The 70,301-nt window shown below is 40.1% G+C and overlaps 6 protein-coding genes across 10 annotated transcripts in view; 2 read left to right on the top strand and 4 right to left on the bottom strand.

The window, feature by feature from the left end:
* The window catches only part of LOC141612668 (protein NUCLEAR FUSION DEFECTIVE 4-like), a 4,637-nt gene extending 3,900 nt beyond the window's left edge, over nt 1-737 (bottom strand). The window contains exon 1 of the mRNA XM_074431475.1: nt 237-737. Coding sequence (XP_074287576.1) covers nt 237-585 — 349 coding nt within the window. The 5' untranslated portion in view covers nt 586-737. The remainder of the gene's footprint in view (nt 1-236) is intronic.
* An 18,639-nt stretch (nt 738-19,376) lies between these two features.
* Nucleotides 19,377-23,329, bottom strand: LOC141610837 (glycerol kinase-like). Its single transcript, XM_074429098.1, has 4 exons — nt 23,014-23,329; nt 22,469-22,690; nt 20,410-21,376; nt 19,377-19,829 (listed from the first exon to the last, which is right to left on the bottom strand). Exons 1-4 carry the CDS (start codon nt 23,148-23,150, stop codon nt 19,584-19,586), a joined length of 1,572 nt encoding a protein of 523 aa, XP_074285199.1. The 5' UTR covers nt 23,151-23,329; the 3' UTR covers nt 19,377-19,583.
* A 10,963-nt stretch (nt 23,330-34,292) lies between these two features.
* On the top strand, nt 34,293-42,601 carry LOC141610835 (pyrophosphate-energized vacuolar membrane proton pump 1). Of its 2 annotated transcripts, none has more exons than XM_074429095.1 (8): nt 34,293-34,773; nt 38,004-38,578; nt 38,822-39,201; nt 39,443-39,529; nt 39,618-39,948; nt 40,799-41,209; nt 41,809-41,868; nt 42,096-42,601. In XM_074429095.1, the coding sequence occupies exons 1-8, from the start codon at nt 34,530-34,532 to the stop codon at nt 42,303-42,305; spliced, it is 2,298 nt and encodes a 765-aa protein (XP_074285196.1). In that variant the 5' UTR covers nt 34,293-34,529; the 3' UTR covers nt 42,306-42,601. The 2 variants fall into 2 exon arrangements, with proteins under 2 accessions (XP_074285196.1, XP_074285197.1); XM_074429096.1 differs by lacking the exon at nt 34,293-34,773 and adding an exon at nt 37,258-37,393 and having other exon boundaries at nt 37,491-38,578.
* A 1,628-nt stretch (nt 42,602-44,229) lies between these two features.
* On the top strand, nt 44,230-47,308 carry LOC141610836 (protein LATERAL BRANCHING OXIDOREDUCTASE 1-like). The gene is made up of 4 exons (XM_074429097.1): nt 44,230-44,587; nt 45,020-45,267; nt 45,744-46,068; nt 46,847-47,308. The coding sequence occupies exons 1-4, from the start codon at nt 44,339-44,341 to the stop codon at nt 47,084-47,086; spliced, it is 1,062 nt and encodes a 353-aa protein (XP_074285198.1). The 5' UTR covers nt 44,230-44,338; the 3' UTR covers nt 47,087-47,308.
* Nucleotides 47,309-48,377: 1,069 nt separating this feature from the next.
* LOC141610834 (uncharacterized) lies at nt 48,378-52,146 on the bottom strand. The gene is made up of 5 exons (XM_074429094.1): nt 51,688-52,146; nt 49,840-49,969; nt 49,545-49,762; nt 49,131-49,304; nt 48,378-48,845 (listed from the first exon to the last, which is right to left on the bottom strand). Exons 1-5 carry the CDS (start codon nt 51,898-51,900, stop codon nt 48,759-48,761), a joined length of 822 nt encoding a protein of 273 aa, XP_074285195.1. The 5' UTR covers nt 51,901-52,146; the 3' UTR covers nt 48,378-48,758.
* A 947-nt stretch (nt 52,147-53,093) lies between these two features.
* On the bottom strand, nt 53,094-59,567 carry LOC141610839 (uncharacterized). Of its 4 annotated transcripts, none has more exons than XM_074429106.1 (11): nt 59,477-59,567; nt 59,063-59,254; nt 58,033-58,354; nt 57,708-57,932; nt 56,893-57,152; nt 56,425-56,627; nt 55,535-55,657; nt 54,995-55,180; nt 54,714-54,851; nt 53,642-53,976; nt 53,094-53,388 (listed from the first exon to the last, which is right to left on the bottom strand). In XM_074429106.1, the coding sequence occupies exons 2-10, from the start codon at nt 59,163-59,165 to the stop codon at nt 53,650-53,652; spliced, it is 1,887 nt and encodes a 628-aa protein (XP_074285207.1). In that variant the 5' UTR covers nt 59,166-59,254; nt 59,477-59,567; the 3' UTR covers nt 53,094-53,388; nt 53,642-53,649. The 4 variants fall into 4 exon arrangements, with proteins under 4 accessions (XP_074285207.1, XP_074285208.1, XP_074285205.1 ...); XM_074429107.1 differs by having other exon boundaries at nt 59,063-59,247; nt 59,477-59,545; XM_074429104.1 differs by lacking the exon at nt 53,094-53,388 and having other exon boundaries at nt 53,526-53,976.
* Between the last annotated feature and the right edge of the window lie 10,734 nt (nt 59,568-70,301).

Below are 70,301 nucleotides of genomic sequence, written 5' to 3'. Positions count from 1 at the left end.
TGCATAGATATTATTATTATTATTATTATTATTATTATTATTATTATTGCGACATTTAACAAGAGACGGTCTCTTAAAAATCGTGGCACAACTTAACCTCATAACCAAACCATCACTAAAAACAAGTAAAATGATCTTAAATAACCTAGAGAGTATGCTAAGTTATTTTATAAAACCGTCTAATATAAGAATTTACGTAAAATGAAAAGAGACGAGTATGGATGAGATTTACGTACCAACGCAAATATACAAGCACATCTGCCAAACAGCCGGTTTCGCAATACGGCGAGTAACGGAAAGCCATATCATAAGATAACCAAAGAAATTAAGAACTGCACCACATGCTAAAACAACCCAAGGAGGTGCAACTTCCATAAGTAACCCTGAAGGTATCCCTACAGTTGACCCTAAATCCTTAAAAAAGCTAAGAAGATTAAGGGTACTTTGGTCATATCCTAATGCTTGTTTTATAACCGGTGAGTATGACCCAAACATGTACGTGGCTCCGGCTGCCGACATGACTAATAGGGTGGAAAACACCATGAACCATTTCCCTTTTAATACTTGCACCGCGAATAACACCATTTTAGCGGGTTTTAGTCGGTCAGTATAGTAAGTCTTTTGAGAGACGGTTTTGAGGTGTAGTGTTTAATAAATATGGATTAAATGAAGTGGAAATTAAATGTGTTTTTTGGTACTTAGATGAAGTGGAAATGTGTAAGGGGGTTGATGGTTTTATAGGAAATGGAGGTGTATATGTCTAGATATTCACATATATATATAGTCAAACATAATTTCTGGTTTTAAAATCTTAAATCTAAGACAGGATAAATAACATAAAAATAAGAAAAAAATCGAAATGTATGTACCTAGATATTAGCAGAAAAAAACTTATTTTATCTATGTAAATAGAATGTTATTTAACCAGTTTTGATGTTATGACAGATATGTCCGTTTTAAGAAAAACCGACTGATAGTCAAATGCAAGTAGTAGACGAGGGTTGTATATGGACCAATGCTACTAATAGTCTTAGGCTTATCGTATTCGTATGTGTATGTGAATACTGAAGAGTCAAAGGACAGCATGTAATATGTAAGAACGTTTTTGTCATGATTTGCTCTTGAGAGTGACCTTATCGTTGACTTTTTCCTACGTATTCATGAGAAAAACTAATTCGATCCATCAAATTTAACACAAATACTCCATTTTAATTTACTTGAATAATTGTCCAACTTTATATGGTTTACTTTTAAAATTCTTCACGTTTAAGTTTATCTGTTATTTGTATGTAGTCGTTACGATTTTGATTTCATGTATTTCATTAACTTACACTTTCTACCGTATATTTTTAAAATCAATTATCGATCCAAGTTCCATTGTAAAATTATCTTTTAGTAAATTATAAAGTACGTGTATACTGTATATTACTCATTTTTAGTGTTTTGCTATTACCTAACAACGTCAGTTAAACCTAAAATTGACGATGAGAACACGATTTTCCTAATTCTAAACCTTAATCGTTCATTTAAACAAAAATAATGCCTCACAAAAATGATGTAAGAAAATGCATGCATGCATTTGCTACTAGGTAAGACTGTTAATCAATACAAGTATATTTTTGGCTGTATTTAGGTCAAGTTGCGTAGTGTTAGCTGTCTTTCTAACGTGTACATACAAATTACAATATTAATGTATTATGACAAATTTTCATTTGTGATAACTGGCAAATTGTGATGGATAAATATGATTATTTTTATAATAAAATGTATTCCGTAATTTTTATATTATGATAAATAACAATTTATAAATGATTACTATTTATCATAAACTGGTGATATTTTATCCGTCACAATTTGCAACCCGTCACAAAAGAAATCAACCGATTATTATATATGTCCATGCTCTTATCATCATGTTGCATGCATTACGACTGTTGGTCAATTAGTACGTAGTTAATTAGTTACTGCAGCCCCTACATTAAGAAAGATTCTAGATCTAGTCTTGTCTCTTAATTTATTAATTGATTTAGTAATTACTATAATTAATTACTACACCCTACGTAGGTTTTACAAAGATCAAAGATTATTGAATTTCAAGGTACCGAAACGTCTACACTGTTGTCCATGTACTGATGTACCTAGAAAATGTGTTGATTCATTGTTTATACAATGAGTACTTGTTTTGGGATCGAGTTTGAGCCTATGAGGTACATACCAATAATCGGTTATCTAACCTATCGGGAAACACGACCAAAATTGAATGGAAACGATATGTTTGGCGCTGATATAAGTTAGTTCAGGTGGTAAAAGTGATGAGACGTTATTTATAATGTATAAATACACTTTACCTATATTCGGTCATAGCAAATTAAAAAAAAATTAAATACACATAATATGCTTAGTTATTGTACCGAACATTCTTATTAAATTCGAGCAAATATGGCCAAATTTTATTTGGCACATATCATAATTCATAATGATGCTTATTTTTGTACAATCTAGAAGTTAATATGAATTGTCCATAATTGGATTTGGTCCCCTCTAAATAACTATAATGAGAGATTTGTTTTACAAACTTAAATATGTCTCATCTTCATTTTACAAACTACTTGAGTTTGAAATGTATCGTTATACTCTCCTGTCTCGGCCATTTATTTACCATTAATTTTGCATAAAGACCAAGAAAAGAGGAGGGATCGGTCTTGTTATTAGATGACAAGTAGATTAAATTGAGTGTGAATGATCAAATTGTCCATCAAAGACATTCCTTAATTAAAATTGAAATGTAAATAATTTACTAAAACACCCAAAAATAGAATACGTAAACAAATAACTGGGATAAAGGAAGTATATGATTATGGAAATGTGTTTTTACATCACTCTTAGGGGTTGTTTGGTAAAGGCATATTGCCCGATTTTTAGCATATTTAAGGGTTTTAGCATATTTGAAAAAAAATTAGTGTTTGCTAAACAGCATATTTGGAGTCAATATGCTGTTTACCCAAGCATATTCTAAAATACAAAATTTTACTCCATTTTACAAAGAAAACTTACAACCTACTAATCGTAATCTGACAATTACCAAACACTCAAACAAATTCTGGTAATTATAATATGCTAGTCAAACCTGCCGATAAAATCTCTCATTTATAATCTGCTTTTACAATCTGCTTATGCTGAAATTAATCAGCGGTTTACCAAATATAGGACCCAAATTTGCATGATAGAGTGCCACCAAATTTCCTAACCAATCCCATTATTCTTAAAGTTCATGTCATATTATTTTAACCAAAATGATAATTAAAGATAATCATAATGACAAGGCTGTAACAAGTAACGTTGTGGCCAACGTTATTGGCGAGGGAGTCTTTATCACGATTATATAATTCGACTGTCAGGCAATAATTTTGTGATTTTTTATACCTTCCGTTTCAAACTAATTACTCATTAATTCTTAGAATAATCACCGTTCAACACTTTGTTAATTAAGTTAATTATTTAGCAGTTGGTTTTGCTTAAGACCGTCTCAACTTAAAAAATTTGCCAACCTCTTTTATATTCACCTTAATTTTAATCGGGTGTGGGTGTTATCTTAAATTAAGACGGTCAAAAATAAAAATTGATATTTATTTATAATATTCGTATTTAATTTAGTTTTTTAATAACCATGCATGGATCAACAATGTTGCGTTTAAATTTGACGTGCCCTTGTCAACGTATTTGGTGTAGTAAGAAGAGAAGTCATTGGGGACAATGTCATTGAATTTAGGTAGGATAAATTATATTCTAACATTAAATTATGTAGTTTGCACATGATTATTTGGTATAGAATATTACAATACTGTATTTGTTGTATCTACTACGTAGTGTACGTTTGACTTCATTGATTCTTAAAAGTCTTGGCACGAACTATGATGTACATGTAATACTTTTCTCGTTTTAATTATTTATTTATCTTCTATATTCTTTGTATATATTGGGATTGTTTGGTTAAAAACAGCTAATAATTAGAACAAAAGAAGCATAATAATCAAAAAAAATTATAATTTTCTTTACTCCTTTAATTTAGCAACCGCTCCTTCTAAGTCCATCGCTCTTCGTCACAAAGTTCTCATATATAGTCAAGGTCTCATCATTCATTTATAGAACTTTCTATAGATACATTTAATATAGTGCGTCATTATCCTTATTTTCAAGTAATTATTTGATATTATTATATTGTTATTGGCATTTTTAATACGATAATCTCATATCCAAAGGCTTATATACACGTATTGTTTTAACGATTCAAAAAAAATTATCAGTCTTTTTCGATGAAAATTTCAAAATTTTCTTTACTCGTTTAATTTAGCAACCGCTCCTTCTAAGTCCATCGCTCTTTCTCACCAAGTTCTTATTGTTCCGGGTGTAATTCCAGAGCAAGTATTGTTACCATCCGTGGCTTGTAGAATGATGTCTTGGGCTGGATACCTCGTCTCTATCGTTCCTCTCGGCCTCTCCTGCAACAATGAACGAACTGAGGGCTTGGCTTTGTGCCAAGCGTACTCACTCCGACGCTCAAGTCAGTAAACTTAGAGGGATAAGTTGTTATTACTTGGCTAAGGATGTATTATAGAGAGATAAGGAAGATATTACCAGATGAATAGTGATTCTTAGGTTAATTTATGGATGCTTTCCTCAATGAAGGTTGAGGAGTATTTATAGGCTTTCACCTTTTGTCACGTAGTGGCCAAGTGGCTAGCAGGTGGAAAGACCGTTCTACCCTCGGCCCATGGACCCATGGCAGGCCGGCAGAGGGTCTTGGATATGAGTACGCGGATATGTGTCCCTACAACAGTTGACAAAGCCGAGACCCCAGTGTGACAAAGCCGATGGGTTGCACGGCTAGACCGTCTAAGTCGTTGACTTTCTTTGTGGATATCGTTGACCTTGCTCAATATGTTGACTTGGTCGGCGGTGCGAATATGCCCCATCAATTTGCCCCCAGCGTAGTCTATGCCGTGGTATGGGCTCCGATGTATCTTTGACGTATATTCTGCGAAAGTAATTTACGAAACTTTTTTCGTATCGGCTTCTTCTATCTCGGCCTGGTTCTTGTTAGGCCGTACCATATCCCCCTCCACATGGATGCGTAAAGGGCATCCGATGTGGAAAAATGACGTTGGCCGAGACCGGGGTTAGGAGTGCGGTTGTTTTTGATTGCCCCCGGGCCGGTCTTTGCCTAGCTTGGTTGATCATGTGGCCGGCGGAGTGAAGATACCTAGGAATTTGTTGAGGAAGATGAATGGGCGAAGAGAGGTGACGGGCGTGTTGAAGACGCTTGATCACCATTGCATTGATTGACGTTTGATATTTGTTGCGACGATTGACCTTCCATGGTTGCATGTCGACACGTGTCACATTAGGCGATTGGCTTGGCGCTTCATGGGTGCTCTCGATTGGTCCTTCTTCATGGGCTTTTTTCCTATAAATAGGGCAGTTATTCCGTGAAATTGGCCACCAATTTCTTTCACCAAAATTTTCTTCTCTCTAAACTTTCAAAGGCTTCCTTGTCTTCTAATCTCCGAGTTGTTACTCCGTGAGTGTTTTTCTTCAAGGTAAACAAACAAATTTCCTCACTTCTTATTTTGTTAAGTAGTCATTGTTATCATGTCTTCTGCTGACGCCGGGCTGGTACTTACGCGCCGGGGTTCCCCGTCGCGTCTTGATGAGGAGGAGAAGCTAGATGCCCTCCGATGAGGCACGGGGCCCTAGGTCTCCTTCTCCTGAAGTTGATCCTCAAATTTTGGAGGAATGGGAGGATGACGATGATGTCGATGATGACGCAGACGATTTTGGTGATAACGCTGAAAAGGCTCGTCCTAAAGAGGGGAGCGATGCGTTAAGGATCACGGTGGCGCTTTGTAAGGTCCGCCTTGACCGTGCTTGGACCCATAAGTTCGCCAGTTGTTCCGGCGAGAAATTTTTCGAGGGCCATTTCTTCTTTGGCGGGGTACAAAATTGTTATCCCCGAGGAGGGTCGAGGTCGTCTGTTGCCCTCCCCCGGGTCACATCGGCGTATACATGCGGCACTTGGAGTACGGGCTCCGGTTTCCGCTGAATGAGTACGTTATGGCCATCATTAGGGCCATGAACGTTGCCGTTGCCCAACTGCACCCGTTGGCTATGAGGACCATAGTCGGCTTTGTGCGCTTTGTCTCTTCAAGGGAGAGGCCCCAACGGTGAATTTATTCCGCCGGCTTCATCATCTCCGGCCATCAATCTCTGGCCGCGTCGGATGGTACAGTGTGCACATGGAGCAGGGTTATGTCTCTGTTGACAAACTTACTTCTTGCAAGGACTGGAGAGATCGGTGGGTATACGTTAAGGTCTTGGGATGACTATCCGCTGCCCCGCTCCTTTCAGCACCAAGTTAATTTGCGGTGCGAGACTAAGGCGGAGCATGATAGATGGGTCACCCGGAAAAAGCTCAAGATGGATGCCAGCAAGGTCCTTCTTAAAGAGGATGAGAAACTGGCGATGAGGCTTTTTGAGGCGGACAAGAGTGGGGTGCCGAAAGATGGATTCCCCCAACGAGATCATTCTTCGAGGATGAGCCGCTCTGCCATGTCGGCCTCATACCGGCCCTAGCACAGGGTGAGTGGGGTCGGTGTGAGGCCCATCACTGCTCTCAATGTTCCTGTTTTTCGAACTTCAATTTATCTCTTCTACTTAACTCTTGCTTTGTTTCCTTCGCAGACCACTTTGGACCGGACTTGTCTGAGGATATCCTCCGGAGAATGGGGCTGCACAAAGATAAAACCGTTGCTAACTTGCATCCCAAGGCTCTAACCCATGACCGCGGGGACGTCGCCGAATGATCTCATGGATCGGCGGATGAAAGAGCTTGAATGTGGTGGAGGCCCAGGCGAAGGTTGTTAGTAACATGCCGCGCCACACGCGAAAAACAAGGTCTTCGGCGGCGATGGCGTCGACATCAGTTCCACCTCCCGTTCCCCCTGTTCAGAAGGCAACGGTGGAGATCGTTGATATCACCAATGGGGAGGACTCGATGAGGAGGGGTCTCCCCTTGTCCCGTAAGAGAAGGGGACGACCTCTACCGTCGTTGCTTCTGCTGTTTGGCGAGGAACGCGTCCTCCGCCAAGAAGGCCAAGCATGGTGCGATCTATTCTGTGGCTCGTTTAGCCGGTTCATTAGGCGCTGCTGATGACGGGCTCTCTGGCATGTCTATGCATGTTGATACTGATGCTTTCGTTGAATTTTGCAGATCAGCCGCTGTCGGCCGTCGCTCTTAATGAGCAACAAGTGGAGGAGAAACCCGCGCAGGCTGGTGATCATAACGTCACCATTGACTCTTCATCCCGCAAGGCTTCCCCCCCCGATTGGTGGTGGTGATCGAAACGTCACCACCGACTCTTCATCCCGAAAGGCTTCCCCCTCCGCAGGTGATGATCGAAACGTCTGCCACCGACCTGCATCCCGAGAAGGCTTCCCCCTCCCAGCTCGTAGCGGAAGGCGCGAGGTTGATCGAGGAGCTGGCGAGGTGGAACGAGCTGACCGGTGCTCGCATTATAGAGCAGGAGAAGGCCGTGGCTCAGTCCGCTCTTGAGCTTAATGCCACTAAGAAGGTGGCCGCGAAGGCGAGGGCTGGATCTCCTCAATGAGCGAGAGGCTTAGGGGAGATCTTTGAGAAAGCGCTCTTGGCCGAGAGAAAACTTAGGGAGGACGCTGAAAAGGAGGTCCTTCTTTGAGAGAGCCAAGGCCGAGGCTGCTGCTGCCGACCGAGTTGCAAAGTCTTTGGAGAAGTGTGACCTTGTTCGGAGGCACGCCGACCTTTATTTCCAAAGAGAGGAATGAATTTAGGGGCAAATTTCAGATCTAGGGGAAGGTGATTCGGAGCAAGGAGGCCATTATTAGACAAAAGGAGGAGGACATTGAGATGCTCCAAACCGTCATGCTCCCTAACATGTGCACCGAATTCCGGGATCTGGCCGAAGAAGCTGCCGGGAAGTGATTGAGGAGCTCTTCCCTCTTCTTTGGTTCCTTCCCGTGGGGCAAATTTGACGAGCTGTTTGACGATAAGCTCGAAGCTAAGGAGAAAGCCGTGGAGGAGAAGGCCAAGGAGGCGGTGAGGGTGAAGATAGAGAAAGAGGCGGCCGCGGAGAGTGCAGCCCTTGCTGAGAAGGCTAAGGCGGCCAAGGAGGAAGCCGAGAGGGCAAGAGGCAAGGCATTAAGGCCGCCGAGGCTAAGGCCGAGGCGGCCGGCGTGGCTAAGAACGCTGCTGGGTCGCCCATCGAAGAAGATGCTGCTACCGCTGCTGATGGCAAGCAGCAACAGGCATAGGGAGACGGGCGGTCGTCACTAGGCTTATCCGGCGTCTCGGATAGCTTCAGCTGTTCGGGAGCCAATTATTAAGCCTTCCCTCCCTGCCATTTTTGGCGCTTCAAATGATACCTGTAATCTTTTGTTTTTCTTTTCCTTGTATTTTGTACAACTTTGGTAGGTTGTGTTCTGGCTTGTCCTTATGGGGACGGCCGTCGTCTGTATTCTCCTCACTTGTAACTTATCATTTTTAATAAGAGTTCGTTTCTTTTGTCTTCGGTTTGGCCGAGGTTTTTACCTCACTTTGAGCTTCCTTGCGCTAATAATTGAGCGTATCAACTGTACTTAGCGTCTTCACTTTGCCTCTGGCTTGGCCGAGGTCTTTTTTCGTCTTCGTCCACTACAAAAAAAACGACTCGATGCGACGGACACGATGCGACGGAATAATAATCCGTAGCAAATTTAAACTGCGACGGAACTGCGCGACGGGCCTCGTAACTGCGACGGACTTGCGACGGGTTTTCCGTTGCGCCTATTTTCCCATACCGCCAAATTTTCGACATGGCGGGAAGGTCTCACGACGGAAATTCCGTCGCAACATTAAAATAATATTAGATTCTGCGACGGAAATTCCGTCGCCGGATTAAAATAATATTTTTTCTCGCGACGGAATTTCCGTCGCATCTTTTTCTTAAGTGTCCAAAATTTGTACCACTCTATACTCGCTTTGGAAAAATAATAATTTTTATTCTGCGACGGAAATTCCGTCGCAAAATTTAATATTATTTTAATTTTGCGACGGAATTTCCGTCGTAGAATTCTTTATACTGAGGCGGCGAAATAAATCCTTCTTCATTGTCACTCCTCAATTATTCGACTCCCTCAAAAACTCCGTCTCCCTCAAAAACTCCCACCACCACCACCACTCCCACCACCACTCCTACCACCACCCTACTTCCCTAATCACTCCTATTTCTCCTTTCCCTTTTCCTTTTTCCCCTTTCTTCTTCTTTCCCCTTTCTTCTCCTTTCCCCTTTCTTTTTTTTTTTTTTCCGCCGCCCCTGTGCCGCCGCCGCCGTCCTTCCTGCCGCCGCCGCTCCCTTCCTTTGTCTCCTTCTCTTAATTAATACAAGGTTTGTTTAATTAATTTTACTTTTGATTAATTAGGGTTTATGGTTATTGTTTTGATTAATTATGATTAGTTTAGGATGCTTAGTATTATTAGGATTGTTTAGTTTAGTTGAAAGCCAATTTAGGATATTTAGAATTGTTTAGTTTAGTTGAAAGCCAATTTAGGATGTTTAGGATTGTTAAGTTTAGTGAAATTTAGTTAAAAGCCAATTTAGGATGTTTAAATCAATTTTATAATGCTTAATTATGTTTTAGGGAATTATATTTTTGGTTTGCATGAAGTGAGCTAAGTATTTCAAAGCTCTTTTAAATCGATTATAGTTGATGGTAGTGAAATTTTGATGTAAATAATTAAATAAAATGAGGCTACTCGACATTGAAGTAATTTTGAATTCATCTATTGCTCATAATAATAGAGAAATAGTTTAGTTGTCATGTTTATTTTTTTTACAAATATTAATTCATCTTATGCTTGTGTTGTGATTGTTAATATATTTATGACCTAGTACCCGTTCGGGGATTACACATTAGGTGTAATTCTTGAATAGTCCCCTTTTTGATCGTCTTTGAATCTTTTATGCCATTTAGGTGGTAAATACTCAATTTTTTTCTTGATTGTTATGAGACAAAATTTGATTGACATTTCCTTTTATGTTCTCCGAATACATATGTAGAGTGAGAAATCATTCTAAATAATGTATTTGGAGAACTGTAAGGAAGTGCTGCCGAATTTTTGTCTCATTACAATCAAGAAAAAAAATTGGGTATTTACTAATGGTATGAAAGATTCAAAGATGGGTTTAGGTTGGAGAGATAAAGACCCCAGTACTGAAAGTATTTTTTTGCAGGTTGTGGTTGTGGTTGTTGTTGTTGTTGTTGTTGTTGTTTGTTTTTTTGTTGTTGTTGTTGTTGTTGTTGTTTTTGTTGTTGTTGTTGTTGTATGAAAAATTCAAAGATAAGTTTATGAATGCTCTTACCATTTTTATTAATAATTTTTATTGACTAATATATATGTAGATTTGCAATGAAGAGATTAGAACGAAACTGGATGTATGAAAGGTTGGATTCCAATAAAAAATTAAGGAAGGAATTTGTAATAGGGGTTAATAAATTCATTGATTATGTTAAGCAACAAGACGAATTCATTAGAAATAAAGAAATTAGGTGTCCATGTAGTAAGTGCAAAAATAAAAAGTTATTAGTTGAACAAGAAGTATGAAAACACCTTGGTCTAAAGGGTTTTTGTGACAACTATTATGATTGGGTGTGTCACGGAGAGAAATTTCCCGTTGAGGAAGAGGAAATGGCAATGCCCTCTGACAATCCTTATAGGGATATGGTAGAGGATGCGTTGCGCGATAGCATTGATCACAAAGAAAACTCAGCTTCAGAGTCAAGGGGTCGAGAACATCGATGATAATGAGATTTATATTGAAGAACATGGAGGATTTGATAAGAAAGGTAGAGTACTTGGCGCGGGAAATGCAGCACCACAAATTTGGGAGCACCACCGCCGCTCGACTGGTAACCTCTTTTCTACTCCTCATACTCCGGGTTTTGTTGGTAGAGTCGCAAAAGAGAATGCGCGACTAAAGCAAGTCGAGGCCGAACAATCTCAAAGGCTTGCGGCAATAGAGGAGTTCTTGAGCCAACAAGGTTTTACCACTCAAACTTGTAACCCGGGAGGTTCATCTGGAGCTAGAAATGACTTTGATGATGATGGTGGCGACAATGCTAGGCCTACTCCTACTCCCACTCCCGTGTATTGATGTAGTTGTTTGTTGATTAGAAGTTATCATTCCTACCCCGTAGTTTATGGACTTATTTGGCTTTCTTTGTTGAACAATTATTGTACTAAACGGTTGTAAACCTTTTATTTTAAGTTAATGTGAAGACGTTGTTTGGAAATCTCGTCTTGAACGAGTTGTGAATTTCTCAATTGCTGGATTTTCGAATGTTTGTAGGAAACCGGAGTATATGTAATTGCTTTCAAAGCAATTTGGCGTGGAAGAACGCTTGTAAACCCACCGGGTATTTAATCCTGCGATGACGAATTTGCGACGGATTTTCCGTCGCAAGGGTTGACTTTGTTTGACTTTAGGGCACGTGTCCCATATGAACAAGGATCTGCGGCGATTTTCCGTCCGCAGATTTTGACTTTCTGTTTGACTTAAGTGCCTACGTGGCCTTTATGAACAAGTGATTAGCGACGGAAAATCCGTCGCGATTTTGACTTCTGTTTGACTTTGGTGACCACGTGGCCTTCAATGAACAAGGACATGCGACGGATTTTCCGTCGCAAAAGAATCGTTTTGCGACGGAATTTGCGATGACGCTCTCGATCCGCCGCAGATTTCTTCAAATGACGGCATTCCCGTCGCAAAGACAAAATTTGCGACGAGATAGAGCGACGGAAAAAATCCGTCGCAATTCCGTCGCAAGAACTGTTTTTGCGACGGGATTGACATATTTGCGACGGAGTTTTCCGTCGCTATGGAACCTTTTTTTTGTAGTGGTGCGAGTTGCCTTTTTGTTTCGCCTCGGCCTGGCCGAGCGATCTAGAGTGCGCGTCCCAATCGTGTTTAAACGCTTTTAAGGCGTTTTGATCGTTCTTCGCGAGTATCAATCGCTACTTGTTGCCGTAATCGCCATGCGCGTCGCTTTCGAGGGTGACTGCCGCTCTTGTCGGTGTGACGATGTGAGCGAGCGTCGCTTATTGGTAATGACGGCCGCTCTTGTCGATGTGACGGTGTGGTGGCGTCTTATTTCTTGATGACGGCCGTGGCGTCTACCACTTGGGTGATGCGACGGCGTCAAACCTCTTGGGGTGACTGCCGTGGCGTCTACTACTTGGGGTGACTGCGACGGTGCACTCTTTTATGGAGACTACCGCTCTTGTCGGTGTGACAAAGTGTGAGTGGTGTCTATTCCTTGATGACGGCCGTGGCGTCTACCACTTGGAGTGACCGCGACGGCGTCAAACCTCTTGGAGTGATCGCCGTGGCGTCTACTACTTGGGTGACTGCGACGGTGCACCTCTTTATGGAGACTACCGCTCTTGTCGGTGTGACAGTGTGAGCTGGCGTCTATTCCTTGATGACGGCCGTGGCGTCTACCACTTGAGTGACTGCGGCGCGTCAATCCTCTTGGGGTGGCTTTGCCGTGGCGTCTACTACTTGGGGTGACTACGACGGTGCCTGCCTCTTTATGGAGACTACCGCTCTTGTCGGTGTGACAATGTGAGTGGCGTCTATTCCTTGATGACGGCCGTGGCATCTACCACTTGGAGTGATGCGACGCGTCAATCCTCTTGGGGTGACTGCCGTGGCGTCTACTACTGGGGTGACTAACGACGGTGCCGCTCTCTTTATGGAGACTACCGCTCTTGTCGGTGTGACAGTGTGAGCTGGCGTCTATTCCTGTTAATGACTGATGGGGAAAAAATGGACACTTTGATGGAAGGCTTGGACGATTTTTCATTAGGTATAAACTTGCGTTGGGGTGCCCACAGCTATCTTGGACACCTCCGTCGCTATACAAAGTTTTCCCGAGATTACCAGCGTCCTAATGGCTCATCAAAGGCACACCTTCCCAGTCAGCCGCTAGTTGCATCCATGAGGTCGCCCTCCTGTTGTAAGGATGGACTTTTTCCTTTTTCTGACTTCTTTGCCACTTTGAGGGATTGCATGTTGCATCCTCTGGCAGCTATCTGGACGTTGACCACCTCGTCCTTGGAGACGAGCTTATGCGCTTCCCCCCGGTCCGAGACGTACATCAGTGTTAGGGCCCGGAGGGACATCACTGCGTCGGCCTCGCTCAGAGTGACTCGGCCTATGAGAACGTTGTAGGCGGACGAGCCGTCAATGACCACGAACTCGGCTAGGACATTCTTAGCCGCCTTCCCTTCGCCGAACATCATAGGCGGTCCCGATTGACCCCGGTGGTACCAGTAGCCCCCAGGAGAAGTGTATAGTGGATTGGTGCGGGGCTTAAGTCCTTGACTCTCAGACCGAGGCTGAGGAAGCACTCCCTGAACATGATGTTCGTGTAGGCGCCTGTGTCAATCAGGCACCTCTTGACCAGGTGGTTGGATATGTCCAAATTGACTACAAGTCTACAAGTGGGTCGCTGTGAGGAGCGATGACTCCTTCGTAGTCCTTCCTTCCAATAGTCATATCGGGGATGTTGGAAGCGGGGATCGCTGTGTTGGGCACAAAGTTGATGGCCTGATATAGCTCGTTAAGGTGCCGTTTGTGCCCATGAGCGGACCCTCCGTTCTCGTTGCCCCCGATGACAACATGGATCACTCCTATCCGTTCGAAGACGGATTTCTTATCTGAATCTAGGCGTCGGTCTTTTGGCCTTTGGCAACGTACTTGCCGAGACTCCCTTCCGGATCGGTTCTTCAATGGCATTCTTCGATGCGGCAGTTGTCGATAAGGTGACCGGTGTGGCCGTGGTACTCACGATGATCGGCTCGTGTCACCGTCTCCCTTCGGCTTGGGGGGCCTTTCCCACTTCTGGCCCTCGTTTTTGCTCAGGGCGAAGACCTCGGCGGCCGATATGACGAGGGGGGTTTTATCATTATACCACCTCTGGTGGTACGATCCCGAACCCCACCCGGCGCCCGTCGAGTCCTGTTTCCTGGCAGATTTATCAGACCGTGACCTATTATTGTCACGGCGTCTTTCGCCAGACCGTGACCGATTATTGTCACGGCGCCCTTCATCCGGGTTGTCCTCCCGGCGGCTCTTCTTTTCTGAGGGTTTGGCCTCGCTAGGGCCTACCCAGGTTTTGTGATAGTCCTCCACTTTAATGGCTTGATCGCCCATTTCTGGCGGCGTCCAAGGTCAGGCCGCCGCTTTTGATGAGCTCGTTTTTTAGGTCTCCCCTTGGGAGGCCTTTCATCGTCGCGAAGGTCGCTAGTTCATTGTTCGGCTCGCGAATTTGCTGAACCTTGGCGTCGAACCTCTTCACATAACCGGAGGGACTCGCCTCCCTCCTGTCCCGATAGTCGGGAGGTCCGATGTCTCCACGGCCCTCCTCTTGTTGCGGGAATACTTGGGCTAGGAATGCGTCCTTTAGGTCGGCGTGTGAAGATACCGACCCGTCGGGTAGCCCCTTGTACCAACTCTGTGCCATCCCATGCAGTGTCGTTGGGAAGATTCGGCACCAAACCTCATCGGGTTGCTCCCATACTGACATGTGAGACTCGTAAGCCTCGACGTGGTCGGTCGGGTCACCTTCCCCTTTGTATGCTATAGGTGGTAACTTCCGACTAGTCGGACCGGGGTATCTAGGACGTAGGCGCTGAGGGGCTGTCTGACCACATGTCGGACGACACGCGGCGATCGGCTCCTCGCATTCCTAGTCCGGCTTCTCTCCTCATAGCGAGAAGGACTTCTCCTCCGACTCTGGTGAGTCGGGCTTCTTCTCCAACTCTGACGAGTTGGGCTTCTTTCGCTCCTCCGGGTGTGCCTCGTTCGTGCCGCGGCGACGCGGATCTTCTCACGAGTGCGAGAAGGACTTAGGTCTACCACGACCACTTTGGGCTCCTCCGGTGTCTTGACAGGGTCAGCTTCTCCTAATGCTCCGTTCAAGTTTCTTGGGGTCACGTTTCGGGCCCTGGCCTCCTGGACGGTTTCCGCCGCTCTTGTCGGCGTGACAGTGTGAGCCGGCGTACTCCCAATTAGGTCCAGGAGCATCTTCAGTTTTGCTGCGTCAACCACATGCCCCATGATGGTGACCTGGTCGGCGGGCAGCGGAGTGTCTGGTATTATTGGCATCCCGTACTCCGGTTGAATCACTTGACCGGCGGAGGGTTGCACAACTCCAGATTTGTGGACGGTATCATCTTGGTAGAATTCGGTTTCGTCAGTCACGAATGCCTCTTGTTGTTTCGACATCTTCTTGGCTTTTGGGGTGGGTTTTTTGTGTGTATATTTTTGTTTGGGAATGAATGTGACTAGCTTCTAGTGTCTTTTCCCACAGACGGCGCCAATTGTTCCGGGTGTAATTCCAGAGCAAGTATTGTTACCACCCGTGGCTTGTAGAATGATGTCTTGGGCTGGATACCTCGTCTCTATCGTTCCTCTCGGCCTCTCCTGCAACAATGAACGAATCGAGGGCTTGGCTTTGTGCCAGCGTACTCCTCCGACGCCAAGTCGAAAACTTAGAGGATAAGTTGTTATTACTTGGCTAAGGATGTATTATAGAGAGATAAGGAAGATATTACCAGATGAATAGTGATTCTTAGGTTAATTTATGGATGCTTTCCTCAATGAAGGTTGAGGAGTATTTATAGGCTTTCACCTTTTGTCACGTAGTGGCCAAGTGGCCAAGTGGCTAGCAGGTGGAAAGACCGTTCTACCCTCGGCCTATGGACCCATGGCAGGCCGGCAGAGGGTCTTGGATATGAGTACGCGGATATGTGTCCCTACCGGGTGGTTGTGAGGCCGAGACCCAGGTGACAGTAGATGGGTTGCATCGGCTAGACCGTCTAAGTCGTTGACTTTGCTGTGGATATCGTTGACCTTGCTCAATATGTTGACTTGGTCAGCGGTGCAGAATATGCCCCATCACTTATATATAGTCAAGGTCTCATCATTCATTTATAGAACTTTCTACAGATACATTTAATATAGTGCGTCATTATCCTTATTTCCAAGTAATTATTTGATATTATTATATTGTTATTGGCATTTTTAATAGGATAATCTCATATCCAAAGGCTTATATACACGTATTGTTTTAAACTTTTAATAATAGATAATGTTTTATGATAGGTTAACTACAAGTCTACAACAATGTGGAGTTCGAACCAATTCTCCTACAATCATTTGTCCTCCAAAATGAGAAAGCCAAAACCATGTTAGCAATAGCTGGTTTTAGGGAGGTTATTAGGAGCGCTCGTCCACCCCTAATAAAAAAATTTCTATTTTTTCTCCTAAAAGATAACAGAAAATTCCGATTTCACACTATATATGTAGTGAGAACACGAAAATGAATAACTAATAAAAATCTAAATCTTAAATAGTAAGTCAAGGATTTAATTATAGGAAATGTCAAATTAATAATGTAAAATGGATCTTACAAAGTGTGATTTATTTCATACAAGTAGTAAGGGAGTCATTCTATTCGTCAATAAGCCACATCAGGTGTACGTATGATCTATTATCGTGTCACAATATTCTTTGGCACTCAAAATTTGACTATACTTTTACAATTGGTCTCCCTTGTGACGGGTTACCATTTGTGACGGATATTTTGTGAGATAAAATGGTAACAAAATGGGTTAGTGGAGAAAGGGGACCACATGAATAGTGTTGCAGAGAGAGAAAAAGTGGGTACTTTGTGAGGTAAAATGGTATCCGTCTTCAGCTTGTGACGGATATGTCATGTCTTCAATGAGAATTTGTGATACTTTTATTTGCCGTCACTCTTCTCTTCTATCTCAATTTTTTCTTTTCAAAATGTCGACTTATTTGCTATAATTGTCGTCTAATTCTACCGTTAGTAGTTGAATTATTATGGTTTATATTCCTAAATTTTGGGGGTGACCTTGGCACCGACGGACTTTATTCATGTCAAAATATCTTTGATTCGAGATTGGATTGAGTTAGGCTCAGCTATTTTCAGCTTAATTTCAGCCCACTTTAGTTTGTTTTAGCTCATTTTAATTTTGTTCAGCATAGCTCACTTAACTCATTTTAACCCTATTGAGTTCAACTCCATTCAGTTTAGTTCAATTTAATTTAGATTTGTTCAGCTCAATTCAGTTCAGCCTAAAAGAACATGACTTTACTAGTGGAGTTGAGCTATTCAATTATGAGGAAAAAGTTACGGACTTACGGGGCAAACGAGTAATGTTATACTTCGTATATAAGTTAAAGTTCAAAAAAGTTCTGAAATTGTAATTGAAACCGAAATTTTCATCGTCTAGAACAAGTACCCTTGCTAGGCGGGAAAGAGGAATATACATCGGATGTATAAATGTATTAGCTCAGACTTTATTTGTTTTTGAGCATATGTGTATTTTTCTGACTTATTACCTCAAACTTTATTTGTTTTTGAACATATATATATTTTTCCTAAGCTTATTAAAGTTTATAAGTTAGATTTTTTTCGGTCAAAACTCAAATTTAACTAAACATATATGTAAGTTTTTGAGTTTTATTGTGATTTTTTGAGCTTAATTAATGTTTAAGTAATAAACTCAAAAACTTTATAGTAAAAATCATAATTTTTAAAACAAATCTCAAAAGCTTTATTATATTGCTCAAAAACTATACAATTGGTGGTAGTACCTCAAATGTGTAATCTATTTACTGCTGCTATGTCCCTTAGTTTCTCAAGTTAGGAAATTTTGACTGAAAAATATAAAAATTTATTGTGTTAAAATGAGCGTCCCTAGTAGCTCCCTTATAATATCGATTCTACAATGAAATTCCACCAGCTTATATATAACATGTAGTATGAAAGCTACTATTAATAAGTGCAATTGCTTATACCAAGTACGGAGTAATAGTCAATTACTTGGAAAATTATGAGTTTCCTTCAAAGAAAAGCACAGAATTATATTCCATCATATAAGTTGGATTTGTCCAAATAAAAACATATACGTATTTGTCAAACTCCAAGTAAAGTGCATGGCATCTAATTTCTCCATTTTGACGACACTAAAACTAATTGTTTAAAGTCTTAAACAAAGTAGACTACTACTCCGTCTTTGCAAACTTTGACTACAATGGAGACACTAGACAACGCAAGTTGCCTATTGTAATACTCGTACATTATTAACATTCAAATCGATCGCGACAATTTAGAGTTCCTTTTACTCCGTATGATTTATGGTTTTAAACCGGGTCGTAATCGACCAATTCTTACGGAGTTATTAAGTTTATGAGATGATAGGACATATATAGATGTCTTTGTACTTACCTAAGTTAATATTTCGTTTTATTCACTTTGATGTGATTGGCTTGCTAATGAAGGAGTCACTTCAATTCCATCAACTACCATTTTATTCGTTCCACCTTATAGTTTACGTTCTATTCTTCGTGAGGATGTTTTAGGTGTTTTCTTTTCTCGTATTGTAGCTAGTTAGTTTTGGGGCTCTGTCCCTCTTATGTACCAAAAAATAAAAAAAAATAGTACCAATATATCTTGTTAAACTCAAGCCCCTCGAGTTTGGATCATGTATATATTTATTTCCTAACAGAAATGAAGAGGTTCGATTCTTCTCACAATTTTCACTTTTTAATTTGTCTTTCAAATTACTTCAAAATGAAACCTAGATTGTTAGTTCGTTGCAGAATGAGATATCGTTTATTTACAAAAATTGAACCTCTTCAGTGTTTTTAGAAAATGCAGAGGATTCTAACTAATGTTCCGACCACATGGTACTAGAAATGATCCTAACTAATGTAGAGGATCCTAGCTAATGCTATTTAAATTAGTTGGATTATTTTGAGAATTATAATATGTTGAATAAGTCCCCTATAAAATACAAAAAGGGAGTCTTGAAGTATAATAGGGTTGTAAACGAACTGATCTAAGCTCGAGCTCATATGGCCATATGGGCTCGAGCTTGACTCGGAATTTGAAAGAAGCCAAATAAAGGGCCTGCTGATAGAGCTACGAGAGACAGGGATACTCGTTCTCAGGTCAGGTAAAGGCCTGGCCCGTAAGCTGGCCCCAAGAGCAAGGCGAGCAATACGCACCTACTGCGAGAGGGGCGCCTCGCAAGCTGGGCTTTTTAGAGATGAGGTTTTGGGCCACCAAACCCTGCAACTGTGGAGTAAAGGGAAGCGTGTACGTTATCACACTCTCTGCCTTCAGCCTAGAGAACGGGCCAGACACAGCAGAGCGACAACCCCGGAGCAAATATGACATAATGGAAGAAACACAACTTAAAACACCGAATGAACTTATTAATTTTCAATGTAAATCACACGAGGGAAATGTTCATAAACAGCAAAATAAATTATCGAATATATAACAATGTACTCCGTATAAGAGTATTTCAGATATACGAGGCAATTTATAATTTACACATAAGACCAACCAATGCCAATGCCTATCTCTGTGTAATTGCATAATTGACTGCAGAAAATAAGATCTAAAGGAGATCAGAGAGAAAGGTCAGCCAAGTCGAAAGTTCTAGTGACAGCTTTGCACCAGGAATCCACCTTGTTCTTCCTCAAGTCATCGTCTAATGTTGCACGAAAGATGTGTGCTGTCTTGGCCTTTTCTTCTGTTGCGAAAACCTGATCTTCTGTCCAAACACCAACAGCCAATCCTGCAGCATACGCTGCTCCGAGTGCTGTTGTCTCTATGTCAGCTGGTCTTACCACTGGGCTTCCCAGTAAATCAGCCTGTAATAGAGTCGAGAGTAAATTGAGGAAAAACATCCTCCTATATACTAAGAGAATAAAACTTCTCTAAAATTTTCCCTCCAAAATGCTTAAGCTTATATATGGAAATAAATTAGATTTTCATTTATTAAAGTAATTTTTCATATAAAAATAACATTTTCATCATTAAACTTAAAAATATAATCTTTTAACAAAAAAAAAAAAAAAAAAAAATTGGTATAAAACTATAATCTATACATAAATTGTTACACCTATTATTAACTTCGTGATGAAAAAAGAATTTATTAAAATAATTTGTGGTAGTTAAAATATTTTCATAAAAAACACACTTCATGAAATTACTCAAATCTCTTGATTAATTTTAAAATTAATTTTTGTTTTTTAAAATTCACGAAATATAAATCTAAAATCTACAAGTATTATAGTAAAAATTAAAATGTCTATATATACCGCGCATTTGCGCGGGATCTACACTAGTATCTAACAAATGGTAGGATCCAGGGTCGAGTAATTACGAGTTAGGATCATTTAGAGTGAAATACTGAAATGCTTGCTGCAATAAAAGAGCATAAGCATTAACCTGAATCTGCATCAAAAGATTGTTGACAGTAGCACCACCATCTACTCTCAGCAAGAATTCACCCTTGTTATTCTCAACCCCGCCATTTTCCATTGCATCCTTATGCATCGAATCCAAAACATCCTTGACCTGAAAACACATACTCTCAAGCACAGCCCGGCAAATGTGTGACTTATTAGTGAACCTTGTGATACCAATACAGACACCACGTGCATCGTCACGCCACCAAGGAGCAAACAGACCGTTAAAAGCAGGTACAAAGTATACTCCACCCGTTGAGTCAACTTGAGAAGCCAACTCCTCGATTTCGCTCGAAGTTTGTATTATACCGAGACCATCTCTCAGCCACTGAACGGCAGCTCCGGCAATAGCGATAGAGCCTTCTAGGGCATAGTTTGCAGGTGCCGAAGGTCCGAGCTTGAAAGCCATAGTGGTTAATAGTCCATGCTTCGATTGGACAATTTCTTCACCGGTATTTAACAGTATAAAGGCTCCTGTTCCGTAAGTGCTTTTAGCCTCCCCTTTTCGACAGGCTTGTCCCACCATTGCTGCATGCTGGTCCCCCAAACATCCAGCAATTGGAATGCCTGAGATTGGCCAACCAGCTCCGATAGTTCCAATTATCTCGGAGTTACTAACTATTTTCGGCAGAAGTTCAGCTGGGATTCCGAGACTTTTTAATGTCTCCTCGTCCCAGTCAAGAGACTTTAGGTTCATTAGCATAGTCCTAGATGCATTCGATACGTCAGTTACATGTAAACCACCTTTGACTCCTCCAGTCAAATTCCATATCAACCACGTATCAATTGTTCCAAAGAGAGCATCACCTCTATCCACAGCTTCTTTAACTGCTTCCACATTCTCTAGCAGCCACAACAACTTTGTCGCGCTAAAATATGTGCTAATGGGCAAGCCACATGAAGGAGCAAAATGGTTACGCCCGCCTGGCAAATCATTCTCAAGTCTCCTGATGATTAGAGATCATTATTATCAAAAGATTACTAGTTACCAGCAAATAAATGACACAACTTTAAAGATGTGCTCATCAGTCATCACTAATAACATGAGAAATGCTTTCGAAAAAATTGATTGAAATTTTGATTCGGCTTTATCAATGTTAATCAGCAAACGGGCACACGGCTGCCAGACTATGGCTGGTAAAGTTCACCATAGTTCTACGTAATACACAGCTATGTGAGCTAACACTTCGGACTTTTAGATAGATACGACAAGAACATGGGAAGGAGAATGTGAGAAATAACATACCTACCTAAAAGGCTAAAATTTAGGGAGTAGGAGAATCAAGAAACAAATTAATCCTAACATGCCCAATTCCTAAATATCTATCGAATGGCAAGCAGAACATCGAGCTTTAAGAGACTGGATTGTATCTTTTGACACGATAAGTATCAGTTTTTATCGCTTTTCTACACCTGTTTTTTGGAACAGTTTAATCTTCACTAAGTCATTCCCTAGTTTCAGTCACACGCCACACAACTACAAATTCTGAGGCCTCGGAAAAAAAAAAACAACGGTAACTCTATACTTTCTCTTACTTTTTTTTTATAAAAACCATGACATGTGTATTCAAGAAAAAAAGCACAACTTTGTATATAGTAATACTACATAGAATAGAAATATGCTAAGCGTCATTTGGTTCAAGAGGTCGAAACAAAATAGATTAAAATGTGATGTCATAGAGGTGTGGATTTAGAACCCTATACCTCCTTGTAATGGTGTAGTCGAGGAAAGCGCAAAGCTTTGTCTATAAATTGAAACACACCTTGTAGGAGAAAATGGTTGCACGATAAACAGGGGTAATTCACCCCATACTTGGTAAAGTAAATCATAAGAAGTAAGCCAAGGAACCAAACTTTCATCAGCACAACACAACCATTCAACAAAAATAAGTAACTCACACAACATACATAAACTAATCTTTCAGTCTCAATCATTTGTTTACCTTCTATATTCTTTCTAAGAGGTATTTTAATCAAAGGTAAATAAATGATCAGGACGGAAGGAGTAGGTTAAAATGCATACAAAATTAAAATCGAACCTGCAAATGGAACTAGTACGAACATCCATCCAAACAATAGCATTGTAAAGAGGAAGTCCAGTAGATTTACTCCAAACAACAGTAGTCTCCCTCTGATTAGTAATCCCAATTGCCTTCATCCCACCATCAACATTATACCCTTCTGCAGTCGCCTTATCAACCGCTTTCGCAATACAAATCCTTATACTTTCCAATATCTCCATTGGATCATGCTCAACCCACCTTTCAAAACCCCACAAACTATATTAATCAGCATAAAAATCCCAGAAAAACCCATCAAGGATTTCCAAAATCTCGTTAAAATTTCTCATAGACAATTCAACAAACACAAGATATGCAAGTTCTTACAATCTCCAATGTCACCATTGGATCATGCTCAACCCACCTTACAAAAACCCCACAAACTATACTAATCAACATAAAAATCCCACTAAAACCCACCAAGGATTTCTTAAAACTCGATAAAATTTCTCAGAGACAATTCAACAAACACATGATATGCAAACCAAAAAAGACTAAATTAACAAAGAGGGAAGAACAGTTACCCTGCAACTGGGTAAATTTGAGTGAATTCAACTTGATGTGATCCAACATTTTTACTTGATTGATCGTAGATGATGAATCGTGTGCTTGTTGTTCCTTGATCGATAGAACCAATGAAGGAGACGGAATTTTGTGACATTTTTGTGATGTACAAGGAAATGAAAGTGAGAGAGGTGAAGGTAGTTGTGGACTGTTGGGAGAAGAGAAGGTGAGTTTAAAGTGAGAAAGTCAACTTGCGTTTGTTTATTCTTAAAATTAAAGGGAGTTGACCAATTGGTAATTGGATCATGTGAATGGGGGATTTGGGAGCATGTGAATTGGATTGTTTTCACTTTGGATGATGACTATGGTCTATGGGGAGAATTGAGTGTTTAATTTGAACCTAAATTCTTATTTAAGACGGAAATATTTGGATTTGTTTTATAATTTAAACGGGCTAAGTATTATTCCCTCTGTCCCGGTTTTTTGTTATCTTTTTCTATTTTTTGGTGTCTCAGTCAATTGTTGTCCTTTCTAATTTAAGAATGAACTTAATCAGCAATTTAATCATTCACCCTCAATTTGTTCCACTTGTCATTTAGTAATTGGTCTCCTCCTCTTTCCTTGGTCTTTGTGCCAAAACCAAAGGACAATAATTGACCGCGACGGAGGGAGTATTTAGTAGTGTAGAGTATGGTCGGATATTTATCTGAAGTGCTAATTCAGATCAGATATCCAAATAAAAAAAATCTTAAAATTAGATATCCGTATCCGATCCAAATGTTTTAGATACAACTTTCGTATATCCAACAATAAACGGATCAGAGACGGAAATCCATATTTCAGATTTTATTACAACGATTAAGTTTGAAACAATATTATATTCGTCATCTTAGAAGTTGATTTGCTTTGTTTTGCTATTTGTATGATCGCAACATAAAATTTATATACCACTTACATGTTCGGTGTTTTAACCCTTTTTTAAGTATCATATAAACTGCTTAGTTTAATAATTATACTTAAAATAGCTGCAAAAATTTAAAAATATAGTTTTGTATCAGATTGGATATCAAAATGTTTTAAAACTGATGGGGCATATTCTGCACCCGCTGACCGAGTCAACATATTGAGCAAGGTCAAAGACATCCACAGCAAGTCAACGTATTAAAATGACCCTAACCGACGCGACTGTCGGCTGTCACTTGGGTCTCGGCTAGGCAACTAGCCGGTAGGGAGACATATCCGCGTACTCACATCCAAGTCCCCGGCATGGAGTCAACCAGGCCGGTAGGCTGCCATGGGTCCATCGGCCGAGGGTAGAACAGTCTTTCCACCTGCTCTGCCACTTGGCCACTACGTGACAAAAGGTGAAAGTCTATAAATACTCCTCAATCCTCATAGAGAAAACGATCCAATAATCCACAATTCATCCATAAACTCACTATTAATCTGGTATAAACTCCCTTATCTCTCTACAGTATACTTTGCCAAGTAACACACAACTTAATCTCTTTAAGTTTACTGACTTGAGCGTCGGAGTGAGTACGCTCGGTACCAAGCCGAGCCCTCAGTTTGTTCATCTTTACAGGAGAGACCGAGAGGAAGAGACGAGCAAAGACATCATTCACCAAGCTTACGTGGTAACAAATCCTGCTGCGGAATTACACCCGGAACAAAAACTAACAGCCATATCCGATCCAAATAAACAAAACATCGGATCAAATATCCGCTCCAAAATCAATTTTCGGATCGGATATCCAAATTTCGGATAATCGGATTTTTACCTCATCTCTATTACGCAGTACTCACTTGTTTAAGCTATAACTCTAGGACTCTAATATGTGCTACAAAATGGGCTTGGATCACAAAGTAAGTTTGTCTTAAAACAGCCCTAAGACATTTCACAATCTCTTTTCATTTTATCATTATTTAAAGGGTTTTTTTTGTCAAAAACTACCTTATATTTAGAGCATTTGTAAAAATACTACCTTATATTATTTTTTTTGTGCTCAACTACCTTTGTTTTCTTTATTTTTGGTCAATAACTACCTACGGTAAGAGTCAGACATATTTGGTCTGTTTTCCGGCTTTAACCTATCTCACATGACTCTTTTATGTTGTAATCTTATTTAGGCCCGATTTTGGGAAATCATGATGTACTTACACTTAACTTTAATAGATGTTTGTAGTTATTATTGAAATGTGAAATCCATAAATTTTGCTTATCTGAAGTTAAATTGTTGTTTGGACAGTTATTTGATGTTAACAAAGTCATGTAAGATAGATTAATGTCACTAAACCAACCAAATCGCACCATACATTCGACATAGGTAGTTTTTGACCAAAAAATGAGAAAACAAAGGTAGTCTAAAACAAAAATAATAATATAAGGTAGTATTTTTACAAATACCCCTAAATATAAGGTAGTTTTCGACAAAAAACCCTTATTTAAATCGGTTATAAAATTGTTTTAGCTTTAGACGGTGGTCTCAAGTAATGTGGGATCACAATAATTACAAATTCACAGATAAGGAGAGGATTAAGGATAAAGTTCACCTTTTAAAGTTTGTTAAGTATATAAAATAGAGCGAGAGGATGGAAATGGAGTGCAAAAACCACAATGATCGTATCCCTTCAATCTAATTCAATGTTCTCTTTGGTATTGCCACACTCTTCACTGAAAAGTGACTATTGTATTTTGTGAGGGTATTTTTGGAAATAATTAAGGAACATTGGATTAGATTGGAAATAATGTGGGTTAGTTGCTAGGACATTGTTTTAAAGGAAATGATAAATACAATCCAATGAGTTGTATTTAAACAACTAAAAAAGGAAATAAATAGTTAATACATGCATTAATTGCATTGATTTATGTGTAATTTACTCTCTAATTTTTAAATTAATACCAAATTTAGAAGGATATTAAATACTTAAATACAACCCAATTGGGTTGTATTTATCATTTCCCTTAACGTGTTTTAAATATCATCAATATTCAATAGAAGAGGATAGTTATGCCAACAAAGTTATCAAATAAGGAAAGAGAACATTGGATTGGATTGTCAGAAAAGAAATGAGGGAATTTTGGATTTTTTTTTTTTTTTTTTTTTGATAAGGTAAGAAAACTAGGTTGATTCTCTAGGATAGGATCAACTTATCTCATCCTTTCGAATGAGAGAGGTAAGTTAAAACCACCGGCTATCAAACCACCTCAAAAAAGTTGGACATGAATGTCCAATAGAAGCCATGAGTTGGCTTTACGAAAGCAATGTTTAATTATCACTCCATCGAAAAAATGAAGGTCTAATTTCACATCCTTAATAATACTAGAAATTTCTCAAGGAATTTGTCGGGTACCTCTAATCGAGTTAATCACACATAAATTATCACCCTCCACAATTAACTTTGAGATTCCTAAATATTTATAGGGAATTTTGGATTGGATTGGATTGGATTGGATTGAAGAGAGTATAAAGTTATGCCTAAATCCTAATGAGAATGGTGTTTTAAACTAGGTACTACTATAAGCTCTGAGAAGCAATGCTCTCAAATCGGTGCTGGATTAATTAGATTCAAATTGGACCCTATTCGAGTTTTTGTGCTAGTAGAAATCCGGCTCAAAATGTCATGACAAATTATACTATTCTGGAAGAAGGATTAGAAAGAAATTTCATTTTATTTACAGATTACATATAACTATAGAAGCGTTCACCCTTTCTTTTTAACTGGTGATAAACTCTAAGTGTAGAAGACATAGTTTAATGCCATAAAACCGCACGAGATTACTCTTGGTGAGGGATTGAACTTGAGACCTTTGAAAATTTGATCTTATATTTGAAGAAAATGATAAGAAATTCTTGGGTATACCAGATATACCACGTCATTGTACACCCTACTCAATGAGAATTGTAGAATTAACTACACTCTCCATGAATAACAAAGCATGAGTAGATTAAAAACGAAAGCTTCTAATTAGAGGGAAGAATTTGCGAGTTCAGAATGGTCACATACACTGTCAGAATCATCGGACGAAAAGTGATAGTCTGAAACAAGAATTTGGTAGTTTAGAATCTCATCTCCACGGCTCCACCCCCGGTTTCAACAAGTAGTGACGTGAATGTCAATCATTCAATGAGATTGGTTGTCTGTCACATTGGATCTTAGGTAAGGTGTACAAACTAAGCCAACTGCTGAATGCTGCATTTATTTACACTTTTTTTTCCTCTATTGATGCTCAAGGATATTCTAAGTTGCATAACTTAATATAGGCAAGTTGCTTCAATTGAGCTGCATAAAAAATTACGTTGATGTGTGTAAATTAGATCCAGTAGAGATCACTTGTCCCACTTTTATGTCCCATCTTGTATCCCATTCCGTTAAGATTTTGACACATCACACTCGAAATAATAAAAATGGTAAGATTATATATCAAAGTGCTAATGTGTCATTAGGAGAGGTGATGAGACACAAGATGAGACATAAAATGGGACAGAGGATCTGCTCTGAATTAGATCTGTCAAACGGGTTGGGCAGGTCGGGTCAGAATATGGATCGGATTATGGTCGAAATATGGGTTATAAAATAGTTTTTAACGCCCTTTGTACGATTTTTTTAATCAAAAAATATATTTTTTTAAAAGTAAAATAAACCTGTTTAAAATTAATATTTTAATCATATTCAATTTTTACAAATTATGTTGACATAATTATAAAATAAAGTTTTTTTTAATAATTATCTTATCATTAAATATTGCAAAAGTTATAGTATAAACTTGATTTTTTAATTGTATATGTAATTTTAAGTACTAAAAATAATAATTTTTTAATTATTATTTTAAATATAATATATAAATATTAATATTTTAATAAAATTCTTAATGTACCTTTGATCCAACCGGTCGACCCGTTCGGGTCGGGTCTCGACCTTAAAATAACGGGTTATTTTTGGTTATGGTCAAACGACTCAAAATTTGTGGGTCTTGACCCTGGAAATACGGGTCGGGTTGGGTTTTCTAGTGGGATAAGGATTTGACAGGTCTAGTGTAAACTGTAAATAACTTTTAAAATGAACGATAATTGGTACCTAAAAAAAACCTACAAGTAGAACTCTGCATCATAAGAGGCCTAATGGCAAGTCCGGCCCAGTCCGGCCTCGTGGGCAGATCTCCAACCGCCCGACCATCACTACTGTCAGCTCGACCCAGCCCAGAGTGCCACAATTTACTTGACCTGATCCAGACCAAACACTAATAAAAAAATGGGTTTTTTGTCAAACACAACCTTTAAAAAAAAAAATTCTTCCAAACACCACCTTTAAAAAAATGTTTGTAAAACACAACCTTTAATAAATTTTTTGTTGTCAAACACGACTTTGTGGCCGAAGGACTTAACATTTTGCAATGGGGTAATTTTCAGTCGATGTTTGAGATAGCAAACGATGTCGGTTTGAGGCGTGTTTAGGCTTGTTGGAAAGGTGGAAATACAAGCTTTCCAGGGGTTATCAATACGATGGTCAAAGGTGGTCTTATGTGGGGTCTATTGATGTGTAAAGTAAGGCTGGTCGGAGAGATTAGCGGGTGGTCGGGGATTTTTAGTGGGTCTTTTAAAGAGGTTATGTTGATTTGTTTGGTCTGAAATTTTGTATGTAGGTAGCAGGGAGTGTAAGATAGGCCGTAGTTGTGTTGTTTTTTGTGGTTGTTTATTTTAAGCGGTGGTTTGAGGTGAGTGAATTGACTCACAAAAAAAATCTTACTTTGACATTATTTTGAATGTTTTTTACCTTCAAATTAACTCCCCTCGAACCACCACTTGTAGCCAACAACCACCACAAACAACACAACTAAGACCTACCATGCACTCTCCGCTACCTACATACCAAATTTCAGACCAAACAAAACATCATAACCTCTTTAAAAGACACACTAAAAATCCTCGACCACCCGCTAATCTCTCCGACCAATCTTACTTTACACAACAATAGACACCACATAAGTCCACCTTTGACCACCGTGTTGATAACCCATGAAAAGTTTGTATTTCCACCTTTCCAACGAGTCCAAGAACACCTCAAACCGACATCGTTTGCTATCCCAATTAAACATCGATTGAAAGTTACCCCATTGCAAAATGTTAAGTCATTCAGCCAAAAAGTCGTGTTTGACAAAAAAAATTTTATTAAAGGTTGTGTTTTACAAACTTTTTTTTTTAAGGTGGTGTTTGGAAGAAATCTTTTTTAAAGGTTGTGTTTGACAAAAAACCCTAAAAAAATATATGAAGGGCCAACTCGACCCGACACTAGCCCGTTACTCAATAGGCAGAGCTCGGGCCAGACAAAACTGGCCCAACACTGTCCTCATTTAGTGTCATGCCTGGGCTGCTGGCACTCGGCCAAGCCCGCATCGGTCCAACCCATTTGAAATGAAGCGTTTTCATTTAGAATTAAAACGGATAAAATGTGACATGTGACTCATTTATGATAAAATGTGACAAACTTTAACTGTAACTTTAGCTAAGATATTTTGTCACTAAATGATCGCTTTTTATACCAAATGACGATATTTTCTCTATCTGAATTTCAGACAGAAAAGACTCATTTAAAATGATGGTCGTAGTATAAAACGATTTTACACTAAACGGTCTATTTCTATTTCTATTTCTATTTCTATTTCTATTTCTATTTCTATCGATGATTTTTTGTATTGGGAGTGGTGAAATCCCATAGAATTGGAGGAGAGGCAATATATGAGGAAGGTGAGATGGGATGGTTGCATCTTGAAAATAATAATTTGGGATCAGGGCATCAACCCAAGGGCATCTGTCGATATGTCTGTATCTGGGTCCAAAGACAATAGCCCTTTTTTCAATTTAACTTGGACAAAACCGACAGATCTAATTCAGCTTAAATTGCTCCATCAATCCATCATACATTGTTATTCTATTATTCTCATCTCAACTACCAATTTTTTTTTTTAAATTTAATCTTGTTAAGTGTTAACTAATTGTAATATTTTAACTTACTTAATGCATTATGGAGCAATATGTTTTGGAGTATGTGACCTATGTGTAGCATTAATATTAATATATATCACGGATAAGATTTGCACAATGTTTGGAATCGAGATACGAAATCACCAACCGATGTTAAAAACTTCATTGTCTGAAAGCATCAAATCTCATACTCATTTTTTATTTGAAAGATTGAAAATGCGGTAAGAAAATCAAGAGAACAATAGATTTCCGAAGTTAAAGAGTATTTGTTTTGGTAGATGGCTAACTACTGATAAAAGTGAATTGGTTATGACTATATCATATGGGATCTAACTTGTATCTTTTTTTTTTTTTTTTTTTTTTTTTTTTTTTTTTTTATGGTATTATAATTAGATTAATCTTCTAAGATAAGACCAACCTATCTCATTCAAGTAATCGAATTGATAATGTTCATATTCGTCTCAAGTCCAAGTAGTGAATTGATTCGAATTTAATTTATGACATTTTGACTTTAGGCAAGTATAATTAATTGATGAGTAATGATGAGCAATGGCCATCATGGGACTTCATCTCTTGTAGTAACAATGTAACCGGTTTGCTTCCAATTAAGATCCTCTGCATTTCTTTCTCTCCATTTTCTCTCACAAACCCATTTAATAATATTTTTCCTTCTATACCCTATTAAACCTTTATTTTCTTGTATAAATCGTGACCGTTCGATATTAATAAGATGCAATCCGATCCGTTGATAGGAAATGGTCTCTCTATTTCTTTTTGGGTGTTGCTCTTTCACATACGAATTTTACTCTTTCACATACGCATTTTACTCTTTTAACCCTCTCATTTTCACAAGCATTTTTTCATTCTTCCCATTACCACAAAACATTTACCACCAGCCACCACGACTTACCACCTCTCCCGCCCACTAACAGAACTTACCAAACCACCCCTACTCAGCCACCCTCAACTCCGGCTACCTCTACCAGCCGTAGGTCTGTCTAAGTATGCAAAATTTGGCCACCATAACACTTTTTCTCGACCTCGTCTCCAACTGCTTCCACTACCAGCCCTCACTTCCTCTTCTCCGTTCTGCTATACTGGTGGAATGTGTTGGTTGTCGATTCGTCGATTTTGGAACCAAAATAAAAGTCTATTCTTACATGTCTTACTATCTTCTTTCTATCCTTTAAAACCTGCGCACTCCCACAATTACCCAGCCCCACAAGAACAAAACCCTCCTCCACAATTGAGATCTGAGAACAATTAGAAGTAATAAGACAAGATTACTGGAAAGTAAAACCTCAAGGAAACTTTAAAGTCTACACACATTAATGAATAAATTAACAATGAATAATGATGAAAGAGTTCCTATTGTTGATCTACAAAAAGGTCCCTGTCAACCTGCTTCTAAACAATTCCCAGTTCTTAATTTGCTTAAAAATCCAATCTTTTTATGAAAATCATCAGTTTTAATACACTTGATTTGGGGGAGAAAGTAATACGAGGATGAACTAAGTGATAATGGGGATCTAAGGAGTAATTTGATTAGATTTCGAGGGAGGAGAACAGACGTAATTTGGGTATTCTTTTGTTATGAGAAGGGGTAGAGGATGGAAAATTTATGAGAAAAAGTATGTGAATGAGTAAAACGCGTATGTGAAAAAGTAACACCGTTCTTTTTAGGAAATGGAGAAAATCTTGACTTGTTTGCTTCAAAGTATTGAAATACTCATATTAAACTTTCTTTTGAGAATAAACTTAAATTAACTTATCCGATATTACTTTTAGTATCTTTTTTCTCATGAATCGATGAAGAAGAAATGCTATTTGATCTTAGCATCTATCTACTCCTTTCAATATTCTCGTCAATCCACACTATACACTTTATCTTTGACATAGTTATCATGATACTTAACAAACCTTAATATAATATTCATATATATCAACTTACTCAATTGTAAGAAAAAGTAGATGAGAAAGAGAACTAAATTGTATTATACTCCCTCCAATTTCCTATGTTTGCCCCATAAAATAATGAAATGTGAGGTATATTTTAATGAAATGGGGCAAACTTAGAAAAATGGAGGAAGTAACTGTTATTTGTTAAAATAGTCAAAATCTCATTGCAATAAATTAGGTGAAATCTGAAAATTCAATATACTATTAAAATCTATCAAAGCGAAATGATACAATTATCACAAATTCTCTTTTAAGACGAATATTATACATCTTAGGTTTACAACAGGTCAAATACATACCAAATTACATGACAATTTATCTGAAAAAAATAATATCTTTATTACCATTACATAATAACAATGTCCCGTTTTAACATTAAGACGAATGATACCCGTCTTAAGTTACATACAATTATTTTTTTTTTTTTTTTTTGCAAGGGAGTTACATACAATTATTAGTTGGCGAGTTGCATGTCAAGACAATAAACACAATCAACAAATTAACTGACTTACGTCATGTTGGGTCACACTAAATTTGCATGCACGCGTTCCAACCCAAAATTGTCGGTACCTCATTATTTCCCGCTCTTGTTACTAACCGGAGATGCTACTCTAGTACCAAGTACTTCTTGACTTCTTGTACTCCTTTTCTTTTGAAGTGGTTTCCCTCCGAGTAGGTTTGGTAAGAGATGGTATTTCAATAAGTCTATCGAAAGAGAAATTACAAATTAAAGTAAAAATAATACCAAATGCAATAAAATAATATATGTATAATATGAAAATATGAAAAAATTATGTACAAAATAATAAAGTTTATTTGAGTCACAATTAATAATAAAAGACTGGGAAAAACACGCAAAATGGTACACGAAAAAAGTAATTTGTCGGCAACTTAGTGAAAATTCACCTCCCAGGTTTTTAATGGAGGAAATTCAAACTCGTTCATTTCTTCCTTTTTTATTTCTAGACAAATAAATACTCATATAATGTACCAAAAATGACTAGAATAAATTGAAATAAAGTAATACGGAGTAAAAAAACAAGATAAGCACAAATTCAAATCCTCTTCTTTTGTTGGTATCTCTATTTTCTTTCATTTTCCTGTTAACAATCCAAAATCTTATTTTCAGACGATCTAACGATGCAAGTGGTTGATGTAATGAACGAGGGATTATAATTTAAAATAGATATGCGAGAGAAAATTAACCAGAAGTAGAGATAATGAAATAGAAATAATTCGAACAACCCGATAAGCAATCCTCAACCAAAAAATATGTTTATGTGGAATAATATTTGACCCATTATATATTCACGATGACGGAAGTAAGGAGGACTAGTTGCCAAATCATTTTGTACAAATAATTTCAAGATAAACATATTGTAAAAGGCGAAAGTAGCAATTGACCCCCATAACTTTGTCTAATCGTGAGATTAAGCCCCTCAAGTTTCAAATGGAGTAATTAAACCCCATTAGTTTGACAAAAAGTGTAATTAAGTCGCTTACATAATCAAAAACGTGTTATTCCTATCAAGTCTCTCTCTCTAAAAAAAAACCCTCTCTAAAAACCTAGCCTCCATTATTATTCGGGGGCTTCCATCGATCATCCATCGATCATCCATCGATGGTAAGCCCCACAAAAGCTTTCTTAAAACAACTAATATTATGCAGATCTATCTTTTTTTCAATAATAGTCTCCCTTTTGGTGAGATCTGTTGTTCCGTCCCTTCTTTCGGGGTTTTTCCATTTTTTCGTGGGATTGTTATCAATATAATAAGTTTTAATCGACGGGGAGATTATCAGATTTGTTTCGTGGATGAATACATCAAGACGGCTACACTGTTTCCCTCCATCAAGAAGGATGCAAAGACATCGATTATTCATAGATTCAAGAAATTTATGATTTTGGAGCGCGTAGCATTCATTACCAAAGATTTAGATAGTTATTTTGAATGTATTTTTTACGCTAGCAATCTTGATTTTCCTTTGTCTATTTGTTATCTTCATTGTAACCTACGCTTAGTTGATTATTAATGAGATGACAATTTCAAAAAAAAAAAAAAAGTGTAATTAAGTCCTATTAGTTTGACAAAAGGTGTAATCCAACCTCTTACCCAAAATATCATGAGAAATTGAATATCTCATACTACAAAAAAAATACTTAACCTAAAATATAATCAGATTTTGGAAAATATATATATTTTTTTAATTTAAAATTGATAGTTTCGAAAACAAAATTAATAAATAATGTAAAAATATACGAGTATATTTGAAACTAATTCACAACATATAATTTTTTTATAAAAAAAACTCATTCTTAAAAAATGTCTTTCTTTTGTAAATAATGAGTTTTTCTTCTAAAAAACATTAAAACCGTCTCATATAAAAATTACCGAGTACGAAATTACCCCACACAAACACCCACCATCTATCCAACAATTAATTTAATAAACCAACCATACAAAAACAACTATATAAACCTTCACACTCTTCTTACACTTGCTCACACACTCCAACACTCTTACTCAAATTGATTTTCCCCCCTTTTGTCTCCCACATTGCCGGAAAATCGGCGAATTAGGTTTCCGGCGATAAAAATGATACCAGATCTAGCAACTCAAATTATAATTCCGACGTGCGCCGTCGTCGGAATCATCTTTTCTCTTTTCCAATGGTTCATCGTTGCTAAAGTTAAGGTAACACCTGAAAAACAACACATCAACAATGGCGGAAGCTCGAAAAACGGTTTTCACGATCGTTTGATTGATGAAGAAGAAGAAGGTGTTGATGGTGACGAAGCCGTCCTTAAGTGCGCTGAAATCCAAAACGCCATTTCTGAAGGTCTAAATCTTTTCTCCTCTTTTTAGATCTAATTCTGTATGCAAAGGATCTTTAATCGTTGTTTTTTTCTCGGTTTCATTTGATTGTATACGTGTTTTATGTGAGCGGGAATTTTAAATAAATGTGGTAGTAGTAAAGGATCGACTCACAATGTGAAACCGTCTTATTCTATATATGCGTAGGTGATTTACTAAGATCTAGTCTAAGTCAGTCTAACTATTCCTCCATTTAACGTAATGTCGGTGTCGGTGACGACATGTCCGGAAGTAAATATAAGTATTTTCTGTTCCAATGAATAGTTTACGTTTGCTTTATTTTCTCCCTAGAAAATAAGATACTCAAAAGCCGAAAATGTCTAGTCTAGAGATTAAGACGGAGGTAGTATGGTCGATAGGTACCAAGTTTGAATCCCCTTTTCTCTATTGTAATGCGATTAAGTGCGCGCTTTGTTTAACAAAAATAAAAAAGAATAAGATACTCACCGGGACAACGGGAGTATGAAAACTCGTTTAGCGTGTCTTGCTTCAGATGGCTGTTTCCCGTCTGAAATAAGACGGACAACATGTTGTCATTTTACAATAAAATGTTATTTTCTGAAATATGTTACCATTATTTTTCAGAGGGTAGTGATAACATTTTGTGGATTAAATAGTGACATTCTCTTAAAAAATGACAATATTTTGTCGGTCTTATTTCAGACGGGAAAACAGCCCGTCTGAAATAAGAATTTGCGAAACTCATTTACTCTGTAGTCTGTAAGACGGTTTATTCTAGAGTATAATTTACTCGTATGTTATTTCTCGGAGAAAAAAACAGTATGAAAGCTTTTTAAGTAGTATGATTTTCTTATGTTATGTTACCAATAATCAATAATGTCATCATTTGATAGTTGATTAAGTTTTACGATTAGAATAAATTAGTAGGAGTAATTAGTTATTATGTTCTTAGATCTGTGCTTGATTCAAATTGAATAAAGCGGAAACTAAGGAATAAAAATCAAATCGATTTAACCAGATCCGAAACCGAAAACCAAAGAGGTGTGTATTCCACTAGCACTTTTGCTGTTGGTGCTTTAATTGCGAAATAATTGGCTGTATTCACCGTTTAAAAATAAAATAAAAGAGGTGTCGTTATCAGAGTAAAAGGTGGAGAGTATCTTTTGCTATTTTCAATGTTTTGCAGCTAGATAATGTCATGCGTGGTGCACGGGGTGTCTGGACATGTGGTAATATATTCATAGGTGTTACTCTGCTGAGGCAAGGTCTCAAAATACATTGGAAGTATCAAAACTTTGGTTCTAGAAAGAAAATTTAATGACTCATTGTAGATAAGGCCAGTGATCTTATCTCATGACAAGTTCATGACTAGTGAAGAGAGAGAGTGTATCATTTTCACATTTCGACACCCTCACTTCTCTATTCAGTACTCTATATTCGTTCAAATACGGTGTATATGTATGAGTAATATAAATAGTATTATACTCTTATGAAAACTTTTTTGTAAACAAAATAAGGGTTAATATTTTCCATATTCGTATTAAGTTAGGAATTAAAGACTAAATTATACACCACCCAATGTAATTAATGCATATATTTGGAATTTCTTTCCATATTCAGTTTCTTACATACAACTCAATGGTTGTATATATCAAAACTCAAAATATAATTGTTTCCAAGTTTTATAATATTTTTGTAAAAGTCAGTCAAGGTCAAGAACTCATTTTGAAAAACGTGAAGGTCATATATAAAATGATGGAAGGTGTTTAGATATATATTTAACAACTTTAGTAACTGCTAAAACATAGAGATGACAATTCGGACGGGCTAAGGCAGGCGGCACGAACACGGCACGGGCACGACACGGGACAGATGAACAGTATGGATGAACAATACTGTCTGCACGGGCACGACACGAACGGGTTGGAGGCGAGTTGTGGCAGCGTTTCTTGGGAATTCTCGTGCCTAGGCACGGCACGGCCCAAGCACAGACGACCCGAGATTTGGCCCGTTTCTTAATTATTTAATTAATTTTTTTTTTAATTTCATTTTTTAATTATCTAATTAAATCTAGTTATTAAAAAATCAACTAATCAAGACATCAAGTACATTAATATTTAATAAAATATATATTTAAATCATTAATATTCATTATTTATATAAATAAAAAACTATTTAGAAAAAAAATACCAAGGCTATTGAGTCGGCAGCACGTGGGCCCGAGCACGAAACTGGGCGTGCCAAGAGCAGGCCGCGGTGGGAGTTTGGGTGAGTGGGCCAGGCACGGCACGGCCAACCCAATATCCGTGCCTCGGCCTGGCCATTTTTGGGGGAAGGCACGATAGGCCGGCATGCGGGCCCAATGCCAACTCTACTAAAACATACAATCCATCTTTTTGATATTGTTTTTGGATGACAAGTGAACGTTTACACAAGTGAAATACTTAAAAAGAAATTCTCAAATAGAGAGATAAAAAAATGTACTCTGATTTACACACTCGAAAGTAAAATAGATAAACAAATAGCAAAGACGAAAGGACCTTGGGAAGAAGGGAGAGTGAGGGGCTCTCCCCTGTCGGAGTGTACTTTACCTAATGCACCACCCGTCCACCCCCAATTCTAAAGTAGGACAGTAGTACCAAGATGGAGTGATTTTACATGCACCCTCTTTATATATAGGGTTTTTCTAGGATGAACCCATGTGTTTTTTCGAATTCGCAGATATATTCTCGGTTTTTTTATAATCATACAAGGTACCGAACAAAATAGAAACTCCTTTAGGTAAACTAAATAATCAAATTTTGTTCTTTAGAATTGTGCAATTTTAGTTGATTCCTCGTTTGAAATACTTAAAGTTTTCAATATAATCGTTGTTACTAATCAATAGACAACTTTTATTCAAAAAGTTTGAGCCTTGAATTCCCGAATGATGATACTTTGGGTATTTTAACTTAATTCAGGGGTGTATTAGAAGATTTTAAAAACTAGGGTAAATGTTAGAATTCGGAAAAACATAAGGGTACACAGTGGAAAATGTTCTCCAAATTGTCATGAAAATAATTGATTTTATATCCCAAATTATCGAATTTTAGCCAAAGTTACAAGCTTTGAGAACCCAATAAAACAATTGTGTGCCATCATGGAACTTGTGCTAGTTGTAACATGTAACTTAAAGTTAAAGATGACTTAATCTGTGCAACTTGTATTGACTCGAACTCTTGCTCTATCAATCAGGTGCAACATCCTTTTTGTTCACGGAATACCAGTATGTCGGGGTTTTTATGGTTGCATTCGCTGTTCTCATCTTCCTCTTCTTGGGATCTGTGGAAGGCTTTAGTACAGAAACTCGACGATGCACTTACAACCCTTTTAAGACGTGTAAGCCAGCATTGGCCACAGCTGTCTTCAGTACTGTGGCCTTCATGCTTGGTGCCATCACTTCTGTGATCTCCGGTTTCTTGGGAATGAAGATTGCAACTTACGCAAATGCAAGGACAACCTTGGAAGCTAGGAAAGGCGTCGGCAAGGCTTTCATTACTGCGTTCAGATCTGGTGCTGTAATGGGTTTCCTTCTTGCAGCAAATGGCCTACTGGTTCTCTATATCACCATTAATTTATTCAAGTTGTACTATGGTGACGATTGGGAGGGTCTTTTTGAGGCTATTACTGGCTATGGTCTTGGTGGATCATCTATGGCTCTCTTTGGTAGAGTTGGAGGAGGTATTTATACCAAGGCCGCTGATGTCGGTGCTGATCTTGTTGGAAAGGTTGAAAGGAACATCCCAGAGGATGATCCCAGGAACCCAGCTGTAAGTACATGAATTACTCACATAATTTTTTCGTGCAGTACAACGACTACAACATCAGCCCAGTGCCTTAGATAACCCGTATTAAGAATTACATCGTAAATGCATTGACACTCTTGTTGTTTCGTGATACAAAAAGCATAGGAAGTTTAGCGAGCCATTTTGCATTACTCTTATCAAATTCCATAGCTGATTAATTGCTACATGCTTATTTGTTATTTTTCACACTGTGACATGATTTTTCAGGTGATTGCTGACAATGTGGGTGACAATGTTGGTGATATTGCCGGAATGGGTTCCGATCTTTTTGGCTCATACGCTGAATCATCTTGCGCTGCTCTTGTCGTTGCTTCAATATCGTCCTTTGGTATCAATCATGAGTACACTGCCATGTGTTATCCCCTACTCATCAGTTCCGTGGGAATCATAGTTTGCTTAATCACAACTCTCTTTGCTACTGATTTCTTTGAAATTAAGGCTGTCAAAGAAATTGAGCCAGCACTGAAGATGCAACTAATTATTTCTACTGGACTGATGACTGTTGGAGTTGCCGTTATCTCTTGGATTGCTCTTCCATCTTCTTTCACCATTTTTAATTTTGGCACTCAGAAGGTTGTTCAAAACTGGTAAGTTGATTACACTTGATTATATTTCTGTTTTAAAAAATTTTACGCACTTTCTAAGTGTGTTAAAGTTGGGTAATGTCTACAAAAGTATATGTTATTTCTATTCCTGGGAAAACTCCTGTGTTCTATGGACGACGCTTGGCTGGTTGTACGATTTAGTATCATATTTTCACCGACATTACATTAGTGTTAAGTTCCTTTTGAGCCTGTTACATGACCGCCAGTATAACTTCTCTCGCAGGCAACTTTTCTTGTGCGTGTGTGTTGGCCTCTGGGCAGGTCTCATTATTGGTTTTGTGACCGAGTACTACACCAGCAACGCATACAGGTAAATAACTTGTAAAGACTTGTGCGCTATTCGAAATTCAGTTATATATGATACTCAATGTAATCTTTGTACTGGTTTTTTCTGTCAGTCCTGTGCAAGATGTTGCTGATTCTTGCCGAACCGGAGCTGCCACCAACGTCATCTTTGGTTTAGCGTTAGGTTACAAGTCTGTCATTATTCCTATTTTCGCCATAGCTGTCAGTATCTTCATTAGTTTCAGTTTCGCTGCCATGTATGGTGTTGCTGTGGCCGCCCTTGGAATGTTGAGCACCATTGCTACTGGTCTTGCTATTGACGCTTATGGCCCTATCAGTGACAATGCTGGTGGTATTGCTGAGATGGCCGGCATGAGCCATAAAATTCGTGAAAGGACTGATGCCCTTGATGCTGCTGGTAACACAACTGCTGCCATTGGCAAGGTATGCATTTCTTGTGTTATATATTGTAGAGAAGAAAATTACGAGCTTCTTTAACTGTTTTAACTTTTAATGTGTCGCTTCTTTTCTGGACATTTGCGGGTGCTCCCTATCTGATGGACTAGATGTTTAGGGTTTATCTAGTTAATTACACCTGCCTTGTACATCTTCAGTGGTTAGACAGCTGGACACTCTTTTTGGTATAAAGAGAGCCACGAGGCAATTTTTGGTGCCAAAAGGTTTTGAACCGTGGTTATGAGTACCAGCTAAGCAAATTGCACCTGCAGTCTGTTTTGTATTTTAGGTGATTTTTTTTGTTCATTTGCCACGAGGAAATATTTAATGTTTTTATTTAATTTTTAAAAATTTATTTGTTCTTTTCGGATTTATTAAAGCTTTTTACCAACAACTTTCTTATACGGAGTATATTAATACTTGGTTCACTTTTAAGGTATTCCGGACCCTTAGGTTTTACTTCGGTTTTCAAAAGCGTGTTAATCTTTATTCTCGATTTAAATTCTAAGTTTTTATAAAAGAAATCCGGATTTCGATTTTAAAACCTACAAGTTTACCTGGCTTTTGTATTATTTTTCACTCTCCTTTTGTTTTTCAATTTTTCTTTTCTATTTTTTTCGCATTTTGAGGTGTGCGTTCACCCATGGACGGTTCTAAAGGATGATTCATGTCAACCGACCCCAAATCATTTTGGGATTAAGGCTATGATGTTGTTGTTGTTGTTGTATTTGCCCAATACAAGGCGTAGTGAAGCTACATTCAGGTTGCATGGTAAATGATGTGAAATTTGTCAATTCTAATGTATAGTAAACAAACCTGTGGGACTTTCTGCTTTCAGGGATTTGCTATCGGCTCAGCTGCATTGGTCTCTTTGGCCCTCTTTGGTGCTTTTGTCAGCCGCGCTTCTATTGCAACCGTTGATGTGCTCACCCCCAAAGTATTCATCGGATTAATTGTTGGTGCCATGCTTCCTTACTGGTTTTCTGCAATGACCATGAAGAGTGTGGGTAGTGCTGCTTTGAAGATGGTTGAGGAGGTCCGAAGACAGTTCAACACAATCCCAGGATTGATGGAAGGAACTGCAAAGCCCGACTATGCCACTTGTGTTAAGATCTCCACTGATGCATCTATTAAGGAGATGATCCCACCTGGTGCATTGGTTATGCTTACCCCACTCATTGTCGGAACTCTCTTCGGTGTGGAGACCCTTTCTGGTGTTTTGGCAGGCTCTCTTGTTTCAGGTGTCCAGGTAAATGATTTGGTCTAGTTTTTCAATTTTGTTTAGACATCATCGCTACATCCGTAGTGATTATGGTACAGGTTGTTTCGTGGTTTATTTGTTTTTTTGGGATATTCTCTCATCTACCCCTGAACTTTTTCGTTTTCTAAGGTGTACCCCTCGTTTTTCACAAAAAAAACTTTGACCGACAATAATTTTCTGTTACGAGTTCAGAAAGCAGTAATTTTTTTTTTCAAACCAATTATCTCGTCAAGGCCTTGAATTTGAAAAAAAAAATTCACCGCTTTTTGAACTCGTAGCCGGTAGTTATGGTAGGTCAAAGCTTTTTTAACGAATAAACTTTGACCGACCATAATTTCCGACTACGAGTTGAGACGTGGTAGAATTCTTTTTCAAACTGGAGACCTCTTAAAAATGGTCAATTTGGAAAAAAAGTTTATCGTGTTCCGAACTTGTAGCCAATAGTTATTGACAGTCAAAGTTTTTTTTGCAAGAAAAGAGGGTACATCGTAGAAAACGGAAAAGTTCAGGGTACACGAGAGAATATCCCTTGTTTTTTTTTCTACGTTTTTTTTCCTTACGAGTATCTTTGGTTGGCTTATTACCAGGTTGCCATATCTGCCTCAAACACTGGTGGAGCATGGGACAATGCGAAGAAGTACATTGAGGTATAGTTTTAGAGCTACCTATGATAATATGGATGATAAAGTCTCGTATGAGACCGTGTAAAAATACGCTTACTGTTCGACCAACCCTAATTAGTCCTTTACGTATTATTTAGTAGTTCAACTGGGAATTTGTTGGTCGACAATTTCGAATTGTTACACCATCTTACATAATAATTTAGACTTTCTGTAAGATGTTATTGTTAATTTCCTTTTGTTTCCTCTTTTAGGCCGGTGTATCCGAGCATGCAAAGTCTCTCGGACCAAAGGGTTCAGAACCACACAAGGCAGCTGTCATCGGTGACACCATCGGCGACCCTCTTAAGGATACATCTGGCCCTTCACTAAACATACTGATCAAGCTCATGGCAGTTGAGTCACTTGTTTTTGCTCCTTTTTTCGCCACTCACGGTGGCCTTCTCTTCAAGATCTTCTCGTAATGGTAACAGCGACTCCAACTTGAAGGAATGAATCATCGGGATTTTCTTGTGTTCTATCTCATCTGTAATACCCAAGTTTTCTGCCGATTTATGGGTCTGTGAGTGTACTTTTGGTAGGAAGCAGTACAATTATTGTCGATTATTATGAAATTAGTATTGAGGATCCATTTGTGAGTCTAGAGAAGGAAATCTGTGGTTTTTTTTTTTGTTACATTTGTTTTAGGGAAATTTGTTCTGTCTACAGACAGTATGCTTTTAGGATCCAAATGAATGAGTTGATTTTGCCAATTTGTTAAGTTTAACTGGTAAATGAGCATATTTATGGACTATACAACCAGTTGTTGTATATGTTATACGGTGTAGAATCTGAGCTTTGTGATAAAGTATCCGAGCTTTATGTTAAATAATATGATCTTTATCAAAAAGTATTGAGTTCATCCCTGTGTTACTCAGACTCGGCAGAGAAGTGTCGTATCCGACGCGTATCGGAGTGTCGGACACGTGATTCTAAAATTGAAGTGACACGGGGATACGGTCAAATAAGTGTCTTGACTATTTTAAAGACACCGATACGACACGTCATTCTTTATTTTTTCTATAAATATATTATAATAATATATAAATATATATATAATGTTGAGAAATAACAAAAAAATATAGTCTGTAGAATAAATCTAGTAAAAGAGTAAAGGTGAGGAAAGATAAAACATATTAAAATATTACAATTAATGATAACAGCTGTCATTAAACAACTTTCCACACTTACTTTTTTTTTAAAAATGAAACCCTACCATATCCTATTTGCCTTTCATCTGCCGCAATACCCAAAAGTTCCTCCATCTCTCTCTCTCTCTCTTTTTTCCCGCTACTCCTCACACCCAATCAATCAATCAATCATCACTGTGCAAAGAGTCGAGAGTCGTGTCGAACTCTGAAGTATCCCAAGCGTGTCAGGTGTCGTATTAGGTGTCGTGTCGTGTCGACACTCGACACTCCACCTAGCTAAGGTGTCGGAGCTACACAGGTTCATCCATTTATACATTAAAAACATGAACTTTGAATTAGCTCAGAAAGAATACATATAAGCTCGGATTCTTATACCTTGGTTGTACAATGCTTATGGTACAACTGGATGTATAATCTTATGTTATAATTCTCTTGTTCATTCAATCATTTAACTTTACGGTTTTTCTGACGTGTGCTTAAAAGCACACATTAATAACTCATATATGTAGTATGATTTACAAGATATTTTTATTACTCAATTCTTGTTCTGTCTAGTGATATACTTTTTTAAGACCATATTGCCCCTACATAGATAATAAATAAATGTAATTTTTTTTTTTTTGTTGACAATTATAAATGTAAAAATTGATGGGCACTAACCAAATGAATTTATTTAGCTGGCCAAAGTAGGGTGTAACTGTGTAAGTGTAACCGAGCTGTTCTGATATCAAACTCGTATAGGATTGGGTTTGGCTTGGAAATTTGAGCTCTGGGATCGGCTTGGAAATTTGAGCTCTGGCGTTTCGCCTGGAGCTCGTTGAGTTTAACAAATATTTAGTCTCGGTTTGTTACTAAAAATCTTTTCTTTTCTCACTTGACAAGTCTAACTAAAATTGAATATATTAAAAAAATAGAATTATAAATTACTGATAAATATAGTTGTAATACCAAAATAACAATGTTTTAAAAAATACAATTATAAAAATATTGAAGAAATACTAAAAATATCTAAAAGCAAGCTGAGATGAGCTTCCAATCCAAGTAATGGGATCAACTCGGATTTGGTGAAGCTGGACTTGAGTTTGGGCTCTAGATCAGTTCTGACTGAACTTTGACTAAACCGACTCTGAGAACTAAGTGAACGAGCTCAAATACTTTACAGCCTTAGACGAGAGGAAGAAAAATCCGAAAGGACAAAAAGACAACGACTTGATGAGATTTTGCTATATCTTTAGTACAGCAGATAACCATTCAACTTTTGGAAGCTATATTCTCAGAAACACCGAGAACAAACAAGTATTTTGAATATGGCTGATGTATTGTCTGAGGAAATTTCGTTAGCAGGAAATCTGCTAGCGAAGCGAGTGCAGGATTTGGTTGTGCAGGGGGAAGAACCTCCAAAGCCATACTTATGCCGCGAGGACAACGACAGTATTTCAGCTTTAGCTCCAATTCCGACCATAGATGTTGGCCTTCTGACAGAAGCATCGAGTGTTGCGAATTCTGACGAGTTGCAGGACCTTAAATCAGCTCTCTGTAAATGGGGCTGCTTTCAGGTTTGATCCATGTATCTTACTGACTTTAATATCTGCTGCTAAGCGAGTCGGGATTAGGTTGGGTCAATATTTCGTATATCAGGTTATATTTTGACAGGTCTTCTGGGCTGAATGTATATCTTCTTTGTCATTTTTTTGGCGAGAATAAGGATTGTACATAAATTCTCATACTGTCTCGTGGTTATAAATTACGGAGTACATTTTAGTTTTATGACATCAAAAATCATTTTTTTCTGAGCTTATATGTAATTTTTTTGAGTTATAATGTAACTTTTTGAAATTAATGTATACGTAAATGAATTCAAAAACTTTATAATACAACTCAAAATTTTTAAATTTAATTAAAAATCAAAACTTTATGTTAATGATCAAAAAACTATATCATCCAATGTATTACATCAGATGTATAATCCACTTACTGTTTTTTGGCAGGTAGTAGGTCATGGGATGCCAAGTTCATTACTGGATGGGATGCGCAAAGTTACGAGGGAATTTTTCGAGCAGCCAATGGAAGAGAAGAGAAGATACGCGAAGGGCGTGAATGAGTATGAAGGTTATGGAGCTGACCCTGTCCCTGAGGAAGGGCAACCCTTGGACTGGCAAGACAGGTTGGCACTTACTGTGTATCCTGAGGATAACAGGAATCTTCGCTTTTGGCCGGAGAATCCGTCTTCTTTCAGGTTCGCATTTAGCCTTTGTCAAATAATTCATCAATTCCGTGTCCTATTGAAACAAAAAAAATCGTAAAGTTGGCTGGTGTGAGTGGTAACGGCTCTCATCTCTGAAAAAGTCAAACTTTGGAGCTGTCGATAGGGGATACTCTTGGTCAACACCCCAAAAGAAAAAAAAAATCATCTGAGTATTCGCTTTCGGGTCATTTGTGCCTTGATTCTGTTAGTCGCCACTTCGAATGACTATGCGGGGGTCTTATTAGGTCATTCTGTAGCAGTTATGCTTATTATACCGTTTGAATCTGTTATCTAAAAAACTCATCACATATTAATAAAACTCTCTCCCTTCTGCCATGTGGACTTAGCTAACACACCGTTAGTTAACCACGTAAATCTGTGCGTTGCTTTCTTTATTGTTTTTATTTGTCTTTCTTGCTTCTGTTATAACATATAGTTTCACCTTCTTTGTATACCGAATGGAGCAGGGAGGTTGTAGATGAGTACTCATCGAAATTGAAGGCGATGACTAAATTACTGTCGAAAGCAATGGCAAAGTGCTTGGACTTGGAAGAAAATAGCTTCATCAACCAATTTGGGGAAAAAGAAGAGTTTGTCATGAGATTCAATTACTATTCACCTTGTCAAATGTCGGATCGAGTGATGGGTCTTAAAGCTCACTCCGATGGCACAAGCTACAGTCTTATACTACAGGATCAAGTGCAAGGCCTACAGATCCTTATGGATGGTACTTGGCTTACAGTTCCTGCAGATCCTGAGGCTATCCTTGTTCTCATAGGTGATCAAATGGAGGTACTTAAGAATATTTGCGTAATTCTCATTTCAGACGGGACTTTTTTTGTCTGAAATTTAGACGGAGAAAATGTCGTTGTTTTGTAATAAAAAGTGACCATTTAAATGACAAAATGTTACCGCTAAAGTTATAGCTAAAACTGTTCAACATTTTATTAGAAAATTATTCTGTAAATGGTAACATTTTATCAAAAAAATGTCACATTTTCTCCGTCATAATTTCAAACAGAAAACCCCCGTCTTGGGAGACTTGTGAATTATTCAAAAATAACATCTTCTTCGCTTTGAAACATGATAGAATGTTTTTTGTCGTACGCAACTTAAAAAAAAAAAAGTATTTCCAACCGCATTTTAAAAAAGTTGGTCAAACACAAGCTTTAATATAATTTTTTTTGTCAAACACGACATTTTGGCCGGATTCCGTAACTTAAGCATTTCCAACCTCGTTTCCTATATCAAACATCGACTGAAAGTCACCCCATTACAAATGGTCTAAAAATCCTTTTAAATTGACGAAATCCAACCAAAATGTCGCTGTTTTTGAAAGGTAGTGTTTGGAAAAACTTTTTGTTTAAGGTTATATTTGACAAAAAAACCCTAAATCAGAATTGAAATTCTTGATCCAATTATCATTACGGGGTTACTCGGAAACCCTCTCCATATGAGTATGTGACCCTCTTACCGCACCTTAGGTATGAGTCCTTAAGGCACGAGGATAATATTGTTGTATTCCGAAACCAGCTCTCCATTAGACTGAATCGGCGTTGTTTGGTTACAGATAATGACGAATGGGACATTTAAAAGCCCGGTTCACAGAGTGGTGAGCAATTCAGACAAAGACAGGATCTCGATTGCTATGTTCTATTCTCCCGAAACAGGCAAGGAAATCCACCCTGAAGACGGCTTGATTAGTGAAGAAAACAAACCGATATTATATAAACCAGTGAAAAACTATGGTGAGGTATACTGGGTGTATTATAACAAAGGGCAGAGATCAATTCACACTGCCCAGGTCTGATCTTATGTGTCCATATAACGAGACTCGAGCATTGATGTGTGTTCTTCAGTCTCGGCTTTCCTGTAAGTCCTTATTTTCGGCTTTTAAGCCTTTGAATTTCAGTTAGTTCTGCGTAAGACCGAGTGTGCTGTATGTTTATGGCTTATGTACACTGTATACTGTAATATTGTAAGTTTCTGTGGACAACTACAGTAAGTTTAATACACTGGTACTACATCGGACGGACGACAGATGTAATGTACAAGACCGATTAAATCACGAGGCTCGGTGTAAGCGCTTTGTTTGCACATGGAAATCGGGGACTACAAACAGGAAAAACATCCTAGAGCTGGCAAATGCAGACCCGACCCGCCTGAAACCGACCCGATACAACCTGAAAATTGGGTGAACCGAAACCGACCCGACCCGAACCAACCCGATAACTGATAGCAGCCTTATTTTTTCTAACCCAAATCCGACCCGTGACCCAATATTTCTCAGCTCGATAGATGACACGATAATGAAATAGTTTATAATGGTTTAAATAACAACAAATTGACATTTATTTTAATTAATTGTTTTCACTAAAAACTACAATTAATATACCTACCGATTATTTAAACATAAAATTACCATCTAAAACTAAATATATAAGATGAAATATATGCTAATAACCTGACCCGGCACAGACCCGCTAATGACCCGACTCTACTTGCCACCCGTTGATAGCCCGACCCGAAGATAACCCGACATGAACCAAACCGACCCGAACCGTCACTGACCCAACATAACCCGAATCCTATATGACCCGACCCGCTTTGACCCGACCCGTAACCGACCCGTGCCACCTCTAAACATCCTGATAGCTTGTTAATTAACTACTGTTCATATTCAATTTGGTAATCATATTTTGGCAAAACATTTTTAACATAATCTTCGTGTTCCAAGAGCATTAATAATACACTAAGGCGAAAGGTGGGATGAGAGTATCAGCATACGCACATGTTTCGAGAATTTGACCATGAAAATCGATACCTGCCTGGAACCTACCGAGATCTTCGTGACTGGGGTCAACTACCTTAACTTTTCCATGTGATAATTAGACTATTAGTGCAATCACACCTTTATAAGTTAGTAACAGAGGAAATTCGACACGCGAATAACCGAATATGGGTATGACACTTAAAATGCTTCTTTTTAAGCCTCTTGGACATGCGTCCAGCGTCCAGAGTCCAGACATGTAAAGAATTTGTGTTTAAGACTAGACGAGCTTAATGTAGACGTACACTAATAAGAAAACACAAAGGAAGAATTTCAAAGCCGATACAACAAGTCTTTTGTTCCATTAATATAAGGAAAGAAATCAAGGACAGATTACAAATGACAATATAACATTACTACCGAACATCAGAGAAGGGACAGAACGGCTAGATCTTGCCCGATCCCATCCCATAGCATAAGGAACAGAGAAGGGACAGAACTGCTAGATCTTGCCCGATCCCATAATATAACCACAACTATAGATGGAGCAATCGAGGATTGTGTGCCTTCAATCTGCTCCTTGTAAGACAATAACTTAAAATACAGAAGACTAATGTAGGTACCTAAGCTTCACTTCTGTCTTTTTATCACTTTCAGGTTTGTGTGCTTTCTGATAACCCTTTTCAGCTGTCATTTTCGAGATCTTGAAGAACTAGAAGATGTCTGGATGAAAACGACCAGGTATGGAACTGCTTTGCTGCGCCTGCTTCAGATGCATGCTCAATGCATAATTAGTAACCTGTGATCAAAGATGGTTACGTGTTTTTGTCAGATCTTTAATTACAAAACTACACAAAACGATTATAAATGCTTAGAACACCTTGCAAGATCCATCACCCAATGCCTATGTTACTTCGACCCCTTGTTTGGATAGCGGAACTTAAACAGAAAGAGGGGGACAACTTTCCGTGTTCAAAGGGTAAATGGGTCTGAGGGAAATGAAGGGGAGGAAAATTAAGGGAAGCCTATTTACGATGCTTTCACAGGCTGAATATAAACAACACAAAGAATACTAGTGTCAGACCTCTAGTCCCCTCAGCTGCTCCTGGTACTGAGAGAGTAGATGTTTAAGTTGCTCCACTTCTTGGTTCTTGTCATCAAATTCCTTTGAACGCTCGTGTTGAATTTGCACAGCACGTTTAAGGATACTGTTTTCACGCGTAAGCCCTTCATATTGCTCCTTCAGCATGATGTTTTCCTGCCATGAGAGACACCTACGTAAGGCTAAGAATGCCAACTAACAAATCCAACACAAGACGAGAGACCGATACCACCACACTTAGACCTGTCATACAAACGCAATACCTAATTCCAAGAAGTAGTGACTGGTAAGACAAGAACTACAATTTCGAACATAACTCACACAACAGGCCGGCATATTACAAGGTGATACATTAAATACTGATTACCAATATACGGAGTTCAAATTTGAAACTACCTTGTGATAATTCTCTGCTGTCGCATTAGCATTGGCCGTTATAGACTTCTCTAGAGCTTCCAATACCCTAGCTGCACGGGCTCGAGCATCATCTACGCTGGTCGCACTTGTCATCTCTCTGACAAATAGCTCCACCCACTGAGTACCATCAGTTGGGAGCCCGTTTTGAGCAGAAGTTTCTCCATTAGGATCTGTTTCTCCATCAATAGCTGAACCAACTACAAAGAGTAGATATATAATTAGATTTGTTCTTCAGCCAAATAAATTTTAAAAAAAAAATCCACAAGTGCAATACCTTGTCCCACTTGTTCCTTCACATGGTTGGCAGAAGCTGAACCCTCAGACGATCCCAAACACATCTCATTCAGCCTCTTGATCGCAGCATCTATGTCATCACCACACACTTCCAGTGCCTTGTTGATAAGCTGAAATACGAGAATAAAAAGAAAACTTAATCAAGTGTTGACTACTTCGCTCTCGCCTGTCAGAGTTGGGTTAGGTTGCCTAATCAAATTCTCAACCAGCGGCAAACATTACAACTTTACTACTTGCAGAATATTGACTCTCTGATAACAACCACAAAAATTCTTGCCCATCTCTACACAAACCACACTGCTACAAAATCAAGCTATCTTGATAATTGATATAGATGACAATCCAAAGTTCCAAACACATTGTCCTCTATTTCGATTTGATGCACACTAAAATAATGGATGAATGGCATGACAGACTTTAAGCAGTGGAAATGGAAAAGAAGACAAGATCAAGCAACAAATGACTCATCTTGAGTCTTGACTCTTGAGAACATAGGATTTATGTTACTGGCATTCTCTTTTTTCCAAATAACGTTTATACATGAAGATTGCTCTGGCAAACTTAATGAGCTGCAAGATCACCAATATCTTACCTAAGTCTCACATTTTCACTAAAAGGCTTCCATTTAATCCCGGTAGAGCAAACTAAGACTCCCTCCTTAGTTTGAGAAGGTGCAAGGCGCACTGAGGCGATGGGGTCCCAAGGGGCTGAGGCGCAAGGCGCGAGGCGAAGGCACACTGGTTTTTCAAAAGAGCATCCATATTTTACAATCAAATTTTATGCGAAAATAGTCCCTTTTTTGTTTTAAAGAGGGCTACCATGTTTTTAAAAGTGAAAATTAAGGACAACGGGGAGAAAAGAAGGGTCAAATAAAAGAATTTTGAACAAAAATATGGAATTGCACACTAGTGCGCCTTGGGTGCGCCTCACTAGTTGCACCTTTGTTGTGCCTCATGCGCCTTAGGTGCGCCTTTTGCACTCCATGCGCCTCAGAGTGCGATCTGGTTGGCGCCTTGCGCCTAGGCGCGCCTCAGGCACGCTTTTTTAAACCAAGACTCCCTCCAATTCTTTGTAACTGCTTAATGATCTAATCGACTAATCCTCAACGCCAGTCAAAAACCAAGTGTACAGCTTTTAGCAAACCATGACCCAAATCCAGTCTCTGCTCAATTTGCTAGTTACATGCATCTTACATCTATCCAACTTTCGACAACAAATCCAGTCTCTGCTCAATTGGTTTAAATCCTTCTTAATACTAATAAATTATTCTCAACACCATGGTTTACATGAAATTGCCTTCTTAAATACATGAAATTACTACCAGATACTGATCAAGAAGAAATCACAACATACCAAATTACTTCACAAAATCAGGTAAAGAAGGGGGCCTTCTTATGTACATGAAATTACTACAAGAACTACATTACCCAAATGCCTCAATGGCTCCCGCAAATAGCAAGGTAAGGAGGGGGGTTCGGATGTACACAGCCACCCAACACAAAGATGTTGGTTTCCGAATGACCCAAGATGAAATCACAACATAAGTACATTCAAAAACCAAACTACTTCACAAAATCAGGTAAAATTCAATGGTAAATCTGCAATCTATAATCCTAAATTCTAAGAATCCAACAATCAAACTAACAATAAAACACAAATTATCCATCATCAAAGTGTTTATTACTACTTAAAATAAAAAATATTAATCAGTAAGTAACAAAGTCATGATCTTTCTTCTTAAAAAATACTCCTCTAAATTAAACATAACTAAAAACACAATTAATTAAAACATCAACGTAAAATAAAGTTATTAATATGAACAAATTACCTCTTGATCCATCAATGGAAAAAGCTCCCTAAGCCTATCAAAAACACCACTACTCAACGGCGGCGGCGGCGGCGAAGACGACAACGAGAATCGAACCGGAGACGTTGACGAAGCACAACGAAGACGCTTCGAAACCGGATTCGGAGACGATGTTGATGAATAATCAGTATAATCTTCAAAAAAATTCCTCTTTCCACACACAATTGCAGACATTTTATACAAACAACTCAAAATTAAATAAATAAATAAACCTTAGAAAGTAAAATCAAACGTATCTAAAAATCACAAAATGACGAAATCGAATGAGATTTTTAATCGTGCAGACGAATCGATTGAATGTGTGAATTGAATTAATTAGAGTATCGTATGATAAAGTTAGGGTTTTTGAGGGACGAGAAATTGGGGATTTTTTTGGGGGAAATGTTGAAGAAAGGTGGTGTCGTGATTTGTAGGATTGTTGTGGTGTGCCGGACAGGTTATGTTATATAGTGCGGTGTGGGGTTTATCGTCTTAAAATTTAGTTCCGTTTGTCAAGATAAATAAGGTATCTTATTACAACAAGTCTTGCTGAAGATGGGTCGGAGCAAGTGACGGGTAATGTCACTTACAAAACGGAAGGGAGACAAGGTGGGGGCACCCCCATGTGCTTCCCTCTCTCCTCTATTTGGGTCATTTGTGAGAGGAAATGGTATCCGTCACTCCAAAGTGACGGATACGTGCCGTCTTCAATGAGATTTTGTGATCTTATTAATGAATTACGACTCACTAAATCGTAAAATTACCGTTTGAGATCCTTAGTTTTACACGAGGAAGATCTTCTTTGGTTTTTATTAGTTTTGTTTTCGATGTTACATCTAGTTTTTAAATTGATGTTTGCCGTTTTATTCATGAACAAGTCTTTCTCTTTTCAAAAAAAAAAAATTCTAATGTTCTATTTTGTTGCAAGTGTTAGATAATGAGAACCGAAATAAAGAAAAACTAAATTTTTATGTACCTGATATAAGCAAACCTACATAGGGTAATACGTGGAAAATAGAATGACGTACTTTTAGTCAAGTAGCTTATCAGCTTCTAATTTTTAGTTACAACTTCCAGTTAGTTTTTTAAGGAGAAACTAGTTAAATAAATCGAGTAAAATGTCAAACTAACCCTATTCATGCGAAATATTACTCAGATAAATTTAGGATGACCAAATGTATTATGAATGTAACTCTAGGTAAAAATTATTGGAGTCAAATTGATTTAACTTAATGCACTATTTGTTAGGTTGAGTATTAGCGACTTTGTTGTAAAGAAAAGTCGAGTATTTATCAATACAAAAGGAAGATTGTGTAAACAATGTAACACTACTAGTCATGTGATTTGGTAATGTATTTCACCTGTCTTAAACTTAAAACGGATAATGTCGTCTTAAATGAGATTTTGCCTAATTGATATGTACAAGTGATGTTCCACTAATTTGATGTAGTACAGCAATATCTCACAGTTGACAAAGGGTGTTGATGGTCTCGTACACAAATCATGAGGCCGCCTGCTCATAACTTTACCGACTATGCCAGATGAGTTTGATAAACAAAACTTAGTTTCAAATTATATTGGAAATAAACCATCCTCAAAACACGAGTGACATCCAAGAGTCCAAGAGACCAAGATCCAGGGGCCGTGATCTAAGAACGAAATGTAACCTCTTCATAGTCGGTCCTGCAGCTCATTCCCCAAGATTACATGTTTGTTTTGTTAGACGATCAACTCGGGAATGAGCCTGCCTTACCTATACAGACTCCAGGTTCTGCTACAATCCTGGGAGTTAACTTCTAAACCAGAGGACGCGTAATGTACCAATGAACTAAACTTTGCTACTTGAATCAAAATGAGGCGAAGCTCAATACAAAGCAAAGTTCACATCATCTTTTGCAAAAGAAAAGGAGAGCGGGAAAGGGTAATGTATACGTACAGGAAGTCTCAGGAGCCAGTGCTAGTGCTACGTTTATCTGTGAGAATCCTCGGGACCACTTTCCTGGTATGGTTTTTCTTGTTGGGGGGCTTGGGGCTGTTAGTGCCCGTCCCTTCAGTTTTCCTCGAGATCGGCCGTTGCAAGATACGAACAGGGATGCCACCGAGATCAAAGTCTTCCTTTAACGATCTGATCAAAAACCGTATGTCGGTATCCGGAAGCGCTGTTTTACCCTTCACAAAGGCAACAAAAGTTGGGGGACGGGCCTTGACCTGCGTAAAGTATTTGACTTTCGGCTGTGAAGCCTGATCTTTCCAAGAGTGCCTGCTCATCACCTGAAAAAAGAAAACAAGCAACTTTGTCTGTACTCCGTGTAGTAACTTCAACAAATATTTACGTAGGGTTGTTTTACAGAATAAATAATGTAAAACTGCGTGTTATTTGACTGAGTTACCCCTTTTCTTGCAGCTTTCTCCATATTTCCAATGGAGCCAAAGACTCATTACTCGTTGGTTCTGGATTATGATGGAGTAAAGCAAAATGGCTTACTAAAGTGGCTGCGCTTCTTTCTCTTGTGAAGTAGCAGTCCTTCGATGCAGTTCTCGATGCAATTTTCATCTTGGGTCATTCGGAAACAGCCTCTTTGTGTTTCTAACACAAGGGTAAGGCTGCGTACATCCGACCCCCCCTTACCCCGCAAGCAATTTGCGGGAGCCATTGAGGCACTGGGGTAATGTTGTTGTTGTTGTTGTACCCCTTTTCTTGCAGCTACCATTATTTATGGTGAGGGTAAAGATGTCTTTAATGGATAGTTTACTGTTTTTACAAGAGACGCATGCAACTTATTTTTCGAGAGTGCAATGTAAGACTATATAAATAAGAAATGTGTAAACGATCTGCTCTTAAATATACCGATAATCAACAATCTGATCTTAAAAAACTCAACAATGCAAGCCAAATTGTAAGGGTTTGTCTAAGGATCTGACTCTAGAACGAACAAGACATGTATAATCTCGTCTTGTGGTAGTGTGCTGAGAAAGGAACTTTATAGTGAAAGGCAAAAAGAACAAACCTTTTGCAACCACCTATTTAGCTTAGCCGTTGACAGTCGAAGACACCATCTCTCATATGTTTCAATAACCTGAGTCATGACAGCTATTCGACCCTCTCCTTCTAGAGCAGAAACAAATACAACCGGTATTCCTGTCACCTGACGAAATTGAAGAATAGCTTAACAAATCAAACAGCTTTTATTTAAAACTTAAATCCGTCAGATTAACAGATGAAGAGTTTAAAGAGTTGAAGTTGAAAGATAGTGTATTATGAGTATGCAGGAATTCTGAAAAGGCACACCTGCGGTATAAGTTTCTTGATCTCTTCAGGAACAGCTTTAACGACATTCTCATATAACTTGGAATTCGGAACTGCTTTCAACAAATCGATTTTGTTCACAACTACTACCAGGCCACGTCCTTCTTCCACTGCTTGTCTAGCTATAACCTGCTCGGCATGCTTCATGCTCTTCCTGGTCTTCGCCACCTGACCGGTTAAACGAGCAAACTACATTAGATACATATCACGGCCATAACGTCTATACAAAACCTTACATGAGACAGTCTTACATGAGAAATATACCATTTGATTCAGGTTTGGCATTTTTGCCGTGAAACAGGCAATCATACACAAGTACAAAGTAAAATACAAAGAAGATCGTTGTATTTAGCAACACGGTGCATGTGGGTGTATTACTGTTTATATTGAAGTTAACTCCTGTGTAGAAGAAACATATAATTCTCAAAGCTGGTGAATAAAGTAGCCACCAATAACCAGAAGCTTTGTAACTTCTAAGGGAAAAAAACGTCAATCAGAAATGTCAAGCGGACAGTGGCACACCTCTTCACCATCAAGGACCAAAGCAATCACATGAGCCCTCATAAGATTCTTCTTAGTTTGCATGATACTCAAAGAGGCAGGCCCTTTCTCTTTTGTTCTCCCCAACCATCCAGCAGTGTCAACCTGCAGAAGAACATCAAGTCACATTACATGTCATGAGTTTCAACTTGAAACATCGTGCAGAAGCCAGAAGATGTGAAATCAATATCATCAAGCTGATGTGAACTTCGCTTTGTATTGAGCTTCGCTTTAAATTGATTGTCTCGACTCTCGACTTCTCTTATGTCTTAACCAATAGGCTCTTAACCAAATGCATCCACTAAAGGCCCCGGGTCCAGACGGTATGAATGTTCTTTTTTATCAATCTTACTGGAGTACGATTGGGTCAACGGTCATTAGTACGGTCCTTGCCGTTCTTCGTGGCGAGCTATCTCCGAGGGATATTAATAAAACTAATATTGTTTTGATCCCAAAGAAAAAAGCTCCGGATAAAATTCGTGATTTCCGGCCCATTAGTCTCTGCAATGTGGTTTATAAATTAGTCTCGAAAGTTTTGGCAAATAGACTGAAGCAATTCTTGGGTGACATCGTCTCAGTTAATCAGAGTGCTTTTACTCCCCAAGATTACATGTCATGAGTTTCAACTATGATGCCTATTGGTTAAGACTTAAGAGAAGTCGAGAGTCGAGACAATCAATTTAAATGTTACTACGAGTCTCTGACAATATTATCACAACCTTCAACAAAAAACGGGCATCAAAGTAACTCATAAGAAGTTAAAGGGCAGCTGTCGGGTTCCTTGCTTTTAACAGATTATGTAAGACCATTTGAACTATCCTCCGCCATATGAACAATGAATAGACAAGGAGGCAACAGGAAACTGACAATACCATATATATTGTTCTGCCATCATATTGAAACTGAGCCCGAATAGAATCTCTTGTCAAACCAGCTTCAGGCCCCACCAGAACACGTTCCTCTTGTAGTAAGGTATTCAACAAGGTAGACTTTCCAACGTTGGGTCGTCCAACAAGGGCTAGTTGTAATGTCGATTTAGATTCCTCCGATTCAGGGGAAGTACTGATTGGTATAGCTTCATTTAACGAAATACAGAAAAAGCATATCATCAGATAATGCAGATAGCCAATAAGAACAAAAACAAAGTAGTTTGCTCTATACCATAAAGGAGCAGGTAGATGGTGAGAGGATGCTTTTACGGTTTTACTACTTAACTATCAGCACCATCATAGCCAGCATGTATTACTCAAGTTATTAAGTTATAACCAGAAGTTAAGCAAAGGAATTAAGCTTTTACAAGAAGATGAAAGAGTTTGAAGGAGGGTATTACTGTTACATACCATCTAAGACTTGAAGCATATAACTCTCTAGCATTGGCCTAAGAGTAGTTAAAAGATCCGCCATTCCCAATCCAGTTTCAGCAGAGATAGGAATAGGCTCCCCAAACCCCAAATCATAAGCTTCGCCAGTACATGCTGCCAAAGTACCATCATTTTCATCTAATGATTCGGATTTATTCATCACTAATACAATATTGATCCCAGGTGCATGCCTACGCAACCATTTCCCAACCTGAAAATCCATGGGCTGCAAGCCATCTCTACACATTCAGAAATAGAGAAGATAAACACCTAGCATTGAAATGGGCTTTTGCTAGTCATTTCGTAAATGAAGCGTTAGTGGCTATAGTGAAGACTCAAATCTACACTTCTCCGGTAAAAGATAGATTATGACATTATGTAAATAAAGCCACCAATCAACTCCTCTCCCCAATCATATATTTGAAAGCCTCGCGATTTAGTTTGAAAAGCTGTGCGGCGCACAACTTTTGCTAACAGATTTGTATTTTTAAACTTAAATTTTGTGCAACAATACCAATTTTAGAATTTAAAGAGGATAGGGAGAGTGGGAGAAAGGAGAGGCCGAAATAAAATAGCTCGAGGAGAAAAAATATGGAGTATTCATAGCAGCGCATTGCTTGATGTGCCTTATGCTGTTATGCATAAGCGGCACCAAGGCGTTTTGGGTAGTGCCTTACTGAGTCTCAGCGCACCAAAGGCAAGCTTTTTAAAACTAATCCGAAGATAGGACAATAACTTAAAACAGAACTCTTTGACATCACTTATTCAAAGGGAATGTACGTAACATGACATACTTTGCTGCAATCAAGAACATGGCAAACTGAGATCTAGACAGAACATTTGCAGTCATATCTGCAGTCCGTCCCAGAATAGAACCTGAAGTAGCCGCTGCTTCTAAGCCAGCAGAATCAAGGACTCTGAACCGTAAATGGCCAAGTTTGGCAACTCCTTCCCTTATGTCACGAGTGACATGATCCGCTGGAGTATTATAAACAAGCGCTTCTCTCCTTCCAATCAGACTGCACCCACAAAATACATGGATGTTCCCATAACAGTGTCAAGGACTTTTTATCCATCAGTTAAGCCAGTACAAATTTCAAGATAGAACTAGAGAAATACCGGTTAAAGAGTGCAGATTTGCCTACATTTGGCCGCCCTACTATAAGAACAGTAGGAAGCAACTCCTTGTCAATTTGCGTAAAATCCAGTGACTTCGCACTCAAACATTCCGTTTTCAGATCACCTATGATAGTTTCCTTGGCACTCTCGGACTTAAAGCCCACCTTTTTCGTTGATGGAGTGTTCACCTCAGCTACACTTGAATAACCAGCACTACTCGTGCATAGAAACCTCAAATAACTAGGTGAGCTTTTCTCAAACCCGACACACTCTCTTACGCCTGCTACTGATTTCCCCACTATTCGATCACTTGAAAATGAGCCTGAAATATTGATTTTTCCATCTCAAACATATTAATCCTCCTATTCATCTCCCTTACTCAAAAATCCGGAGTATATGTGAAACTAAATCATCTAATGTTCGTTGCACCTAAAATTATCCATTTCATCCTTATAGTTTAATACTTCAAATAATCCTACAAACAATGTCTGAACCGGGATTCCTAGCCAGTTTCGAACCAGTAATGCACTAAAATAACCTAGGAAAAGAAATATCGAAAAATTTAACCAAATTTTCAAATTTTCCATTGGCCAGGGGTGCCCACTCCTGCTAGCCCCCTTGGTTCCGCCACTGCCTAGTGCCTACACACATTTCTACCACGGTAAACAAACATGGAAGTTATATACTCCCTCCGACCCATTCATTTGTTTAACTTTGATAAAAATACCCCTCCGCTCACAAATAATAGAAAAGGTAAGCAAATGATCGGGACGGAGAGAGTATGATTCATATTGACATAAACCAAAATACTATGTACAATACTATAAATTAATCAACAAAACAGGTAAATACTCTCTCTGTCTCAATCATTTGTTTATATTTTATACGAGTAATATTTAAAAGACGTATTTCAACTAAAGCTAAACAAATAACTGAGACGGAGGCAGTAAAATATTACAATAACTAAAATTGAATGAATTTCCACCATTATAATGCAAAATTAAAACATGGGTATTAGTAAAGATTTCACCTTTACACTTGTTTGTGACGAAGGAGCTTGCTGGGTTATACAAACTCGAGAAAAGGCGCCTTCTTTTGCTAGTATACATTGCACGAAGCCATGGATGAAGCATCACAAATACAAAACTTTGTTTGAATTTTATTGGGTTTTATTGGATTTCTCTATAATTTATGTATCTTGAATCAATTGTTAACCTGCAATCTAAACAAAAAAATTAAAAAATTATTGTTGAAATGATGGTTACACACGTACACTGGAGCAAGGAAGAACCCCTACTCCTCTCAATAAGAACCCTAAATAAGAATAATTAAACAATAAAAATCCTAAATTAAACATGAATAATCTATACTTTACAAAAGCAAAGATTAGAAATAAAAAACGAAATATAAAAGGATGAATTTAGTAGAGAGAAAAGAGGACAACCATTCAAGAGATAAGGGAGAAGAGGCGGCAGTGAGGGCGGCGACCGGCGGCGGTGAGGGCGATGGCAGGATAGATGGGTAAAGGGTATTATTATTAATTTGCAAAAAGAATCATCGGTTCCTATTCTCTTACCCTTTCCTAATTCACAAGATCTCAATGAAAACGACACGTATTCGTCAATTTAGAATGACGAATACCATTTGTCCATTTCCTCTCATAAATGACCCAAATAGAGGAGGGATGGAAATACATGGGGGTGCCCCACCTTGTCCCTCATATCCGTTTTGTGAGTGACATTACCCGTCACTTACTCCGACCCGTCTTCAGCAAGACTAACTGTTCCTAATTACCCCAACCAAACGCCCCCTTAGTCTTTACTAAAAGAAAAAATAAAATAAAATTCTTCGTGGCACCCCTGTAGGCCTCTAGTTTAGACCTGGGAACAGGGCCAATCGGGCTGAGTTTGTGTCGGGTTTGTTATAATTTGGCTCAAATCGAGTTAGCGAGGCACATTATTTTTAGGTCACTTTCGGGTTTATTATTATCAAAAATTTTAGGATAATGTTCAATTTACAGCGATAAATATTTTAGCCACTATATTAATTCGGGTGAATTCGGTTTATAATCATGCTCGAATCCTCATTTTGTGTGTTGGGTCGGGGATAGTCCGACTATTTGGTTTGGGTTTTTCAAGGCCGAATCGAATTTGCAAGGTTCACTAGTCTGATTAGGGATGAGCAAATCAATTAAACTTTACCAATTTTAATATCTGGTTACGTTAATCGGTTCTAAAAAACATTTTTCTCCTAAACCGATTTGAACATATTTTGTAACCATTGACCGATTTTATAAAATCGGAATTGAAATTTGGTTAATGAAAACGGATTTTAAATCTGCTCTAATTTTTTCTAATTGCTCTTTCATGTATATTTCCATAAAGTTTTCATAGATTACCCAACAATACTGTTCCGGGTGTAATTCCAGAGCAGTTATTTGTTACCACTCGTGCTTGTAGAATGACGTCTTTGATTGAATCCTCCTCGCGGTCTCCTGAAACGATGAACAAACTGAGGGCTCGACTTCGGACCGAGCGAACTCACTCCGACGCTCAAGTCAGTAAACTTAAAGAGAGAAGTTGTTACTTGGCGAAGTATATATTGTAGAGAGATAAGGAAGATATTACCAGATGAATAGTGATTCTTAGGTTAAATTGTGGATCCTCTCCTCAATGAGGGTTGAGGAGTATTTATAGACTTTCACCTTTTGTCACGTAGTGGCCAAGTGGCCAAGTGGCTAGCAGGTGGAAAGACCGATGTACCCTTAACCGAGGGACCCATGGCAGGCCGGCGGACCCATGAGTACGCGGATATGTGCCCCGGCTGGCTAGTCACCGTGGCCGGGACATAGGCGATCGGCCGACAGGTTGCGTCGGTTAGGCTGTCTAAGTCGTTGACTTGCTGTGGATATCTTTGACCTTGCTCAATGTGTTGACTCGGCAGCGGGTGCAGAATATGCCCCATCAATTTGCCCCCAGCGTAGTCTATGCCGTGGTATGGGCTCCGATGTGTGTTGAGCGTATATTCTGCGTAAGTAAAAATTTTTCTTCCTCGGCCTCTTCTATCTCGGCTTGGTTCTGCTTAGGCCGTACCATATCCCCCCTCCACATGGATGTGTAAAGGGCATCCGGTGTGGAAAAGAAAGTGACGCTAGCCGAGACCAGGGTTGAGAGTGCCGGTTGTTTTTGATTGCCCCCGGACGGTGGTACCTAGCTTGGTTGATCATGTGGCCGGCGGAGAACAGACGCTTAGGAATTTGTTGAGGAAGATGAATAGGCAGAGAGATATGAAGGGGCGTGTTGAAGACGCTTGTCACCATTGCATTGATTGACGTTCAACTGTTGTAACGATTGACATTCCGTGGTTGCATGTCCGACACGTGCTGTTCGGCCGATTGGGCGACGTTTTATGGGTTGTGCCACGATTGGTCCTTCTTCATGGGCTTTCCCTATAAATAGGGCGATTAGTCCCCTGAAATTGGCCATCAATTTCATTTTCAAAAATTTTCTTCTTTCTAGCCCTCTTTTGTGAAACTTCTCTCTAGCTTTGATCATTACTCCGGCGTAGCACTTTTCTTCAAGGTAAACAAACAAATTTTCAACTTTTTCATTGTTAAGTCTTCGTTGTGAATCATGTCTTCTGCTGATGCCGGTCCTAGTAACCGTGCGCCGGGGGGGTTCCCCGTCGCGTCTTGATGAGGAGGAGGCTCTGGCCGCCGTCCCGCTAAGGTCTGGGGGCCCTAGGTCTCCTTCTCCCGAAGTTGATCCAGAAGTTTTGGAGGGTTGGGAGGATGATGATGATGTTGATGATGACGATGATGTTGAAAGGGCTCGTCCCAATGAGGGGAGGCAGTACATTATGGATCACGGCGACCCTTGTAAGGTATGCCCTGACCGTGCTTGGACCCATAAGTTTGCCACTGCTCCGTGAAACACTTTTCGAGGGCCACTTCTACTTCGGCGGGGGTACAAAATTGTTATCCCCGAGGAGGGGCGGCCCGTCTGTTGCCCTCCCCGGGTTGCACCGCGTATACATCCGGCACACTGAGTACGGGCTCCGGTTTCCGCTGAATGATTACGTTATGGCCATCATTAGAGCCATGAACGTCGCCGTGGCCCACCGCACCCGTTGGCTATTAGAACCATAGTCGGCTTTGTCGCTCTGTCTCTTGAAGGGGAGGTCCCAACGGTTAATTTATTCCGTCGGCTTCACCACCTTCGGCCGTCGTTTCCTGGCCGCGTCGGATGGTACATCGTGCAAATGGAGCCGGGTTACGTCTCCGTTGATAAGCTTTCCTCCTGCAAGGACTGGAAAGATCGGTGCGTGTATGTTGAGGTGCCGGATGACTATCCGCTGCCCCGGTCCTTCCAGCACCAAGTTAATTTGCGGTGCGAGACTAAGGCGGAGCATGACAAATGGGTCACCCGGAGTAAGCTTAAGATGGACGCCGACAAGGTCCCTCTTCTTGTGGATGAGAGGTCGGCGATGAGGCTTTTGAGGCGGACAAGAGTGGGGTGTCGAAAAGATGGATTCCCCCGACGCAGAGATCATTCTTCGAGGATGAGTCGCTCTGCCATGTCGACCTCATACCGCCCTAGCACAGGTGACCGGGGTCGGTGTGAGGCCCATCTCTGCTCTCAATGTTTCTGTTTCTTGAACTTTGATTTATTCCTTCTACTTAACTCTTGCTTTGTTTCCTTTGCGGACCACTTTAGACCGGACACATGCGAGGATATCCTCCGGAGAATGGGGCTGCACAAGGATAAGACCGTTGCTGATTTGCATCCTAAGGCTCGGCCCGTGATCGCGAACGTCGCCGAATGATCTCATGGATCGCAACAAGGGTTTAAATGTGGAGGCGGCCCAGGCGAAGGTTGCTAGTAACATGCCGCGCCGAACGCGAAAACAAAGTCTTCGGCGGCGACGCGCGTCGACATCAATTCCATCTCCCATCCCTTCACCGAAGGAGACGGTGGTGATCGTTGACATTACCAATGGGGAGGACTCCGTGCGGAGGGGTCTCCCCTTGTCCGTAAAAGGAAAGAGCCCACCCTGCTGCGATGCTTCCGCTACTGCTGCGCGCTAGAATCGTCGGCAAGGAAATGCGTCCTCCGAGCAAGAAAGCCAAGCATGGTATAGATCTATCCCGTGGCTCGTTTTAGCCGGTTCATTAGGCGTTCCGATGACAGCTCTCGTATGTCCATGTACGTTGACACGGATGCTTTAATTGAATTTTTGTAGATCGGCACGCCGTCTACCGGTCACGCTATTGAACATCGTGCCGAGAAGAAAATCTGCGCGAGCGGTGGTCAAGATGCCACCGTTGTCACCTCCTACCCTCGGCCTACCCCCTTCTGTTAAGTCGGAGGGCCTAAGTTTGGCTAGGTCGCTGTCGAAGTGGGTTGATACGGCCGGTGCTCTTATTGTGGAGCAAGAGAAGGCCATTCTTGAAGCCGCCCACGCTCGAGCGGCTCGGAGCTCGAACTCGTCGCTGCGAACAAGGAAGCCGAGAGGGCCAAGGCCGAGGCCGAGGAGGCGATCCGTGTTGAGAGAAAACTCGGGGAGGACGCCGAAAAGGAGGTCCTTCTTTGAGAGAGCCAAGGTCGAGGCCGCGGCGGCCGGCCGCTAAGCCGGGAGGGCGTGACCTTGTTCGAAGCATGCCGACCTTTACCGTCGCAGAGGGACGAATGGAGGGGCATGTTTCAGGCCCAGGGGAAGGTGGTTCGGAACAAGGATGCTATCATCACCCAAAGGGAGGAGGATATTGAGACGCTCCAAACCGTTATCCTCCCTAACATGTGCGCCCAATACCGGGACCTGGCCGAAGAAGCTGCCAGAGAAGTGATTGGGGAGCTCTTTCCTCTTGATGGCTCCTTTCCATGGGACAAATTTGACGAGCTGTTTGATGACAAGCTCGAAGCTAAAGAGAAAGCTGCAGAGGAGAAGGCCAAGGAGGAGGTAAGGGTGAAGAAGGAGGAAGAGGTGGCCGCGGAGAAGGCGACCCTTCTTTGAGAAGACTAAGGCGACGAAGGAGGAAGCCGAGAGGATGAAGGCAACGAGGCCGCCGAGGCCGAGGCCGCCAAGAAGGCCGAGGCCGAGGTCTGCCGAGAAAGCTGAGACGGCCAAGACAGCTTCTGGGTCGCCTACTAAAGACGGTGCTGCTAACGCTGCTGATGGCGAGCAGCAACAGGCATAGAGAGACGGGCGGTCGTCACCAGGCTCACCCGGCATCTCGGATAGCTTCAGCTGTTCGGGGGCCAATTATAAAGCCTTTTCCTCCCTGCCATCTTTTGGCGCTTAAATGATGTCTGTAACCTTTTGCTTTTCTTTTCCTTGTATTTTGTACAACTTTGGTAGGCTGTGTTTTGGCTTATCCCCATGGGGACGGCCGCCGTCTGTATTCTCCTCACTTGTAACCCGTTATCATCTTTAATAGGAGTTTGCTTATTTTGCCTCTGGCTTGGCCGAGGTCTTTTCCTGTCTTCGTCTGAGTTGTCTTCTTACGTTATTAATTGAGCGCTTCTTTTGTTTCCACCTCGGCCTGGCCGAGGCAGTTAGAATGCGTATCTCAACTGTTTAACGTTTTTTTTTTTAAACATGTTAACGTATCGACCGTTGTGTCCCCTGCCAGGCCTTCGGTTGGCCGAGGCGACTAGGGGTTACGGCGCGACAGCGTTCGTATCTGTCAACTCTGCTGGTAGAGATTGCTGTGGCGTCTACCTCTTGGAGTGACTGCCGTGGCGTCTACCTCTTGGGGTGACTGCCGTGGCGTCTACTTTTTGGGGTGACTGCCGTTGCGTCTATTTCTTGATAGTGACTGCCGTGGCGTCTACCTCTTGGGGTGACTGCCGTGACGTCTACTTCTTGGGGTGACTGCCGTTGCGTCTATTTCTTGATAGTGACTGCCGTGGCGTCTACCTCTTGGAGTGACTGCCGTGGCGTCTACCTCTTGGGGTGACTGCCGTGGCGTTTACTTCTTGGGGTGACTGCCGTTGCGTCTATTTCTTGATAGTGACTGCCGTGGGGGAAAATGAACATTTTGACGGAAAACTTGGACGATTCTTCATTAGATATAAACATGCGTCGGGGTGCCCACAATTGTCTTGGGCACCTCCGCCACTATACAAAGTATTCCCCGAGATTGTCAATGTTCCCAGTTAGCCGTCAGTTGCATCCATGAGGTCGCCCTCCTGTTGTAAGGATGGGTTTTTCCCCTTCTCTGACTTCTTTGCCACTTTGAGGGATTGCATGTTGCACCCTCCGCGGATATCTGGATGTTGACCACCTCGTCCTTCTCGTCCTTGGAGACGAGCTTATGCGCTTCCCCCCGGTCCGAGACATACATCAGTGTCAGGGCCCGGATGGACATCACTGCGTCGGCCTCGCTCAAAGTGACTCGGCCTATGAGAACGTTGTAGGCGGACGAGCCGTCGATGACCACGAACTCAGCTAGGACATTCTTAGCCGCACCTCCCTTGCCGAACATCACTGGCAATCTGATCAACCCCAGGGGTACCAGGCCGGCCCCGGAAAAACTGTACAACGGATTGGTGCAGGGGCTCAAGTCTTCAACCTTCAGACCGAGGTTGAGAAAGCACTCCCTGAACATGATGTTCGTGTAGGCGCCTGTGTCAATCAGGCACCTCTTGACCAGGTGGTTGGATATATCCAAGTGGACTACAAGTGGGTCGCTGTGAGGGGCGATGACTCCCTCGTAGTCCTTCTTCCCAATAGTCATATCGGGGATGTTGGAGGCGGGGATCGCTGTTTTGGGCACAAAGTTGATGGCCTGATATAGCTCGTTCAGGTGCCGTTTGTGCCCATGAGCGGACCCACCGTTCTCGTTGCCCCCGATGACAACGTGGATCACTCCTATCCGTTCAAAGACGGATTTCTTATTTGAACCGCCGGCCTCAGTCTTTGGCCTTTGGCAACATACTTGCCGAGGCTCCCCTTCCGGATCAGCTCTTCAATGGCATTCTTCGGTGCTTGGCGCTTGTCGATAAGGTGACCGGTGTGGCCGTGGTACTCACAGTACTGGCTCGTGTCACCGTCCCCCTTCGGCTTGGGGGGCCTTTCCCACTTCTGGCCCTCGTTCTTGCTCAGGGCGAAGACCTCGGCGGCAGATACGACCAGGGGGGTGTGGCCGTTGAACCGTTTCTGGTAGTACGGTCCTGAACTCCCCCCGGCGCCCGCCGAGTTCTGCTTCCTAGCAGATCTGTCAGACCGTGACCCATTATTGTCACGACGTCCTTCGTCCGGGTTGTCCTCCCGGCGACTCTTTCTCTCTGAGTGCCCGGCCTCGTTGGGGCCTACCCAGGTTTTGTGATAGTCCTCCACCTTTATGGCTTGGTCGGCCATCTTCCTGGCGGAGTCTAAGTTCAGGCCGCCGCACTTGATGAGCTCGTTTTTTAAGTCTCCTCTTGGGAGGCCTTCCATCGCGTCGAAGGCGGCCGGTTCATTGCTCGGCTCACGAATCTGCTGAACCTTGGCGTCGAACAGCTTCACATAACTCCGGAGAGACTCGCCTTCCTCCTGTCTGATAGTCAGGAGGTCCGATGTCTCAACGGCCCTCCTCTTATTGCAAGAATACTGGGCTAAAAATATGTCCCTTAGGTCGGCGAATAAAGATACCGACCCACCCAGGGTAGCCCCTTGTACCAACTTTGTGTCATCCCATGCAGAGTCGTAGGGAAGACTCGGCACCAAACCTCATCAGGCTGCTCCCACACCGACATGTGAGACTCGAAAGCCTCGGCGTGGTCGGTTGGGTCGCCTTCTCCTTTGTAAGATATGGGTGGCAACTTTAGCTTGGGCGGCACCGGGACCTCTAGGACGTGGCGCCGAGGGGCCGTCGACCACGTGTTGAACGACACGCGCGATCGGCTCCTCATATCCCCTCGGTCCGGCTCCTCTCCCCGTGGCGGGAAGGGCTTCTTCTCCGACTCGGTGAGTCGGGCTTCTTCTCCGACTCGGTGAGTCGGACTTCTTCTCCGACTCGGTGAGTCGGGCTCCTTTCACTTCTGCAGGGCGGGGCCTCGTCGGCGGCTGCGGCGACACCGTCCTCCCGCGAGTGCGGGAAGGACTCGAGTCTACCACTAGCGCTCTGGCTCCCCGTCTTGACAGGCCGCTTCTTCCAGGTGCTCCGTTCAAGTCTCTTGGAGTCACCTTCTGGGCCCCGGTCTCCTGGACGGGTTCCGCCGCTCTTGTCGGTGTGACAGTGTGAGCGCGTGCTTTGCCAATTAGTTCCGGGAGTAGCTTCGGTTTTCTTTGCGTCAACCACATGTCCCATGATGGTGACCTGGTTGGCGCGCGGCGTATCTGGTATTATTGGCATCTCGTACTCCGGTTGAATTACCCGGCCGGTGGAGGGTCTGCGCAACTCCGGAAATTGGGACGGTATCATCTTGGTAGAGTTCGGTTTCGTCAGTCACGAATACCTCTTGTTGTTTTGACATCTTCTTAGCTTTTTGGGTGGGTTTTTGTTTTGTTTGGGAATGAATGTGACTAGCTTCTAGTTTCTTTTCCCACAGACGGCGCCAATTGTTCCGGGTGTAATTCCAGAGCAGTTATTTGTTACCACCCGTGCTTGTAGAATGACGTCTTTGATTGAATCCTCCTCGCGGTCTCCTGAAACGATGAACAAACTAAGGGCTCGACTTCGGACCGAGCGAACTCACTCCGACGCTCAAGTCAGTAAACTTAAAGAGAGAAGTTGTTACTTGGCGAAGTATATATTGTAGAGAGATAAGGAAGATATTACCAGATGAATAGTGATTCTTAGGTTAAATTGTGGATCCTCTCCTCAATGATGGTTGAGGAGTATTTATACACTTTCACCTTTTGTCACGTAGTGGCCAAGTGGCTAGCAGGTGGAAAGACCGATGTACCCTTAACCGAGGGACCCATGGCAGGCCGGCGGACCCATGAGTACGCGGATATGTGCCCCGGCTGGCTAGTCACCGTGGCCGGGACATAGGCGATCGGCCGACAGGTTGCGTCGGTTAGGCTGTCTAAGTCGTTGACTTGCTGTGGATATCTTTGACCTTGCTCAATGTGTTGACTCGGTCAGCGGGTGCAGAATATGCCTCATCAAATACAATATTACCTCGGTACCTTAACGGCTTCCACAAATTACGGGTAAGGAGTGGAATATACGTTACCCTTAACTTTATGATAGGAACACAAAAAGAATCTATTTTCAAATAAAACAGTATTAACATTGCATCGAAAGAGTTGTACTTCACAAGAAAAATAAGCGCATCACTTTAGTGAGCCATTTTAAATTGTTTTTTTTTTTTGTTTAAATTGAGGGGAAAGCTCCCCGAATTAAGAAAAAATAATTAGCAACTAAGCGGGGAAAGGCAACCCTAAGGATGTCCTCTTGAATAATAGAACGGAGCTCTGGAGGTGGATGGTCAAGAATAATAACGTTGCTAGAGGATTCTACACCACAAGTAGCGAACCAAACACTAGCACGATTAACTTCCCGATATACGTGTTCAAACTTAATAACCCATCTTTCTTTGTTAATAAGGTCCTTGCATCTTTTGACGAGGGATCTCAGCCCGTTGCTCACAAGTTGTTCATCTTGAACAAGACTAATACAAGAGGAGTTGCCATACGAATCACAACTTTCTTGAGACCCAAAATATGGGTTCTTTCATGACCTTCCACTATAGTGAGCATTTTCGACCTCACTGACGATGTACACACTCCACATGAGAACAAATAGGCCGAAATAAAACTACCCGTTTCATTGCGAAAAATATCGCTTCTTCCTGCTGGCCTGGGATTTCCTTTCGAAACTCCGTCGATGTTAAGAAGGGTCCAACCGTGTAGTGGAGGCGTCTACCTAATATACACTTCCTTGTGTAACATGATTGGTGACGGAATAAATAATCCAAACATGTCAAATGCTCGTTTCGAGTACGCAAATCGACTATGAAACAAAGTCACTAGATCAATTGGGCTCTTATTAGCACGATTATACACCAAGATGTTTCCCCATCTCCATATCCACCAACACGTGATAGCAAATTGCATAATGATCCATAATGATCAAAGAGTGTGTTTTTACTCCCATCTACTAAAAAAACAAAATTGTACTTTTTCTTCTCTGCCTCTCAAATTAAACTCAACTAAAATTTCCCGAAATTCACTAGTTATGGATCTTTAATCGCATCTCGAACAAATACGAAATATATACTCAATCTGTTAGTTTGTGCATAAATTTACGATTCTTAATCGAATTAAGTGGTTTACGCCATCTCAATTAAGGATTTTTTTTCAACTAGCAATAAAAGTGTAAGTAGGGTTGGTTGTAAGGTGGTGAGGGGAAGGGAAAAGGTGTAAGGCGGGTGGGCGACGACAACGTAGGGGCAGGGTGATGATCGGTTGCATGAAAGACTCGTAGTGTAAGGTGTTGTGTTAGGTTGTGAACCGTATAGGATAAACAACAAACACATGGAGGTCTAGGTGCAATAAAAGTGGTCCAGTAAGGGGTGTCGCGGGAGGATGGTTAGGTAGGCAAGGGATGGTGGTCACTCGACTAGGCTTGTCCGATAAAAGAGGGTAGGTGGTGGAAATAGATGAGTCTACTCGCAAAATAATGAATTGTATTAAAATAGGAAGGTGAGAGGCAGAGACGTAAATGAGGGTAAATACGAAATTGATATACACAATCGAATAAAAACACGTAAAAAAATGGCAGTGACTCGTACTTTTTGGAAAAGATCAATGTAAATAACAATATAACATTAGCAAAACCAAATACAATGCACAAGGTGATTAATTTCTTAAACAAAGTATACTCGCATTCAATTAAATTATTATACGGAGTAGTGACTCTACTAGCCCCTGTTCTTTTCGGTTGAAAAGAACTGTACTGAACTTAATGGAGCCGAACTGAATTGAAATAAAGTAAGAGTTAATTTGTTAGGAGATGAGTTGGATTTAAGTCTAAAATAACAGGGGCTAACTTCCATAGTTGAATGTGGAATTATTTTTAAATAAAGGGCATTATTAACCAAGAGTGTTGAGTGCAGTGGTTTCTCACCTCATATCTTAAAGCCCTCGACAATGAGCATAAGGATTCGCCGCCAAACTTAGGCCCTGTTCTTTTGGACTTAATTTAAGCTTATTTCAGTTCAATTCAACTTTTTTCAGTTCAGCTTCATTTAGTTTAGTTCAGTTCAACTCAGCTTTTATTTTCACAAATAACTTTCACTTCAGTTCAGTTCAGTCCAGTTTCAATGAGTTCAGTTCCA

The sequence above is a fragment of the Silene latifolia genome, chromosome 11 (assembly GCF_048544455.1).
Source record: "Silene latifolia isolate original U9 population chromosome 11, ASM4854445v1, whole genome shotgun sequence".
In the NCBI taxonomy this organism is placed as follows: Eukaryota; Viridiplantae; Streptophyta; class Magnoliopsida; order Caryophyllales; family Caryophyllaceae; genus Silene; species Silene latifolia.
The sequence above is the reverse complement of the archived record's forward strand: the minus strand, read 5'-3'. Positions and strand labels throughout refer to the sequence as shown.

What these genes read in the sequence shown, in the direction of transcription:
- LOC141610837 (XM_074429098.1), bottom strand. Translation starts at nt 23,150, where the DNA reads ATGTCACAAAATTCCGTCTCCTTCATTGGTTCTATCGATCAAGGAACA. An exon ending in CGTACTAGTTCCATTTGCAG is followed by an intron (nt 21,377 to 22,468) that starts GTTCGATTTTAA and finishes TCTAATCATCAG; the next exon opens with GAGACTTGAGAATGATTTGC. An exon ending in ATCTTTTGATGCAGATTCAG is followed by an intron (nt 19,830 to 20,409) that starts GTTAATGCTTAT and finishes ACTCTATTACAG; the next exon opens with GCTGATTTACTGGGAAGCCC.
- LOC141610834 (XM_074429094.1), bottom strand. Translation starts at nt 51,900, where the DNA reads ATGTCTGCAATTGTGTGTGGAAAGAGGAATTTTTTTGAAGATTATACT. An exon ending in TTCCATTGATGGATCAAGAG is followed by an intron (nt 49,970 to 51,687) that starts GTAATTTGTTCA and finishes CTCGTATTTCAG; the next exon opens with CTTATCAACAAGGCACTGGA. An exon ending in GAAGGAACAAGTGGGACAAG is followed by an intron (nt 49,763 to 49,839) that starts GTATTGCACTTG and finishes TACTCTTTGTAG; the next exon opens with TTGGTTCAGCTATTGATGGA.
- LOC141610839 (XM_074429106.1), bottom strand. Translation starts at nt 59,165, where the DNA reads ATGCTTCATCCATGGCTTCGTGCAATGTATACTAGCAAAAGAAGGCGC. An exon ending in ATGTTCTTGATTGCAGCAAA is followed by an intron (nt 57,153 to 57,707) that starts GTATGTCATGTT and finishes CTGAATGTGTAG; the next exon opens with AGATGGCTTGCAGCCCATGG. An exon ending in TAAATAGGTGGTTGCAAAAG is followed by an intron (nt 53,977 to 54,713) that starts GTTTGTTCTTTT and finishes TTCTTTTTTCAG; the next exon opens with GTGATGAGCAGGCACTCTTG.
- LOC141610835 (XM_074429095.1), top strand. Translation starts at nt 34,530, where the DNA reads ATGATACCAGATCTAGCAACTCAAATTATAATTCCGACGTGCGCCGTC. An exon ending in CCAAAACGCCATTTCTGAAG is followed by an intron (nt 34,774 to 38,003) that starts GTCTAAATCTTT and finishes TCTATCAATCAG; the next exon opens with GTGCAACATCCTTTTTGTTC. An exon ending in TACACCAGCAACGCATACAG is followed by an intron (nt 39,530 to 39,617) that starts GTAAATAACTTG and finishes TTTTTCTGTCAG; the next exon opens with TCCTGTGCAAGATGTTGCTG.
- LOC141610836 (XM_074429097.1), top strand. Translation starts at nt 44,339, where the DNA reads ATGGCTGATGTATTGTCTGAGGAAATTTCGTTAGCAGGAAATCTGCTA. An exon ending in GAGAATCCGTCTTCTTTCAG is followed by an intron (nt 45,268 to 45,743) that starts GTTCGCATTTAG and finishes CGAATGGAGCAG; the next exon opens with GGAGGTTGTAGATGAGTACT. An exon ending in TCATAGGTGATCAAATGGAG is followed by an intron (nt 46,069 to 46,846) that starts GTACTTAAGAAT and finishes GTTTGGTTACAG; the next exon opens with ATAATGACGAATGGGACATT.